This window comes from Hyla sarda, chromosome 7 (genome assembly GCF_029499605.1).
Source record: "Hyla sarda isolate aHylSar1 chromosome 7, aHylSar1.hap1, whole genome shotgun sequence".
Taxonomy (NCBI): Eukaryota; Metazoa; Chordata; class Amphibia; order Anura; family Hylidae; genus Hyla; species Hyla sarda.
Window position 1 is genome coordinate 110,323,260 of NC_079195.1, and position 72,089 is coordinate 110,395,348.

The 72,089-nt window shown below is 44.3% G+C and overlaps 1 protein-coding gene across 1 annotated transcript; it reads left to right on the forward strand.

Annotated features, from left to right (window-relative positions):
• Nucleotides 1-15,041: 15,041 nt before the first annotated feature.
• Nucleotides 15,042-40,298, forward strand: LOC130282314 (beta-microseminoprotein-like). Its single transcript, XM_056530418.1, has 5 exons — nt 15,042-15,090; nt 18,239-18,332; nt 22,760-22,862; nt 37,182-37,284; nt 39,890-40,298. Exons 2-5 carry the CDS (start codon nt 18,330-18,332, stop codon nt 40,218-40,220), a joined length of 540 nt encoding a protein of 179 aa, XP_056386393.1. The 5' UTR covers nt 15,042-15,090; nt 18,239-18,329; the 3' UTR covers nt 40,221-40,298.
• Nucleotides 40,299-72,089: the final 31,791 nt, after the last annotated feature.

A 72,089-nucleotide genomic window follows, 5' to 3' on the forward strand; every position in this document is an offset into this window, starting at 1 on the left:
ACAGCACGACACCACCTTGCCCTGCACACATGGTATGCTGAAGGGGCACTGAGAATTGTCTGGGCAGTGGAGGCTGAGTCACACACTGTCACAGGACCAACGGCCTGAGAACGTGGAGGAGGAAGCGGCGTGACCTTTCCAAGTTGGTGTTGTGGCTGTGCAGGAACCACATTCACCCAGTGAGCCTTAACCCCTTAAGGACGCAGGACGTAAATGTACGTCCTGGTGAGGTGGTACTTAACGCACCAGGACGTACATTTACGTCCTAAGCATAACCGCGGGCATCGGAGCGATGCCCGTGTCATGCGCGGCTGATCCCGGCTGCTGATCGCAGCCAGGGACCCGCCGGCAATGGCCGACGCCCGCGATCTCGCGGGCGTCCGCCATTAACCCCTCAGGTGCCGGGATCAATACAGATCCCGGCATCTGCGGCAGTTCGCGATTAAAATGAACGATCGGATCGCCCGCAGCGCTGCTGAGGGGATCCGATCATTCATAACGCCGCACGGAGGTCCCCTCACCTGCCTCCTTGCGGCTCCCGGCGTCTCCTGCTCTGGTCTGTGATCGAGCAGACCAGAGCAGGAGATGACCGATAATACTGATCTGTTCTATGTCCTATACATAGAACAGATCAGTATTAGCAATCATGGTATTGCTATGAATAGTCCCCTATGGGGACTATTCAAGTGTAAAAAAAAATGTAAAAAAATGTAAAAGTAAAAGTAAAAAAAAAGTGAAAAATCCCCTCCCCCAATAAAAAAGTAAAACGTCCGTTTTTTCCTATTTTACCCCCAAAAAGCGTAAAAAACATTTTTTATAGACATATTTGGTATCGCCGCGTGCGTAAATGTCCGAACTATTAAAATAAAATGTTAATGATCCCATACGGTGAACGGCGTGAACGAAAAAAAATTTAAAAAGTCCAAAATTCCAACTTTTTTAATACATTTTATTAAAAAAAAAATTATAAAAAATTTATTAAAAGTTTTTTATATGCAAATGTGGTATCAAAAAAAAGTACAGATCATGGCGCAAAAAATGAGCCCCCATACCGCCGCTTATACGGAAAAATAAAAAAGTTATAGGTCATCAAAATAAAGGGATTATAAACGTACTAATTTGGTTAAAAAGTTTGTGATTTTTTTTAAGCGCAACAATAATATGAAAGTATATAATAATGGGTATCATTTTAATCGTATTGACCCTCAGAATAAAGAACACACGTCATTTTTACCATAAATTGTAGGGCGTGAAAACGAAACCTTCCAAAATTAGCAAAATTGCGTTTTTCGTTTTAATTTCCCCACAAAAATAGTGTTTTTTGGTTGCGCCATACATTTTATGATATAATGAGTGATGTCATTACAAAGGACAACTGGTCGCGCAAAAAACAAGCCCTCATACTAGTCTGTGGATGAAAATATAAAAGAGTTATGATTTTTAGAAGGCGAGGAGGAAAAAATGAAAACGTAAAAATTAAATTGTCTGAGTCCTTAAGGCCAAAATGGGCTGAGTCCTTAAGGGGTTAAAGGACGTGTATTGTCCCTGACCATAGTTACTGCTCCAGACGTCGGCACTGTCATGCACACCGACAGGCTCAAGGACTAGCCCACCTTCTCTTTTGTGTATGGCTGGTACTGCCTTCTTCGCAAAGAAATGACGGCTTGGCCATCAGTTCTCTGAATGGTGCAGAGTCCATCACTTGAAAAGGGAGGGACTGCAGCACTAGCAACTTGGATAGGAGCACATTCAGCTTCTGCGCCATTGGATGAGTGGGCGCATACTGTTGTCTGCAGAATATCAAGATAGAACCGGCACTGCTAGCTCTGTGAGAAAAGAATGTCTTTTACCATGTAGGAGTACTGTCCACACAGTGAGATGTGGTGGTGCTCTAGTGTGGCAAGCAGATGCAAACAATTTTCCAAGGAAACAAGAAATGCTGGTGACTCACCAATTCTTCTCAAGTCTTCTTTATTGACGCATTATACTCACATACAGATAACTGCTTGGGGGAACACATACCAGGGGGTACAAAGGCGACAGCAGAAGCCGATGTTTCGCACGGGTTACTTGCTTCGTCTGGCCTTAACTTCATGGGGAGTACACAAGGAATAAAGACAAGTGTGCAATCACATTTACCTATCACCATGTTCCAACTAAAAACACCATGTGACTAAAATCGTAATCCTGAGGGCGGACCTGGAGACAGGTAAATTAACCCCTTACATAGCAAAAAGCATATATGAGGGTCCTTGTCATAAGTATCATTTAAAAGCATACAGACATATCCACCTTATTATTTAACCCCAACACTCCTGTAGCTTTAGTTCTCAAAATCCACTGCATTACTCTTCTAAGCAAGTGTCTGTCTGCACTAATCCCCGGGGCTGCTTTAACCTTTTCAAGTCCTGCAAAGCGCATTTCTTCATATCTGCCACTGTGGTTTTCCCTCTCATGATTAATGAGGCGAGGAGCCCCTTTACCAGTCTGGAAAGAGTCAAAATGTTCTCTTATTTGGATCTGTAATTGTCTAATGGTCTTTCTAATGTAAAAGAAACCACAGGGGCAGAATATGACATACACCACACCTTTAGTCCGACATGTGATCAAATCCTGGACAACATGTGTCACTGATCCTACTCGTAATACCTTGGTGGCTAAATTGTACTTACAAAAATTTCAATTTTTGCAGGGATAATTACCTTGAGGGACTCGTTTGAGAATGGAGGAGGGTAATGAAGGGACACAGATTAGTGATGGAGATGTAGGGCCTGGTCCAGTTGCACCCCCGGTTACAGCACCAGTACGCAGCTATGCTAATGTCACCGCTGGGGGGAGTGGGAACCTTCCTCGTACTCTGGGGATTGCAATTTTCAGCAGCATCTTCTGGAGGCCTTAAAGAGAGGGGAGAGATAAATAAATGTAGAGGGTAGGGAGGTTGATCTATCCTTCTGGATAGAGAGACATGGACTTTCAGCCTTCCGAGAGGAAAGAGGGGGGATACTGTGTGGTCTCTCCCAACAGCCGGGCCAGGTGGTCTCCGAAGGAATGTGGTCCGACTGAGGTGGAGAGGCAGTGATACATGTCCTCCAAGATCTAAAGTTGTTGAGCTTCTGCTGAAGTTGGGCTTTAAGGAACTTGACATCTATGCCTTGATACATCCTTTTGGTACCCCTGAGTTTGATATCAGCTTTGTTCGCCCGAAGGAGCTAGAGCTCTTCTGGTCCAATTATGAGCTGGTAAAGAACAAGCCTGGCTGGCGAGACCTTACCATTCAGGCAGTGTCTCACCAAAACAAGACACTGGTGACCGTTTTAACACGTAACGAATTACTCTCTTGTACTGACATCATGACATGGCTAGGTTGGTATGGAGAGGTGCTGGAGGTCCCAAAAAAGAACAGGGATGAATATAGCATCTGGTCAGGGACCTGGACATTTATGGTCAAGCTTAAGCATTCAGGAAACACCGATACCCATATACCATCTGTGACCTTCCTCGTAAGGGATCGTATTCAGATCTTCTACCAGCCGAAGCTCTGTCACAGATGTGGCGACCCCACAAATTTTAGTGCCAGTTGCACTGTGTGTGGGGAAATAGGCCATCTCGATGCATGGTGTGCGGATATTTGGTGTCACCTGTGTGGCCACTTAGGTCCCCCATTCAGACTCTGACCTTATTTGTTTGTCAACGCGGTTGTTGCCTGGTGGGAGTAAGACATGAGACGGATTCTGCTGGGGGAACGACTGGCGGGGATGAAGGAGTGCAGGGGCCAGGGAGAAAAATTAAGCAGAAGATGCCTGCAAAAGGGACAGGGATATTAGGGAGTCACAGGAGCATCAGCCAACAGGGGTGGCTTCTGATCCTATCCCTGCGGCCAGTCTTACTGCTGAAGCCCTGAGGGATAGGGTACTGGTTGAGGAGATTGGGAGGATCCACAAGGAAGAGGATGCCATCTCCTCGCTGTCCTCCCATGGTGAGAGTACGGATGAGGACAGTGGGAGATGGGCAGAAACAAAGCGGGGTACTAGGTGATATAAGAAAAGGGGAGAGTTAAGATCTTCTCCCATCTACCAGATGCCAAAGGAAGGTACAACTGCCCTCCTTTGATTAGTCTCTCAAATCGGATCCGAGCCCTCCACGACATTTCCTCAGAGGGTGAGGAGGCTGGGGGTGAGGTTCCGGATGTTGCAGTGGGGCTTACAGGAGATGCTGAATCCTCTCTCCCTGGGTAACCTATGTCTTCGGGGGGAACTGGCCCAGAGTCAGGGGACGAGGAAAATTTTAATATTAGTAAAATGGACACATCTACTTCACTAAAAAGGGGTAAACCCTCATCTGATGAGGAGGGTGGTGGGGTAGATGGAAAAGATAGTGAGAAAAAGAAAGCTGTCTAACTTAATCACCCTCGATGGCAGCACCCTCTCAGCTGACACTGGCATCCATTAATGTTGCCAGCATTAAGTCAGATACTGCCTTTGATTCTTTTGCTCATATTAATGCTGATATTTTATTTTTGCAGAATACTAGGCTAACAGACATGTCATCTATATATAAGGTTAAAAGGGAGTGGAGGAATGGGCCCTAGTACTGGTCTCCTGGGGCTGAGCCGTATAGCGGCATTCCTTTTTACCACAGCAGTAAAATGCTGAGGGGTTATTGAGTTAGAAATGGAGAGATGCCTGATTTTAGATGTCTTCATGAAGGGACAAGAACTTTGCCTTTTTTTAACATCTACAGCCCACAGTCTAAGTGGGACCGGAAGTTTCTCGTTATGAGGATCAAGCCCTATCTTTTTACAAGTTGACAGGTGGTCGGTATATCCCAGGTCACACAGGATTCACCTATCATAGGGGTAGTTGTAGGTCCAGAATAGACAGGTTTTATTTAAAGGAGGAAAACGTTTCTTCAGCAGTCTCCGTTGTTGAGGTGGAGTTCTCCATTTAATTTTGTTTTCTCTGAATGTTACAGAAACCCCACGGATGGCCAGAAGCTATTGGAAGCTCAATTTCTCTCTCTTGGAAGAAGTGGAGATAAGAAAGTGTGGTGTCCCGGTACCGCATCCTGTCCGGTACCTTTGTATATAAGTCCCCATAGCCAGAGTCCCTAGGACGTCGGGGTTCTTCTTAACTAGCCCGCCCCTAGTCACCTCTCATCTAGGTATTAGTTATCTAATAATTCTTAGGATTTGTATATATATAGGCTTGTACAAGTGTATATAAATGGTTAATTACCTGTGCATATCGTAACAGGACCTGCGGGTCACGTGACCAGGTGAACTCTATGGTTTTATGCTTAAGGACCTTTGGAGGCCCTTGTGACGTTTATCTCCCATCACTCCTTGTAACGGTGAGTGACAGTTGATTGGACCAGTAAAAGCGGCCCTGCCCCTGCCCATATAAGGGAGCGGTGGCCATTGCTCACTCTCTTTTCCTCGTGGGCCGTTGATGGAGAAGGATCTGCGCTGCTGTCATCAGTGAGTTTAGGCCTGAGCCTTGCGGCGACGGCTGATATCTGTTAAATTGTGAGTGTGTCAATCCCTAAACACTCTGCAAGATCACCGGACCTTATCTATCCCCTAAATCCGGACGGATCTTCGCAATATTCCCTAATTCAGATACTTTTATGAGAAGTCAAGGTCCGCAACAACTGTCAGTCATTGCACTAGATAGAGACTGTATTCCTGAGACTGTTACTGTTCATTGGATGTACCACAAGCATTTAAGTAAAGTTATCCAAGTTCAAGTTCAAGTACCTTGTGGACCTTCAGTCATTTTATGCATGCACCTATCGTTACTGGGAAGGGCGGCGATAAGCTGGAGAATTACCTCAGCATACTAGCCCTCAGCCTGGCGTCATGAACTATAGGGTTAACATTAACCCCTCATCTACCAAAACAATACCCCAACTACCATACACCCCCCAAGGGCTACCACAACAGTCCTTTGAGGACTTTCTTCAGAGCCAGGTACCATTGCTAGGCCTTTGCAGCAGTAAGTCAAAGTGGTGGGAGATCTTCAAAAAAAAAGGTTGCGAGATTCTTCCGCCAGATCTCAGGCCCCAAAAGCCTAAACAGGAACCGCTTGTACCAGGGCCTGAGGAAGAAACTTGAGCATCCTGTCTCGACTGGAGGTAGTGGTGATGATCTATCCAGAGTAAAGGCCTTGCTGATGAAGTGCCAGTATGACAGACACGCATCTTTGGTTTTTGAGAGGGATTTCGGGAAGTACCGCTCGCCCGACCCTGCAAGAAGTCAGTAAATAGTAAAGTTGTCTCAGGACTGATTGATAGTATGGGATCCTTGAAAAGGTCCAGATGAAAGATCCTGGAGTTCGCCAGATGCTTTTAACACCTCTTAGGAAGAAAGGATCTATATCAAGATAAGGTATTAGCTTGGCTGAACCAGTAGTCCCTCTCTTGACATTTTATTTATGCCTGATGAAGCGCACCTGCGCGAAACGCCTTGCATGTTGGTAATAAACTGATTGCTCTACCTATCGCCTGGTCCCTCAGCGCCTTACTGTCCACTGGTTTGGAGGTAGTTGGTTTTATTCCTCTTGACATTTTGACAGAGATGATCTGAGAAGAGGAAGTCAGGGTGACGATTGATGGGATTGCCTTCAAGTAGTCACCCAGGCCAGATGGCTTAACTTCTGAGTTCTAGAACACCTTTAAGGACACTTTGGTTTCCCTCTTGACCATGGTATTTAAGTGTCTTTCCTTGGGCATCCTGCCAAAGTCATTGAGGAGGTCAGTACTGATCATCCTGTCAAAGTGTAAAGACCCATCCTGTCAAAGTGTAAAGACCCATCCTACATTGAGAACTGACATCCCTTATCGCTTCTCAATGCAGACAGAAAGATTCTGTCAAACATGCTGTTTAACAGGCTGGTGGACTTTGAACCCTGTATCCTTTTGTGGTGTGTCAGTGTCCTAAAGGCTGTGGAGCAGGGTTGGGCGGTCCACTGGAAGGGGGTACTTGCTGTCCTTGGATCAGGCAAAAGCATTTGATTAGGTTAAACATGTGTATCTCTGATCTGTTCTTCTGAGATATGGCATGTTGGGGGAGTGGAGGGGGGGGTTGTTGATTGGCTTAAGACCTAGTATGTAAGGGCAGAGAGTTTCCCACATGTAAATGGTTGGATTGGATACTCTTTTGAGGTTAGATCTGGCATCCATCAGGGATGTCCTTTAAACCCGTTGCTGTATGTGTTTGCAATTGATCCTTTTCTTAGGAGGATTGATTGTGGACTTTTGGCGGGGGTTAGAATGGACCTGGTGGTGCCGTATTCTTCTCTGGTAGTGTACGCTGATGATGTCACCCTCCGGGAAAAGGGTTAACCTGATCAAAACATTCCCGCTCCCTTTGCTGATATATCTGGGGAGTGTATGCATGTTGTCGGTACCTCTCTGGACCCGGGTCTGCAGTGTGTTCTTCCAGATGTTATGGTGGAATAGGCTGAACCTAGTAAAGAGGGAGGTTACTTACCATACGAGGAGACAAGGGGGGTTGTGTATGGTCAATCCCGTGGTATTCTTAGTGAATACCTTTCTTAAGACCAATATTGCAAACCTCAGGAAAGAGAGGGCTCCTCCGTGGGTATTTTCATGTAGGTGATGTTTTCAGCCTTTCTTCCAGAAATGGGAGACAGGAGGACATGTGAAGGATCTTCGCACACCACAAGGACATCTTCCAGTTTATGTTACCCCAGTTCTGAAGGTTATGCTGGGGTCTGGGGATATGGGAGATTAGCCCCTTAACCCCTTAACCCCTTAAAGGGGTACTCCGCCCCTGGCATCTTATCCCCTATCCAAAGGATAGGGGATAAGATGTTAGATCACCGCGGTCCCGCTGCTGGGGACCCCGGGGATCGCCACTGCGGCACCCCGCTATCATTACTATCATCGAACTCGCTCTGTGCGTAATGACGGGTGATACAGGGGCCGGAGCAGCGTGACATCATGGCTCCGCCCCCCATGACATGACGGCCACCACGCCCCCTCCCATAGACTTGTATTGCTGGGGGCGGGGCGTGACGTCACGAGGTGCGGAGCCGTAACGTAACGATGCTCCGGCCCTTGTGTTGCCCGTCATTACTTGCAGAGCGATCTCGCTCTGCGCAGTAATGATAGCGGGGTGCTGCAGCAGTGATCCCCGGGGTCCCCAGCAGCGGGACCCCGGCGATCTGACATCTTATCCCCTAAAGACCAGGCCTGTTTTTTCAAATCGGGGATGTCTGTGTTTATTAAAGAATAACTCTGGTAACGTTTTGCCAATCACGATAATTCTGACACAGTTTTTTTGTCACAAGTTGTCCCTCATGAACATAATAAAAGTAAGCCGATATCATTTGTAGTTTTTTTTTACAATGCAAAAAATCATGAAATTTAAAAAAAATTTTTGCTATTTTAACACTAATAGGTTGCATATATTTATACTTACTGACCAAATAGTTTATGAAACTTATACTTTCAGATGTCTACTTTATTTTGACAGCATTTTTTTTGTTTTTCATTCACATTTTAAATTAATTAGAAGCCTAACAATTTAACTTGAAATTTTGAAAATTTTGAAAATTTGAAAAGTACAGCTTTTTTTATGTGCTATGCAAGGTTTGCAGAAATTTGATGGTGGTAGAACATAGGTACACCGCCCCAAATGACCCCATTTTAAAAACTAGACCCTTCAAGGTATTCGCTAGAAGGTACTGTGAGTATTTTAACACCATCGTTTTTTGGCAGGAATTATTACAAAGTCAATGTTAAAAATTCGAAATTAGCTTTTTTTCACAAATGCATCATATTTTTTGTGCATAACTTCTGATATTGCAAGAAAAGCACCTTATATTTTATTAAGCTGCTTGGCCCGTGTTTGGAAATACCCCCGCTTAGGCCATATTTGGTTCATTGGCGGCGTGGTAGGACCCAGAAGGAGAGGAGCACCATTTGGCTTTCAGGGCATCATTTTAGGCCGCACTTCATGCCTGCAAAGAGTTTTAGCTGCCAGAACCATACAGAACCCCCACAAGTGACCCCATTTTGGAAACTACACCCCCTAAAGTATTCATCTAGGAATGGATACAAAGTCAGTGGAAAAATTTTTAATTTCTTTTTTTTTTTCAAAAATGCATTATTTGTGGGACAAATTCTTTGTACATTTCATCTGAAAAGTAGAAAATGCGCCCCATATTTTATTACGCTGTTCATCTCATGTTCGGTAATACCCCCGCTTAGACCATATTTGGTTGCATGGCAACATATTTCAGGATATCATTATACAAATTATGGGCCGCACTTCAACTTGCAAAGCATTCTGCTGTCAGAACAAAACCGCACCCCCAGAAGTGACCCCATTTTCGAAACTACACCCCCAAAAGTATTCACCTAGGGCAAAAATGAGCACATTGAGCCCTTATTGTGTGGCTAGAATTATTTCAAAGCCAGTGGAAAAAATTGAAATTTGCTTTTTTTCACACAAATTCCTTATTTGTGGGACATCATTTTGGTACCTTGCTTTGAAATGGAGGAAATGTGCCCATATTTTATCCCGCTGTTCGTCCCGGGCAGTACCCCTACTTAGGCCATATCTGGTTGCCTGACCGCATCGCAGGACCAAGAAGGAGAGGAGCCCCCTTTGGCTTTCAGGGCATCATAATATGAATAGTCCCCATTCATACTGCATTTCTGCAGTATAGGTGTCCATTGTCATGTCAAAAAAGGGATGCCAATGTATACTGTAGCAGTCTAATTCAGAAATGAATGGAGCTGCTACAGTATACGTCAACATAACTCTTTTTGACATGATGCTGACAGATACCTCTAACACTGCAGAAACGCAGTATGAACGGGACGCAGTGTAGGGGCACAGAGCACATCCACGGCTTATTTCACACCGCGGATGCCTCGCCAGCAGTCACAAGGGCGAGATTACTGCTGTGGCTGGGTAGCTCAGTGTATCTGCTCATGACTGCCGCTATGAGTGGACACACAAAGCTACCAAGCCGCAGCAGGGATGTCATTATTGTGACTGTTGGCGGGCATCCGCAGCATGTAATATGCTGCGGATATGCGCTGTGTGATCCTACACATTCTGCATTTTTATTTTTGATTATATTTATGTAATAAATGTATTTTTATTTTTTTCAACTTTTTTACATTTTTTTATTTATTTTTTTACATTTATTGTCTTTACACTTTCCTTTTTACACTTTTATTTATTTAATATTTTTTTACACTTTTTTTTTAATGCTTTGGAATACTTAATATTCCAAAGCATTGCAGTTATATGCTGTCTGCCAGTTTTACACTAGCAGGCAGCATATCAGGACGTGCCTCAGACACGTCCTGTCAGGCAATAACCGGGGCAGACCTGGGGGTCCTAGTAAAGACCCCCCAGCTGCCCAGGTAAGCAGCAGCACCCCGCGATCGCAGACCAGAGCAGAAGACCCCGGGAGACAGCCAGAGCAAGGTGAGGGGACCTCCGGCCACCATGCTGGATGATCGGATCGCCGTGGCAGCGCTGCGGCCGACCCAATCATCCATTTAAAGTACCGTGATGCTGCAGATGCCGTGATCTGTATTGATCACGGCATCTGAGGGGTTAATGGTGGACATCCACGCGATTGCGGATGTCCGCCATTCTGAGCGGGTCCCTGGCTGCTATCAGCAGCCGGGACCTGCCGCGCATGAGGCGAGCATCGCTCCGAAGCTCGCGGTCATGCACAGGACGTAAATGTACGTTCTGGTGCTTAAGTACCAGCTCACCAGGACGTACATTTACGTCCTGCGTCATTAAGGGGTTAGGACTTGTCTTCCCATTTCCAGAGGCTATTGGCACTCAAGGATTGCCCAAGTAGGGATCTGGAGGTTGGTTTAGGGCTTCTGAATTCTATCAGGATCCCCTTGAAACTTTGGGACTTGACTTGGCGCTGCTTCAATTCCAGCATCCACAGAAAGAATAGTCCTGTTTATTATTTTTGTGGATTTTGCTCGGAAAAGCATTGCTGTCTTTGAGACGGCACATTTCCAAGCAGGCAAAGCGTCCACTGGACCTTTCAAATGTTTGGAATGTCCGCCCACACATTTTACTGCCGTTAGAACATAGCCTCTTTCAGCAAAGTATGGATTAGGGTTGTACAGAGGGGGTCTGGAGAAGGACAAAGTTCAGGGATGGAACAGGGGTGTCAGGAATGGACAGAGGGGTCTGGGTTGGAGAGAGGGGACTGGAATGGACAGAGGGGTCTGACAGAGGGGTCTGGAGGAAGACAAAGGGGTTAGGGATGGACAGAGAGGTCAGGAATGGACAGAGGGATTAGGGTTGGACAGAGGGATCTGGAGGAGGTTAGAAGGGTCAGGAATGGACAGAGGGGTCTGTAAGAGTACAGGGAGCAGGCAGGGGTGGACAGAGGGGTCTGGAGTAGGACAGGGGGGTCAGTAGGGTTGCCACCTGGATGGTATTTTTAGCACCGTGACAGGATCCTTTCTTGGTGAAAAATCCCCAAATTTCATGAAAATTTAGAAAATTTCGCATTTTTCTAACTTTGAAACTCTCTGCTTGTAAGGAAAATGGATATTGCAAATAAATTACATATTGATTCACATATACAATATGTCTACCTTATATTTGCATCATGAAGTTGGCATGTTTTTACTTTTGGAAGACATCAGAGGGCTTCAAAGTTCAGCAGCAATTTTCCAATTTTCCACAAAATTTTCAAAATCTGAATTTTTCAGGGACCAGTTCAGTTTTGAAGTGGATTTGAGGGGTCTTCTTATTAGATATACCCCATAAATGACCCATTATAAAAACTGCACCCCCAAAGTATTTAAAATGACATTCAGAAAGTGTGTTAACCCTTTAGGTGTTTCACAGGAATAGCAGCAAGGTAAAGGAGAAAATTCTAAATTTTCATTTTTTACACTCGCATGTTCTTGTAGACCCAGTTTTTGAACTTTTACAAGGGGTAAAAGTAGAAAAAGCCCCCCCCCCCCCAAATTTGTAAACCAATTTCTCTTGAGTAAGGAAATACTTCATATGTTGATGTCAAGTGCTCTGTGGGTTCACTACAAGGCTCAGAAGGGAAGGAGCGACAATGGGATTTTGGAGAGTGAGTTTTTCTGAAATGGTTTTTGGGGGGTATGTCACATTTAGGATGCCCCCATGGTGCCAGAACAGCAGTAAACTATTTTGGAAACTACACCCCCCAAGGAATGTAAAAAGTGGTCCGTTGAGCCTTAACACCCCACAGGTTTTTGACGACTTCGTTAAAGTCAGATGTGTAAATTAATTTATTTATTTTTTCACTAAAATGCTGGTTTTCCCCCAAATTTTACATTTTTACAAGGGGTTAGAGGAGAAAATGCTCCCAAAATTTGTAACCCCATCTCTTCTGAGTATGGAAATACCCCATGTGTGGACGTCAAGTGCTCTGCTGGCGCACTACAATGCTCAAAAGAGAAGAAGTCACATTTGGCTTTTGGAAAGCAAATTTTGCTGAAATTGTTTTTGGGGGGCATGTCGCATTTAGGAAGCCTTTATGGTGTCAGAACAGCAAAAAAAACACATGGCATACTATTTTGGAAACTAAACCCCTCAAGGAACGTAACAAGGCATACAGTGAGCCTTAACACCCCACAGGAGCTTGACAAATTTCTGCCAAAGTTTAATGTTAAAATTAAAAATTAGATTTTTTTTTTCACTAAAAGGCTGGTGTTACCCCAAATTTTTCATTTTCACAAGTGGTAATTGGAGAAAAAGCCTCCCAAAATTTGTAACCCTATTTCTTCTGAGTATGGAAATACCCCATATGTGGATGTAAAGTGCTCTGCTGGCGAACTACAATGCTCAGAAGAGAAGGAGCACCATTGAGCGTTTGGTGAGAGAATTTGGTTGGAATAGTGGGAAGTGGGAGGCCATGTGTGTTTACAAAGCCCCATGTGGTGCCAGAACAGTGGACCTTCCCCACATTTGACCCCATTTTGGAAATTACACCCCTCACAGAATTTAATAAGGGGTGCAGTGAACATTTACACCCCACTGGTGTTTGACAGATCTTTGGAACAAATTTTTCATTTTCACGGACCACAGTTCCAAAAATCTGTCAGACACCTGTGGGGTGTATATGCTCACTGTACCCCTTATTACATTACGTGAGGGGGGTAGTTTCCAAAATGGGGTCCCATGTGGGGGGGTCCACTGTTCTGGCACTTTGGGGGCTTTGTAAACACACATGGCCTTCAATTTCAGACACCTTCTCTTGCCAAAAGCCCAATGTCGCTCCTTCTCTTCTGAGCATTGTAGTGCGTCCAAAGAGCACTTTACATCCACATATTGGGTTACAAAGTTTGGGGGTCTTTTTTCCTATTCTCCCTTGTGAAAATGAAAAATGTAGGGTAAAACCAGAATTTTAGTGAAAAAAAAATTTGTTTTCATTTTCACATCCAACTTTAACGAAAATTTGTCAAACAACTGTGGGGTGTTAAGGCTCACTATAGTATAGAGGGGTGTAGTTTCCAAAATGGGGTCACATATGGGTATTTATTGTTTTGCGTTTATGTCAGAACCGCTGTAAAATCAGCCACCCCTGTGCAAATAACCAATATACGTCAAATGTACATAGTGCGCTCTCACTTCTGAGCCTTGTTGTGCGCCCACAGAGTACTTTACACCCACATAAGGAGAAATTGCGTTACAAATTTTGGGGGTCTTTTTTTCGTTTTACCGCTTGGGAAAATTAAAAGTATGGGGCAACACCAGCATGTTAGTGTAAAAAAAAAAGTTTTTTTCACTAGCAGGCTGGTGTAGCCCCCAACTTTACCTTTTCAAAAGGGGTAAAAGTAGAAAAAGTCCCCAAAATTTTTAACAAAATTTCTCTCGAGCACGGAGATACCCCATATGTGGCCCTAAACTGTTTCCTTGAAATACGACAGGGCTCCGAAGCGAGAGAGCGCCATGCACATTTGAGGCCTAAATTGGGGATTTGAATCCGCCACAAAAATACCCTACAGCAGTGTTTCCCAAACAGGGTGTCTCCAGCTGTTGCAAAACTCCCAGCATGCCTTGACAGTCAGTGGCTGTCCAGCAATACTGTGAGTTGTTGTTTTTCAACAACTGGAGGCTCCGTTTTGGAAACAGTGCCGTACAAGACTTTTTTTCTTCTTATTTTTTATTGGGGGGGGAGGGGACGGGACTGTGTAGGGGTATGTAGTGTTTTACTTTTTATTTTGTGTAGTGTAGTGTAGGGTTTTTAGGATACATTCACATGGGTGGAGGTTTACAGTGAGTTTGTCGCTGGGAGTTTGAGCTGCGGCGGAAAACTTGCAGCATCTCAAACTTGCAGCAGAACTAGCTGTAAACCTGCCCATGTGAATGTACCCTGTACATTCACGTAGGCAGGGGGCAAACCTCCAGCTGTTGCAAAACTACAACGCCAAGCATGCACTGGCAGACCATACATGCTGGGAGTTGTAGTTATAAAACAGCTGGAGGCACATTGGTTGCAAAACATTGAGAGTTTGTTACTTAACTCAGTGTTTTGCAACCAGTGTGCCTCCAGCTGTTGCAAAACTACAACTCCCAGCATGTACAGTCTCTCAGTGCATGCTGGCAGTTGTATTTTTGCAACAGCTGGAGGCACACTGGTTGCAAAACACTGAGTTAGGTAACAAACTCGGTTTCACAAACAAAGTGTCTCCAGTTGTTACAAAACTGCAACAATCAGCATGCATTGACAGTCGAAGGGCATGTTGAGAGTTGTAGTTTTGCAACAGCTGGAGGCACACTGCTACAACTCCCAGCATGCCCTTTGGAAGTCTGTGCATTCTGGGAGTTGTAGTTATGCAACAGCTGGATGCACACTTTTTCAAAGAAAAAATGGGCCTCCAGCTGTTGCATAACTACAACCCCCAGCATGCACAGACTACCAAAGGGCATGCTGGGAGTTGTAGTTGGAACTCCAGCTGTTGCAAAACTACAACTCCCAGCTTGCCCTTTGGCTTTGCATGCTGCGAGTTGTTGCTAAGCAACAGCAGGAGGTGAACAGGCCTCTGCTGCCACCGATCCTGCTGCTCCTGTCGCCGCCACCAGGCAAGGTAGGAGACCCCCGCCGGCCCCGATCGCCGCCATGATCGCCATCCCAATCACTGCCCAGTAGGGTCGTGATTGGTCGGTTGTTCCGACCGATCAATCATGTGATCGTGAGGCGGCATCCATGCCACCTCACTCCTGCTGGGTAAGGGTGAATGGGGCTGTCTCGGACAGCCCCAATCACCCTTTTTTTTCCAGGTCACCGGGTCACCAGAGACCCGACTGACCTGGAATCGCCGCAAATTGCCGGTCTGAATTGACGGGGTGGGGGTCTCAGGACCCCCCCAGGGGTTTGCACGGGGTGCCTGCTGATATATACCGGAATTCCCACGGGCGTACCCATATGCCCTCAGTCCTTAAGGACTTTAAAACAGGGGAGTATGGATCCGCACGGCGTCCTTAAGTCCTTTTTTGCAATTTTGACCACTGTCATTTTATGCATTAATAGATGCATGCTTTTACCTTTTATTCTGATTCTGAGAATGTTTTTTCGTGACATATTCTACTTTAACATAGTGGTACATTTTTGTCGTTACTTGCATTCTTTCTTGGTAAAAAATCTAAAAATGTCATAAAAATTTTGAACATTTAGCATTTTTCTAACTTTGAAAATTTCTGCTTGTAATGAAAATGGACATTCAAAATAAATTATATATTGATTCACAAATACAATATGTCTACTTTAAGTTGGCATCATAAAGTTGACATGTTTTTACTTTTTGGAGACATTAGAGGGCTTCAAAGTTTAGCAGCAATTTTCAACATTTTCACGAAAAGTTCAAAATCTTAATTTTTCAGGGACGTTAAGTTTGAAGTGTATTTGAGGGGCTTTTCAGTGAGAAATACCCCATAAATTACCCCATTATAGAAACTGCACCCCTCAAAGTATTCAAAATGACATTCAGAAAGTTTGCTAACCCTTCAGGTGTTTCATAAGAATAGCAGCAATGTGAAGGAGAAAATTAAAAATCTTCATACACCTGCATGTTCTTGTAGAGCCACTTTTGGAATTTTTACAAGAGGTAAAAGGAGAGAAATCTCCCCAAAATTTTTAACCCAATTTCTCTCGAGTAAGGAAGGAGTACCTAAAAGTGTTCTGAGGGCAAAGTAGAAGGCTCAAAAGGGTCAGAACCCCACGGGGTACAGTGAGACTTAACACCCCACATGTGTTTGACGACTTTTCGTTAAAGTCGGATGTGTAAATGAAAAAAAAAATTTTTCACAAAAATGCTGGTTTTTCCCCAAATTTTAAATTTTTTTCAAGGGGTAATGGGAGAAAATGCCCCCCAAATTTGGAACCCAGTTTCTTTTGAGTATGGAAATACCCCATATGTGGATGTATAGTGCTCTGCTGGTGCACTACAATGCTCAGAAGAGAAGGAGCGCCATTGAGCTTTTGGATAGAAAATTTGGTTGGAATGGAAGTCGGGGGCCATGTGCGTTTACAAAGCCCCCGTGGTGCCAGAACAGTGGCATCCCCCAGGCGTTGGCACGGGATGCCTGATGAATGATTTCAGCAAGCATCCCGGTCCGGTCCCAGCCCGGCGAGCGGCGGGGACCGAAATTCCCACGGGCTTACCTGTACGCCCTGGGTTCTTAAGGACTTGGGAAGCAGGGCATACCTGTACGCCCTGCGTCCCTAAGTGGTTGAATGGCAAGGTTAATGGCGTAAACCTAAAAAATACTAAAGTCCAGTAATGCTGATTTTTGGTCACCTCATATACCAGAAAGGGTTGGACAAAGGGGTCTGGAGGAGTACAGTCTAGAGGGGACAACAGGGACTTAAGGAGATGAACAAAAGGGTTTGGAAAGGAAATACCATTTGTCATATAGATGGCACTAAGTTTCCCCTCTCCCCCTACAGCTGCACCTGTCAAGCTGTGTAAGGGTTAAATTTGCTGGAATAACAAAACCTTCCTGATAAGGATACAGGAGCAGCCTGAGAAGGATTCACCATGGATTACCAAGAGAAAAAGATAAGATAAGGACTATAATAACTTACAGCCCTGCTCTGCTGCCTCCTCAGGGCAGGTTGTGTTTTTCCATCTCTGTCCACACTGTGCTCACTGAGGGAGGAGATATTTCAGCCTCTCTCCCTCACTCTGACCTGCAAAGCTCTTAAAGTGGCAGCCACAGCGGCTCCAGTGTATTCTGGAAAGGCAGGGGGACAGCAAATGCCAGGCCAGTCCAGTCCTGCCACCTACCTACCCATCCTTACTGTAAAGGGCAGAAAAGGGAGACACTATGCACTTTTACTGTGCAGGGGAAGATTATGGTAATTTGGGGCACTATGGATTGGATGTTTGTTTAGGTGAAGATGGTACAAGAAAAGTGAGGAAACATAGATTTTTGAGCAGCAGTTTTTGCAGTCGAGTTTTGGCTGAAGTCAGTCACCACACTGGTCTGAGCCAGATAGAAAAGACAGGAAAATTAAATAAGTCTGAAGATATCACCTGTAAGTCACTGGAAGTAACTATATTGTTTTCACTTAAAAGGTCTGCAGAATGCCTGCGTAGAGCTGGTGTTCAACATTATAGTTTTACTGTCTGGTGGTAATATTGGTCTGTGGATGCTGGATTTATTTAATAGCAGTATGACGGTATTATTATTCAGTCACTAAATAGTGGTAATGGGAGGGTTCCAGACGGGCACACCTGAGTCCCGTGATATTTATTTTTTCGCCTGTAGCACCTGTCTACCACTACTCTATTTGCCATAGTATATGATTGTGTTGTTGGTGTCTGTTGATATTACTATTATATTCCTATTATTTGCTTAAATATCAGAAATCATTTAATATGACAAACATGCAATTAAAGTTCATAGGTGATATATAGGGAGGGGTAAATAGTTTTTCATTACACATTACAGACGAGTGGATACAGCAAACATGGATAGGGCTATGATACCCTTATACTAAAGGTTATTTGCACTGACATGATATTTATACATGAGTGAAATGAGCTTAAGTAATCCATCTGCATGCCCTCTTGAGCCAAATCTGTTTTGTAGCCAGCTTAATCTTACAATATTCCATAACTGTATAACAAGAAATATAATCCCATGTTTGGGATGTACTTGTCAGCAAATCTTTAATGGGAAGAGATTACACGCTAGAATGTTCTAACATTAAATATTTGCATTTATTTACAGTTTTTTTCACTTCCTTTGGCAAAACTGCATACATATATATAAATTCTTCAAACATACCTCTTGTGCTTGGATAAAACAGAGACAATCAACAATGGTAAGTCTATATATTTCCTAGAATAGTGAAGGTTGATAGATACAATGCATGTAAAGAAGCAGCAGGTACACATAAAATGGCATCCATACTATCTGATTTTAAAGCTGTGGCCTGGGTTTGTTTTTTTCATACTATTCTATTAAAAACACTATGTTTTACTTACTATGTTTGGATTAGTCAAAAAAATGTTTCAGGCATCAGCAAAAATATATGGTTCAATGTCGTTTATATAACCACACTTATAAGTCATACGTTAGTCACACATAAATGTCGCTTTGGCTGGGATTTTAGGAAATCTGTTTCCATTTTAATGCAACAGTGTTATTTCTATGTGCAGTATAAGACTAATTTCTTATATTATTAAGTCTACCTGTTGATCTGGTGCAAAGTAATACAAAAGTTTCTTCTCAACACCAGTGACTTCCAACCTATCCATGAGTGAACCCCTAGAAAATGTTACCACTTCCAGGAGACCGCTAGTCCCATTCACAGATTAAAAAAAAGCTTATTGTAAAAAGAGTAAAGCATTATATAAAGTGAAATATTATATATTAAATATATTGTTCATTCTTACGGTTAATACCAGGGATTCAAAATTTAGCATTACAGTTTTAGACCACAGCAGTAGCAGCTTATGTACACATATTATTGCAACCAAAGAGAAAAAGCGGAGTCACTTATAAAACACATTGGCTCTGATTTACTAAGAGTGGAGTGTTTATTCTGGAGTGATTTCAATATCACTCGTCTTTTTTTTCAGGCTTATTTACTATTCTGTTGCACATGTCGGTTATTTTTGTGTCACACGTTTTTTTGTGTCGCACTAGTCAATTGTGTCGCACAATCTCCGAGCTAAAGAAATTAGTTGTGTGAGTCAAAATGGTTTACACTTGTTTGTTTAAAAATGTTTCCATGAATCAAAAGTATTCATGTGTTATAATTTTTCAATCATTACAATTATCCTTGTTTATCAGCTTGGGTGTTAAATTGATTTAAAGGAAAACTGTCATAAGTTTTGTCCCGCACTATCCACGGGTACCTGGGGATAGTGCGGGTGACGCTGAACATTTTGAGTCCTTCCTTGCCCGGATCCGCTGCACCGTTCGCCCGTTATAGCTGGTTTTCGGTATATTCAAATTAGCTGCTAACTGGCATGGGCGGGATTACTGCCTTCAACTGGCACTGTGATGTAACCGTCGCATGGCCCGCAGCACCGCTGGCTAATGAATATTCATACCTTGTCTTACACTCTCTGTCTCATCTCGGCCGAGTCCTGGACGATACTGCGCATGCGAGGGATTTCCTACTACACCAGGAAGCGGTCTTCAGCATTGCTTCATTTGTCCGGAGCTGCGCTGTAGTAAGGGTGCATGCGCAGTATCGTCCAGGACTCGTCCGAGATGAGACAGAGAGTGTAAGACAACGTATGAATATTCATTAGCCAGCAGTGCTGCGGGCCGGGCGGTGGTTACGTCAAAGTGCCAGTTGAAGGCAGTAATCCCGCCCGTGCCAGTTAGCAGCTAATTTGAATATACCGAAAACCAGCTATAACGGGCAAATGGTGAAGCGGATCCGGGCAAGGTAGGACTCAAAATGTTCAGCGTCAACCGCACTATCCACAGGTACCTGTGGATAGTGCGGGACAAAACATATGACAGTTTTCCTTTAAACCTAATAAAAAAAATATATAAACATTAACTATCACAAAAGCATTCAATATTTTATTCATAAAAATTTTGAACTGTACAAAATGTTTTCAGGTTATAAAAAAGTTACTTTCGCAAAAAACACAATGGTAAATAGTCCCTTATTAGAAATCACTCCATTTTTGGAATTTCACTCGGCCTCTTGGCTGTCGGTTATTGTGTGAGGCAAACTCACACTTTTTCTCGAGTGATTTTGGAAGTACTCTGAGTATTTTTGGATTTTTGTCGGTAAAACGCCCATTTTTGCATAAAACACGCCCATTTCAAAGTGAAAAAAAAACACTCTGCGCGTTTTCTAAAGTGTTGGTTGTGCGACAAAAATTTGGTCGCATAAATAGTCATACAGACATTGCGACAAAAATTTAGGCACAATAACAGAGAAAAAGAATCGGTTGGACTTTAGTAAATGAGGGTCATTAAGTGTTGAATTTTATTAATTCCATAAAATGTACAATATAAAAAATTGTTAAAATTGCGTAATATCAAAGAGGAATACAGCAAAAAAAGGTGGTATCACCAGCTCTGCACATGAGACTAAAGCTGTGGTATATAAAGTATATTGTTGTCTGCATCAGCTACAAAGCAATAAATAAAGTATATGTAAACCAGCACACTAATTGCACATATCCAGGACATACCGGTTTTATTGGGGTATACCACGCACCGGCCTATAACACGCACCCTCACTTTACCAAGGATATTTGGGTAAAAAAACTTTTTTACCCAAATATACTTGGTAAAATGAGGGTGCGTGTGTGTGCATGCGTATACCCCAATACACCCCCAGGAAAGGCAGGGGGAGAGAGGCCGTCGCTGCCCGCTTCTCTCCCCCTGCCTTTCCTGGGGTAGAGCCCTGCTGCCGTCTAGAGCCCTGCTGCCGCCGCTTCTCTCCCGCTGGCTATCTATGCCGCTGCCCATTGCCTGCACCGATAGCCAGGGGGAGAGAAGCGGCACCGGCAATGGGGCAGTGGCACCGATAGCCAGGGGGAGAGAAGAGGCCGCAGCACCCATTGCCGGCGCCGCTGCCCCGTTGCCTCCCCCATCCCCGGTTGTATAATTACCTGTTGCCGGGGTCGGATCCGCGCTGCTTCAGGCCTCCGGTGTGCGTCCCCTGCGTCGTTGCTATGCACTGCACGGTGCGGCGCAATGACGAGTGACGTGCCCCTTCTCTCCCCCTGTTTGTCGGCGCCGCTGCCACATTGCCGGCGCCGCTTCTCTCCCCCTGGCTATCGGCACCGATAGCCAGGGGGAGAGAACGGGCAGCGTCACCGATAGCCAGGGGGAGAGAAGGGCTGGCAGCAGGGCTCTAGACCCCAGGACAGGCAGGGGCAGAGAAGCCGGCAGCGGTAGCGGTCTCTGCACCTGCAAAGCCGCTGCAGTTCATTGATTTAAAGCTCCCGCTTTAAATCATTGAACTGCAGCGGCTTATCGGCGTATAACACGCAGGTAGACTTTAGACTAAAAATTTTAGCCTAAAAAGTGCGTGTTATACGCCGATAAATACGGTATGTCCTGGATATTTGCAATTAGTGTGCTGGTTTACATATACTTTATTTATTGCTTTGTAGCTGATGCAGACAACAATATACTTTATATTTGCATGTAAAAGTAACAGTTCGTCTGGCACTGCATATATTCAATACAAGCTGAATGCATGGAACAGCATATGCTGGATGCTGAACTTTAGAGAGATACGAGGTGCTCACGCCCGTAATGCACAAATCGCTTCCAACAAATGGCATATAAAAGAAATGCAAGGCAAGCACTCATCACTCTTCTTGTAATATTTTCTTGTTGCTCTTTATTCAAGTGAAGGTGCATGACAAGATGCATAATGTGCAGAGACAAGCAGCGGGTGGCATGTCTCTGCACATTATGCACCTTGTCATGCGAACCACTTGAATAAAGAGCAACAAGAAAATATTACCAGAAGAGTGGTGAGTGCTTGCCTTGCATTTTTTTTATATGCTAATATACTTTATATACCACAGCTTTAGTCTCATGTGCAGAGCCGGTAATACCACCTTTTTTTTTGCTGTATTCCTCTTTGATATTATGCAATTTTAACCATTTTTTGTATTGTACATTCTACGGAATTACTAAAATTCAACACTTAATGTGTTTTATAAGTGACTCCGCTTTTTCTATCTGTATTTTATTATAAATATATGTAGTTCACATTAATACGGCTTACACTTGTACCTGGGATATATGAGGGTTAATCTGCCATTATGTTGGCATAATCTTACACAATTCTCCTCTCCCCAGGTCACATTGTCCGTTTTTGCTATATTTCACATATTATGGCAAACTTACTTCTAGACCATGGTTCCTAAATAGTCTTTCCTGGACCCTTTGATATTGAAACCATGTTAAACTTACAATGCCACAGTAGTCAATAAAACTTTAAAGAAGTGCAGCATTTTTCATCTTAGTTCACACAATTTTTTGAGCCTTAAATTGAGCTGTAATTGGCTAATAAAGTCAGCCCTAAAGCCAAACATGTCAAAAAAATGGTGTGTGAACATAAAACATACAAATTAAAATAAGGACCATAATGTGAATTGTGAACGGGATTTTGTAAAAATACTATATTGTATATTTCCAATGTTGAAATCTACTACATAAATGGACTATATTTTCACTGGGATTATTAACATACACGTGATGAAAATCTAGATGAAGCCATCATGTAACTCACATATTTAACTTGTTTTCTAGAGTTGTTTTCCAAGCTTGGTGGTAGCACTTGGATTTTTTGTAACAGCAAGTTACAGCGATTGTAACTGGGAAAAGAATGCAATTGCTGCAAGACGAATAGCAGGTCAGCCAACTTCATCTTTTATTTTAACTTCCTAACCATCAGAAGAATTTGTTTTTAGTTGGAGTATAACAAAAGAGAGAGCATAACAATATACTTTTTTTTTTATTTAGTGTATACTTTTTATTTTACATATTCATCTAAGGCTGCTTTCACATTATGAAGTTCACCCGTTAATAAACGTAAGTTATTATGTATTATTAACAGACGTTTAATAACGGGTGAATTAACTGATGCTAACAAAACTTCCGTCATACCGACGTTTTTACACCTCTGCCTACAGACTCCCACAGCCAGGACTGCAGAGGCTGGCAGAGTCACAGTATGCGCTGGCGGGGGGGTATAGATATATACTTATAAATGCACTGGCGGGGTCACAGTATGCGCTGGCAGGGTTATAGATATGTGGTGTCCCGGTACCGCATCATATACGGTACCTATGTATGTTTGGGTCCCCATAGCCAGAGTCCCTGGGACGTAGGGATCCCTGTCATCCAGTCTACTCCTAGTCGCCTCTATTCTAGTGTATAAATCACTAAGTTATTCAAAGGTTAATGTAAATAGAATAACATATGTAAATAAATGGTTAATTACTTGTTTCCATAGCGTTTCAGGACCTGCGGGTCATGTGACTAGGTGAACTCTATGGTATTAAGCTTAAGGACCTTTGGAGGCCCTGTAACGTAAGCAATCCCATTACACCGTGTAATGGTGAATGGCAGATGTTCGTACCAATCAGATTCACCCCGCCCCCTGCCCATATAAGGGAGCGGCGGCCATGTTTCTTTCTCTTACCTCGTGGGCTGTCATGAGAGAAGGATCTGCGCAGCAGCTAACGCAGTGAGTTAGGCCTGAGCCTTGCGGCGACGGCTGAAAAATCTAATTATAGAGTGTATCAGTTCCCAGACACTCTGCAGCATCACCGGACCTAATAATTCCCCTAAATCCGGACGGATCTGCAAATCTCTCCCTAAATTCAGAGACTGTATATCTAGCTCAAGGTCCTCTACAACTGCCAGTCACTAAGCAACCTAAGGACTGTTTGTATGAGACTGTTACTGTGCCGTGGATATTGCAAGCACTTCAGTAAAAAGTTATTCAAGTTCAAGTTCAATCTCTTTGTGGACCTTCAGTTATTTTATGCACCTATAGTTACTGGGAAGGGCGGCGATAGGCCGGAACATTGATTCATCATACCAGCCCTCAGCCTGGCGTCACGAACTCTAGGGTTAACATTAACCCCTTCTATACCTATACCATACCACCACTACCATACACCCCCCCAAGGGCTACCACAGATATATACACTTTTACATATGTCCCCTCACATTGTCCATTTTAAAAACCCTGTGGGGACCCCTGAATGACTAATGCGATCAATCCCTCAGCCCCTGTACTACAACCCTCATCATGGAACAGAGTCTGTTCCATGATGGGGGTAGTAGTACAAACACTAATGTAACCTCCCCAGCCACCGACAGTCTCCCGCAGTGGGGAACTACTACTCCCAGCATGGAAACAAGTCTGTTCCATGAAGGGAGTAGTAGTAGTCCCTCAGCACTGCAGGAGTCTACTGATGTCACCTCTTCTGAGCATGCTCAGTAAAAATAATGTCCGTTATAATAACGGGCATTAATGGGTGTATTTACTAACGTATGTCGGCCATAGACTTCAATGTTAAAAATAACATACGTTAATTTACCAGTTTCTTGTGACGTGCAAAAAATTATTGCATGTCACTTTATTTCTCCCGTCACAACTAATGTACGTTAGTGAAAAATGTAGGGAGGTAGCTGCAACCGAAAATGTGATTGTATGGAATTCACTGCCAGATAAGTACTCACGCCAAGGTTGTGTAACCCATACAACCTTATTTACATATAAAAGAGGTATATATATGGATATATATACTGATTGCGTATTTTCTGAAATCTGGGCTTATATAGTTAGTTAAATACTAAATAGTTGTAAATAAATTGATTTATGTGTTGGTGGTATAAGGTGAAAGAAAGAAAAGGATGTGATATATATATATATATATATATATATATACACAGGTATATCACCTGAGTATATGTGTATGTAGAAAATGTGTATAAATATTAAGTAGAAATTACAATAAGTGATTGGGTGATGTGAGTGGATAGTGTATGGGTGGTAAATAAGTGATTTAGGAGAATTCAATATATTTCAATATTTATTTATAATATAGTGACTATCTACCCCTGCAGGGCCCTTGCATAGGGTAGAATAGTACGCTTGATAGTAAAATAGTTTAAAATGTATAACTTTTAATTAAAAATAATTAAAAAATAATAATAAATTTAGCAAATCGTAATGATAGCTATTGAAAAAGAGACCGAAGCGTGTCTCGAAACGCGTCTAGCCCACCCACCTTATACCAGCAGTCTGATACAGACACCTTGATCAAAAGCCAGGAACGCACTTTACGATTTGCAACCGCTGGAGACCCTAGGACTGGGGCCCACTGCAATACGTGCGCATCAGCACACGAGGACACTGCCAGTATCCATTGCCAGCATCCACTGCTGATCCTCTATTTTACCACCGCTTCCGTGGACACCCGCTCAGCCCGGACAGTTTCCATCGGCCGGACGCCAGCCGTGCCAGTCCGGCATCACGGGATCCCACGTAGCTGCTTTGCGGCTTATCCTCCAGACAGGCATCTACCAACCTAGAGCCGGATGCAAGCCGCGCCAGCCTGACTGTGTGCCTAGGATTACCGCTAGGAGGATCGGTAAGCGGTGCTGTGCACCATCCTATGGATACATAATTGCAATATACCACCTTCGTCCATAGGAATATATGCTATAAAAACAATTTTTTTAAGGATACCGGTATCCACGTTTTACCACAACCATTGTGATACTAACAATTGAACACTAAACTATCTTCACAAACCGGATACAAACTATAATACTGCAAGGTTATCCAATACTATTGCCTTTTATCCTGGAAAGCGAACAATAGCTGATTTCCATATATATACACACCTGTGTATATATATATATATATATATATATATATATATAAGTTTTATAAGCTTTATTATTATTTTTTAATTATTTTTAATTAAAAGTTATACATTTTAAACTATTTTACTATCAATTGTACTATTCTACCCTATGCAAGGGCCCTGCAGGGGTAGATAGTCACTATATTATAAATAAATATTGAAATATATTGAATTCTCCTAAATCACTTATTTACCACCCATACACTATCCACTCACATCACCCAATCACTTATTGTAATTTCTATTTAATATTTATGCACATTTTCTACATACACATATACTCAGGTGATAAACCTGGATATATATATATATATATATATATATATATCACATCCTTTTCTTTCTTTCACCTTATACCACCAACCCATAAATCAATTTATTTACAACTATTTAGTATTTAACTAACTATATAAGCCCAGATTTGAGAAAATACGCAATCAGTATATATATCCATATATACACCTCTTTTAATGTACGTTAGTCATGACGGGCTATAACGTGTGACAAAGGGTAAATGGAAAAACCCATTGATTTGAATGGGGTTGTTTAACGTGTGTTAATACCGTATATACTCGAGTATAAGCCGACCCGAGTATAAGCCGAGACCCCTAATTTCAACCCAAAATCCCAGGAAAAGTTATTGACTCGAGTATAAGCCTAGGGTGGGAAATACCTCATCCCCCCCTGTCATCATCCAGACCCGTCATTAACATCCTCATCATCATCCCCTTGTCATCATCCCACACATCCCCCCTTCATCATCCCCTTATCATTCCCCCTTCATCATCCCCTTATCATCCCGCACATCCCCCCTTCATCATCCCCTTATTATCCCACACATCCCCCCTTCATCATCCCCTTGTAATCATCCCACACCCCCCCCCCCTTCATCATCCTCTTCTCATCATTCGCCCTCAGTGGTCTTCAACCTGCGGACCTCCAGAGGTTTCAAAACTACAACTCCCAGCAAGCCCGGGCAGCCATCGGCTGTCCGGGCTTGCTGGGAGTTGTAGTTTTGAAACCTCCGGAGGTCCGCAGGTTGAAGACCACTGCGGCCTTCAACATCATCCAGCCCCCTCTCACCCCCTTTAGTTCTGAGTACTCACCTCCGCTCGGCGCTGGTCCGGTCCTGCAGGACTGTCCGGAGAGGAGGTGGTCCGGTGAGGAGGTGGTCCGGGCTGCTATCTTCACCGGGGGCGCCTCTTCTCCGCGCTTCCGGCCCGGAATAGAGGCGTTGCCTTGACAATGACGCAGAAGTACGTTGGCAATGAACTATTCTGAGGCCGGGCCCGAAGCGCTTAGAAGAGGCCTCCCCAGTGAAGATAGCAGCCCGGAACCAGTATCCCACCGGACCACCTCCTCTCCGGACAGTCCTGCAGGACCGGACCAGCGCCGAGCGGAGGTGAGTATTCAGAACTAAAGGGGGTGAGAGGGGGCTGGATGATGTTGAAGGCCGCAGTGGTCTTCAACCTGCGGACCTCCGGAGGTTTCAAAACTACAACTCCCAGCAAGCCCGGACAGCCGATGGCTGCCCGGGCTTGCTGGGAGATGTAGTTTTGAAACCTCTGGAAGTCCGCAGGTTGAAGACCACTGCGGGTGGGGGAGTTCACTCGAGTATAAGCCGAGGGGGGTGTTTTCAGCACGAAAAATCGTGCTGAAAAACTCCGCTTATACTCGAGTATATACGGTAACTATGTTTCAAACGTACGTGTATTAACGTGAGAACCTCATAGTGTGAAAGCAGCCTAACATCTGTCAAAATAATAGTTGCCATACAGTTGAATACAGCATCTGTTTGACAAAGCTGGGAAAGCAAATATGTCTTTATTTTCTTCTTCAGACTGATTCATAAGGATATTGTGCAAAGATATATATTTTCTGGGCTGCCCTGCTTGAAAAAAAGATTATATGCCTATTAATCTCCCTCCTTCTTTAATGTCTCAATTACGCTCTCACTACTCATTCCGCTGGTCTCCTTCTGCTATTAAATATTTGGGGGTCTCTATACTCGCTATTCCTAGCTATTCCTAGCTATTCCTCTCTATACTCTGTAAATTTCCCCTGTTTATTCCGAGAGCTCCGCGCACTGTTGGACAAATGGCAGTCTCAATGAATTTCCTGTTTTTGGGCAGATCAACTGCTCTATTTTTTCGAAACGCAGCCGGTGCGGGTTCCCTTGGCGACGTTGCGGTTGTTTCAGTCGGCTATTTTACGGTTTATATGGAATGCTAAACGACATTGACTCCCTATGTCGGTGATGATGGCGAGTTGCACCTCTGGGGGTCTGGGTGTGACCGACATTGTGAAGTACTACTGGGCGGCCCACTTACGTCACCTGGCAGCGTGATCTACTCATCGGGCCTATAGTAAATGGATGGAACTTGAAAAATTATGTCTGGCACCGGGGCATCCCAATACTTTTCTGTGGTCCTTCCCACTCCTATCCCCACCGTACCCTTTACTGGGCCCTATGTCCTTCACACGATATGTCTGGACTTACTGCGCTAGGCGGTTTCATCTCCTTTCCTCCTTCTCTCCGCTGCAGTCCTTCTCACCCTGCCTTTCCCCCGGGTGGCACTTCTCATATGGTGGGGGTCAAGGGGGTTATTCTGTTGGGCTGATGTAGTTAACCCGGTCACCCGAGCTCTATTACCCTTTGATGAGTTGCAATCCCGTTCAGACCTCCCTGCCTCTACTCTGGCCTAATATATGGAATTGAGACACTACCTGTCTTCGCAGCAAGGCTTGCTGAAGGTATCCCTCCCTACGAGCTTCGAGAGGTTGTGTAGGAATGGGCCTCAAACGAAGGGACTTCTTTCCAGCATTTATTCCCTTTTAATTTCCCCCCTGGATGGAGCCGCTCCCTCTCACCGCTACATGGAGTGCTGGGATGAGGCTCTCAACACTACTATTACGATTCCTCAGTGGCGGGTGATTTGTGACCGGGCTTCTCGGGCCTCAATCTGTACTTCCTATAAAGAAACACAGTATAAGATGCTTATTGGCTGGTATCACACCCCAGCTCTTCTAAACAAGTTAAACCCTGAAATACCTCCCCAATGTTGGAGATGTGGGATGGGGTTGGGTGATGTATACCACATATTTTGGACCTGCCCATTGCTAACTCCATTTTGGATGCACGTACAGGGTCTTGGGGTGCCCTTAGATCCCCTGGTCTATGTACTGCACTTGTCCACCAAAGCCTTGGCCAAGAGACCGTTCAGACTGTTCTTACATATTGTTCTGGCTGCCAAAACTCTTATTGCTAAGTATTGGAAACAGACTGCCCCCCCTCCTGAGATGGAACTTATGGCCAGGATTTGTGAAATTCGCTCCTTGGAATCTATCACCGCCTCCCTGAATAACACCATCCCACACTTTCTCTCCATATGGGACCCGTGGGACCATTACACCAACAGACAACCTCCCTGAACTGTTTACCTCTCATAGACCTTCTCCTTCTCTCTTGCTTTTTTTTCCTCTCCATCTTTGTGTGTTCCTTTGTCGTAGTCCCCCCCTCCATACCCGGATGTTCTTCGTTGTTGTCTCCCCCCCCCCCCCTCCCCCCCATACCTGTTGATCGGACATGGAGTTCATTCCACTGCTTTTTGGATATTTTTTATATTGCATTGCTGCTATGTTCGCTCAGGATGTCATATGTCATTAATTTGTGTGTTCCTTACCACTGGGGAATTTATCCCCAACTTTTATTGTATGTTTGTTTAACCTTGTGAAAACTTTAATACAAATTTACAGTGAAAAAAATTAAATAAATATATATATATATATATATATATATATATATAGTATCTCACATAAGTGAGTACACCCTTCATATTTTTGTAAATATTTTTTTGTATATTATCATGTGACAGCACTGAAGAATTGACACTCTGCTACAATGTAAAGTAGGGAGTGCACAGCCTGTATAACAGTGTTTAATGTTAGGTCCTTTCAAAATAACTCAACACACAAAACCTTGCAACAACAGTGAGTAAACTCCAAGTTGAAATGTCCAAATTTGGCTTAATTAGCCATTTTCCCTTCCCGATGTCATGTGACTTGTTAGTGTTGCAAGGTCTCAGGTGTGAAAGAGGAGCAGGTGTCTCAAGTTTGGTGTTATTGCTCTCACACCCTCTAATACTGGTCACTTGAAGTTTAACATGGCACCTCATGGCAAAGAACTATCAGGGGATTTGAAAAAAGAATTGCTGCTCTACATAAAGATGGCCCCGGCTATAAGAAGATTTCCAAGGCCCTGAAACTGAGCTGCAGCATGGTGGGCAAGATCATTCAGCAGCTTCACAGGACAGGTTTCACTCAGAACAGGCCTTGTCGTGGCCAACCATAGCAGTTGAGTGCACGTGATTAGTGTCATATCCAGAGGTTATCTTTGGGAAATAGACACATGAGTGCTGCCAGCACTGCTGCAGAGGTTGGGTGGGTTGAGCAAAGGGGTGGGGTCAGGCTGTCAGTACTTAGACAATTTGCAACTCTGCATCAAATTGGTCTGCATGGCTGTCATCCCAGGAGGAAGATGATGCATAAGATAGCCCACAAACAGTTTGCTGAAGATAAGCGGACTAAGGACATGGATTACTGGAACCATGTCCTGTGGTCCAATTAGACCAATATAAAATAATTTGTTTCAGATAGTGTCAAGTGTGTGTGTCTTGTCTACAGTCAAGCATGTTGGTGAGAGTACCATGAATGTCAACATGTACTGTGACATAGTGAGGCAGAGCATGATCTCCTCCCTTCGGAGACTGGGCCGCAGGGTAGTTTCCCAACATGATAACAACCACAAACACACCTGCAAGACAACTACTGCCTGGCTAAAGAAGGGGTAAAGGTGATGAACTGGCCAACATGTCTCCAGACCTAAACCCTTTTCAACATCTGTGTGGTATCCTCAAAAGGAAGGTTGGGCAGCGCAAGGTCTCTAACATCTACCAGCTCTGTGATGTCATCATGGAGGAGGGGAAGAAGACTCCTGTGATGCTCTGGTAAACTCCATGCACAAGAGGCAGTGCTGAAAAATAATGGTGGCCACACAAAATATTGACACTTTGGGCCCAATTTAGACATTTACTCTGATGGGTGTACTCACTTTTGTTGCCAAGATTTTGATATTAATGGCTGTGTTGAGTTATTTTGAGAGAACAGCATTAAAGGCCCGAGCATATTAGACTATGCAGACCATTTTTTTTGGGTGGGGGTGGCAGAAGTCAGACCCCCATTAAAATAAACTGGGCTGCATGGGCTAAAACAAACATAGTCAACCTTCGGCACTGCAGATGTTTTGGACTACATTTCCCATGCTCTTACAGCTAAAATGCTGCCAAAGCATCATGGGAGTTTTGGTCCAAAACATCTGCAGTGCCAAAAGTTGCCTAAGCCTGTTCTAAAATTATTTTGGTTTAAGTCTCTCTCCAGCTGTTGCAAAGCTACAACTCCCATCATGCCTCCAAAGCTCCAGGCATGATGGGATTGAAATTTTGTAACAGCTGGAGAGCCACAGATTGGGGTACATTTTCGCCTGTCAGGCAGAATACACAATGGTATAATGACTCACAGGAGACGTCTTCTTTGTTGTCTTCTCTTTTTCTTTTTTTTTTTCCTTTGTTCAAGATGCGGTGTCTTCTTCCAGCTACATCGTCCTCTGTAGAGTCTGAGGCCCAGACATCACTGGTTTCTCACTGCCAGCAGATCCTCATCCTCTGTATGACAACAATAATCATTATAATACTGCCAGACATTATGACCCCTAAAAATACTGATTGGCAGAATCCCACCCCTGTACTGTCCTCTACAGACTCCTTAAGTCCCCCCAGACTCATCCTTCCCCTCATCCTCAGGGCTCCTCTACACTGTGGACATTTAGCCAGCAGAATGTCTGCTTGCAGCAGATGCCGCCAAAGTATTTGCAGTGGGACCGCCTAGACGTGCGCCATCTCTATAGATGGCAATGCAGTCCAGCGGTATTCCGCCAGCAGAATGGACATCCACCCAAATAACAAAAATGTTCATTCTTTGGGTGAACGTCCATTTCAATGGCGAAATCCTGCTGTGGTCATTCTACAGTGTGCTCAGAGCAGCAGAATCCCATTGAAAACAATTGGACTCTGTTGCAAGGATTTCTGCCAGCGCAATGTTCTCTATGTGAATGACCTTAAGTCCCCCCAGACCCCTTAGTCATCTTCCAGACCCATTTTTCCCCTACTTTTTCAGATCCCTTAGCCCCCCCCCAGAACCCTTAGTCATCCCCCTTTACACTTTCGTTGCCCCCGACCCTCGGTTCCCTTCTCCCTTCCCCCAAGCCTCAGTCATCCTCCTTCATACTTTCTTACCCCCCAGACCCCTCCTCCCCTTCTTCTCCCCACACCACTCTGTCCCCTTTTTCCCCCAGACACTCAGTCATCCTTCTTTCAACTTTTGTACCCCCCCAGACCCCTCAGTCATCCGCCTTTACTCTTTCGTTCCCCACCCCAGACCCCTCTGTCTCCTTCTCCCCCAGACATCCTCCTTCACACTTTTGTCTCCCCCCCAAGACCCCTCAGTCATCCTTTTTCTGACTTTTGTGCCCCCTCAGACATCTATGTCCCCTTCTCCCCCAGACACTCAGTCATCCTCCTTCCAACTTTTGTACCCCCACAGACCCCTAGCTTCAGACCCCTCAGTGATCCTTCTTTACTGTTTGGTCCCCCCCCCCCCCAGACCCTTCTGTAACTTCCCCCCCCCCCAGATATTCTCCTTTACTCTTTCATAACCCCCTCCCACCCCTCTGTTTCCTAGTCCCTCCCCCCAAACCTCAGTCATCCTCCTTCATACTTTTTTCACCCCCCCAGACCCCTCTGACCCTTCCCCCTGACCCCTCTGCTCCTTCTCTTCCCCCCAGACCCCTCTGCCCCTTCTCCCCCCAGACATCCTACTTTACACTTTCATAACCCCCTCCCACCCCTCTGTTCCCTTCTCCCTCGTCCTAACCATAGTCATTCTCCTTCATACTTTTTTTTACCCCCCAGATCGCTCTGATCCTCCCCCCGGCCCCTCTGCCCCTTCTTCCCCCAGACATCCTCCTTCACACTTTCGTAACCCCTCCCACCCCTCTGTTCCCTTCTCCCTCCCCCCGGACCTCAGTCATCCTCTTTCATACACTTTTATCCCCCCCCCCAGACCGCTCTGAGCCTCCCCCCCCCCCCCCCTGACCCTTCTGCCCCCTTCCAACTTTTCTGGCCCCATCCCAGACTCCTCGGTCCACTTCTGCCCTAAACCCTCTGCCTTTCCTTTCACCATTTACCTTTTTCTGGATGCTCTGTCAGCAGGCTGCAGCGCCTGCAATTCTCCCTCCTACTTGGAGCGGAGCAGCCGGGCAGGGACACGTCCGTGACGTCAGGGGCGTGCTTGCGCACAGACTTCTGCTGCTTTTAAAGCAGCACTGTCCCTGTCCGGCTTATTAATTGCAGTTCTCTGGCCCGGGAGACCGTCCAGAAGCGAAGCCCTCTTCAGCGTGATCTTAGAAGGGGGCCTCGCACATGCCGGAGGGGCCGCCCTGGGGCGTGGATCGAGCGGCAAGGGCCGCATTTGCTTTATAAATAAAAATATATATAATTACTATTGTGGATCTTTCTGTTTACGTGAGCACTTCCTTGTACCTTGCTTTGGACTGTTCAGGTGCGCCCCAGCTGTAAGTCTGATTGCGGCTAGTAGTGCAGAGTATAGCGGTGTCGGTATAACTATCTTGTATAGTGATTAACAAAGTATTGAGATGAACTATTGTTATTCACCAAATACTTATTTTCCACCATAATTAGCAAATAAATTCTTTAAAAATCAGTGATTTTATGGATATTTTTTTTTCTCATTATGTCTCTCCCAGTTGAGCCATACAATGAATTACAGGCTTCTCTCATCTTTTTAAGAGGGAGAAGTTGCACAATTCGTGGCTGACTAAATATTTTTTGCCCCACTGTATATGTATGTGTATATATATATATATATATATATATATATAGTATGTACCAAAATGTCAGCCGCCAAAAATGGTGTTATCGGCATTGTGCCAAAAGGAAAAAATGTGCTGAATGTGGGGTGGGGGTGGGGCGGACAGACGGACGCACTTACCCTGGGCAGAGGAAGAATCAGAAGGTACCATAAGCATTTTATCCTACAGTGTGTGGGACTGAGCTGTGATGAGATTGAGGCTGAAGGACCTTTGATGATGACATAGCAGGTGGGGCTAAACTGTGATGAGATTGTGGTTGAAGGACCTGCCATGATGATAATGACATGGAGTAGGTGGAGCTGAGCTGGAGGGGAGTTTATAGGTTGCAGATCACTGCTCTATAGTTACTGGCAGTAATACATGAATAAACTTTATACATGTATTGCTATAGAGCAGTGATCTGCAACCTGTGGCTCTGAAGCTGATGCTGGACTATCAATCACTTCACTGTGTTACTGTCTCTTATGCATTGCTGGTAGTTGTCATTGCCTGCTGGGAGTTGTACTGTACCAGCTACAGAGCCACAGGTTGCAGACCTGTTCTATAGCACAACCTACTGCGAATTGTAGTTTTGGGTCAGTTTTGGTTTACGGTTTAAGAGCTTCCTAAATTTTTATAGATACTGTTGGCTATGTCTGCAAATCTTAAAGGGGTTGTATAGAATTAGGAAAACATGTCTGCTTAATGCCAAACACAGAACCATATCATTAGTTTTTGTCTATTACAATTCAATTGCACTGTAGAGAATAAGGCTGTGTTGCAGTATCTCACACAAACCATGGACAGGTGTGGCACTGTTTTTGGAAAAAGGAACTAGTGAATTTGATGACTTTTCATGATAAGATACCCTGGTGTGTGTACATGCGAAACAGCATTATTTCTGGCCATTATATAACTTCTATATGGTATTTTGTAGCAGATTTTTGCTCTGAAAGCTTCATCTCAGATTTGCAGTTTTCTTATAGCTGGTGGGCAGAGCTCACTCCTTCCCCCTCCTTAGACTTGTATTGCTTGTCTTGCAAACAGAGAACAAAGCTGAGCTACTTTTCAAAGAAGATGATTTGAGTAGCAGGAGGAGGGGGAATGTTTAACAACAGGGGAACAAAGCATTTTTGATTAATGAAATGTATTACAAAGTTTCTTATGTTTACTTGTACTATTGATATATGTAAAGCTTGTTCAAATGACAGAAGCACTCTTATGCAATTTTTTGCTCATATAAAACACACTCATCCTCACTATTCCTGCAGTGTCATCTGTTTCATGCCAGGTTTCTTTACTGTACCACAGGTCAGACCAATAGAGAATCACATGGGTTTATTGTTCTCAAGAAGGAGGTCTGTCCTGGGTCACTCAACTCGTGCGAACTACAAGATGACATCATCATCTATCAGATCCCTTCTAGCAGCTCTCAAGCTGTGCCTGAGATTTACCTTCCAACAAAACAATGACCCTAAGCCCAAAGCCAAGAGTGGCTTAGGGACAACTTTGTCAATGTCTTTAAGTGGCTCAACCAGAGCCCTGAATTGAACCCAATAGAAAATTTCTGGAAAGACCTAAAATGGCTTCCATTGACGGTCCCCATATAAGCTGACAGAACTTGAGAGGATGAGGAGCATGGCAGAACATCCCCAAATCTAGGTGTTCAAACCTTGTGGTATAATACTCAAGAAGACTGGAGCCTCTAATTGCTGCCAAAGGTGCTTCAACTAGGTACTGAGTAAAGGGTCTGAATACTTCCTTTTCAATAAATTTGTAGACATTTCTAACATTCTGTTTTCACCTTCATATTATGGTGTACTGAGTGCAGAATGATGCCCCCCAGCTTTATTTTTATTTTAGCATTAGGCTGCATCATTGTAAAACTGTGTAAGGATCTGAAAGCTTTTTGAATGCACTGCATGTTTCATGCTGATATCTCTATGGGACCAGGAGAGCATAATATTCAATGGGTCAGTCCATACACTGACTAGGATTCTGAGTTAGAACACTTCCCTGACTCACCTTCCTCTGCTATTTGCAGTGACCAGATTCTGTAGTATGTCCTGTGTGATGGAGCCTGACACTGCTTTCCTGTTTGTAAGAGTTTCAGTAGCAGGGAGAAAAGGACACAGGCTGAAGATGTATCATAACATATAATACTCTATAGTGTAGGTGAGGGGACAGAATCTATCTTGCTGCAGTCAGAGCAGGTCCAGTGATGAAACTCATCTCCCCCTCTCTGCAAAGCCACGGACATCAATGGAAATGTAGCCTGCATAACAAAACTCCATCAGTGGAGAAATTGGAGTCAAGATGGCAGACAATTCATACAAAAACATAACATAAGCAATTTCATATTTTACTGTGGTGCTGTATTTTACAAGGGCTGGTTCCATAAGTTTGTCTGTCCTGCTCAGCTGGAATGGAAGGGGAGAAACTATATTCCCTTGAACATGCTTGCAAAGAAAAAATTCAGTATCTTAGTAGTTCTGCCCACTTCCCCTGTTACTTTTGTTTCAGGGGGACTTGTTTACTGAAGATAAATTGTCACATGATTGGTGATGATTTGTTTAGGGGGCTTATCACCTAAAGTAATAGTCACATGATCTGTAACAAGTCATTTAATGAGTTCCTGTAATCAAGTAAAACTTTTGCTATGTTATTCATTATGTAATGTTATGCCTATTTGCAATATATCTTCATTAAAAAAAAAATTTCCATCAGTTTTTTACCTTTGAAAAAGTGGCCACTAGAGGTCTCTGTTCTGTAGCGTTCAGCAGGCCCTGCATAGCCCTCGGACTTGTGCCGGGCTGGCACAAGTCCGAACTCCTGAAGTGCTGTTTGGGCAGGATATGAGTGCGGCTCTGCATATCTCTCGCTCCCTGCCTGTCAATCATGCAGGTGGCAGGGAGAGATGTGCAGCAGAAAAAGCTCACAGGCAGTAAAGGTATAACTCAAGCAATAATGGGTGAAATTAAAAAAGAAAAAGTGCGGGGGACTCAGGATGAAGAGGGGAACAGGCAATGAAGAACAAAATTTTACTTGGTGGTACCTCTTTACCTCTTTACTTGGTGGCAGGTACTCTTTAAGGACATTGCTTGTCTAGAGGAATCAGCATATGAACTGTGAAGATTTGTTTAGGGGACATTGCTGAGTAGAGAGCCTACATCACATGACCTTTTGTTGATTTTGAGGGGAGAAAGACCATGTGATCAATATACAAACTGTTTATGTATGGATATTAGAAAGATACTAATATACTAAATGCAAACATGCTTACAATATTCTGTATCACTAGGTTGCTGGAAAGATGATGAGATGCATCCATATTTTTCCAAGTGGATAACAGATGATTGTAAAGAATGTACTTGCCACAAAAAAGGAATGGAATGCTGCTCCCAGTAAGTGTCCAGGTTTTAGGGTACATGTTAGATATGTCCTTTTTTATTTATATAAAAAAGCAGTGTTTTCAAAGTGCAACAAATGTAATACTACAGATTTCAGAATTTTTTTTTTTCACAAACACACACAATGGCAGAATAATTTTCTTTTCGCACACTTCAATTTTTCCATAAAACCATTATATAGAAGATTATAATGTATTTATGGTTAAAAAAAGAAAATTATTTTACGAACGTAAAAATCCTCAGCATTTCCGCACCAAAATACACAGCAGAATACCCACACCTAATCATGCAGATTTTGTGTGGATTTCTGTCTACAGATTTTTGGTTAATTTTTATTATGCAAATAATTTTTGTTTTCCTCCTTGCCTTTTTAACTCCATATAAGGGCGAGAAAATAAAAATATTTTGGGGGCAAAAAATTTAAATAAAACTGAAATTGAGCAAAATAGTTTTTTATTTTTACATAGTGCACTTTATGGTAAAATTAACATGTTATCTTTATTCTGTGGGTCAATACGATTTTTGCACTACCAATTTATTTTTATTTTTTTTGGGGGGGGGAACGGATGAAAAATGAAACTGTGCAAATCTGGGGGGTTCCATTTTTACACAGTGCACTATGGTAAAACTGTTATCTTTATTCTGTGGGTTAAAACTATTTAGGCTACATGCACATTGTTCTCTGATCCATTCAGGGTCCATTCGGCTCTTTCTTTTTGCACTGAACGGACCCTGAATGCATCAGAACACAACGGACACTGCCGGGTCCCAATGGGTCCCATTGACTGTGAATTGGGTCCGTGGGGGTGTGTTGTTTCACAGGTGTTAAGCAGAGAAAAAATTAAGACATTGCAGGATTTTTTTTCTACATTTAACTCTTGTAATTTAAACAGAGTTTGCTAGTGGAGCTCAACACTAAGGTGAACTCTGCCGTAAACTATAGCCATATTTATGCAACTTTTATTATTATTGTACTACAAAAAAAAAAAGTCAAACTTTCTTGAAATATACTTGAAAGGGCCCTTTTCTGAGCCCTATAACCTTTGTATTTTTCTGTATATTTTGTGCACCATGATCTGTAGTTTTTATTTGTACCATTTTTGTTTTGATTGGACTTTTTGATCACTTTTTATTCATTCCCACCCCCTTTTCCCGTAAGCTGCTCATTGACTGCTTTCTACTAGGGATCGACCGATATCGTTTTTTTAGGGCCGATACCGATAATCGGTGGAGGTTAGGGCCAATAGCCGATAACTTATACTGATATTCCGGTATAAGTTATCGGCTATTTATCCCCCCGTGACACCGCTGCAGATCATTGATTTAAAGCGGGCGCTTTAAATCAATGCACTGCAGTGGCTTTTGCAGTGCCATAGGCCGCCACCCGCTTCTCTCCCCCTGCCTGTCCGGGGGTCCTGAGTCCTATCACCGCTCCCCCCACCGCCGCACCGCAACCGCCCCCCCCCCGACCCGCTGCACCGCGACCGCCCCCCCAACCCGCCGCACCCCGACCGCCCCCCGACCCGCCGCACCCCGACCGCCCCCCCGCACCGCAACCAACCCGCCGACCCACCGCGTCGCACCCCCCACCGCACCGCCCTGGCCCATTGCCTCCCCCATCCCCGGTTTTATAATTACCTGTTCCCTGGGCCCGGGGTCCACTCTACATCTGGCTCCGGTGGCGTCCTCCTGAGCTGTCAGTGTGCGCACTGACGGTGACGTCATGTCACTCGTCATTGCGCACAGCATAACACAGGACGCAGCAGGAGCCAGAAGTAGCGTGGGCCCCGGGAACAGGTAATTATAAAACCGGGGATGGGGGAGGCAATGGGGCCGGGGCGGTGGGGGTGCGACGCGGTGCGGCGGGTCGGGGGGGCGTTCGCGGTGCGGCGGGTCGGGGGGCGGTCGCGGTGCAGTGGGGGCGGTGTGGGGGAGGGGCATTATCGGCATATCGGTAATTGCCGATACCGATAATGAACAAAATCGGGATTATCGGCCGATAATATTGGCCAAACCGATAATCGGTCGATCCCTACTTTCTACCCATACTGTAGGGTGGGTGGGGAGAGTGGCATGATGCTTCGCTTGGTCTTATCAATATCAAAAGAATGACTGAATTACACAAAGTGAGTAATACACTAAGATAAGTCAGCATTAACCTAGTTCCCCTTTAACAGGATGAAAATAACGATGATGATGTTAATAATATGTATAGAAAGTATTTATTTTAAAATAAGGTTGCTTACACATGTTACATAAAAACAAAAATCTATACATTGGTATCCACAAGAAGACCATAATAACATGAAGAATACATTTGAATGATATAGTGTAAATAGTAAAAAAGTTAAGAAAGAAATCACATATTATATACTTATGTATATTAAAAAAAAATTATCTATAATTCCTCCCAGATAAAACAAGTCCTCTCATCTGTCAATGAGAAAAAAAATTATTGCTTCCAAAATGAAAATGCAGCAAAAATAAAAAATAATATATGGCATTAATTAGCCAAAATTATCTGTGTCATCATATGGGTTAACTTAACCCACCATTGGATTGTCTGTGTTGACAGTTTTTTATGTTTTTGCTTCTGCAGTGATTCGATCGCAGTAGGATACAATCCAAAGATGTGCATTGCCAAAAAAGTAAATTGTACTTTCACTGTTGTAAGAAGAAAAGATCATTCCATTCCATGCCCTTTCAAACTATTGGAAATAGATAGTGACAGTAGCGACAGTAGTGATGACGACTCAAGTGACGATGATGGTGGAAAAATCGATATTGAAGAGTACGTAAAGTTACTTTCATATTTTGAGGATCAAGTAGACTGTGAAGAAAATATTGAAAAAAAAGAAGAAATAGAAGAAGAAGAAGAAGAAGAAAACCACTTCAAACCCGAAAAAATCTATCCCATTGCCAGTTATTAATTAATTATATTCCTGGTCTGACAAATAAAATGATTTTTTTTCTTTAAAGTTGGTCTGCCTGACAAGAATAAAAGTTGATTATTACACAATCTTCATCAAGTATTTCTCATCCATCAATCTAAGGCGGGGTCCACACATTGCAGTTGTGGGGTGGTAGTGTGCTATTGGACTGAAGGTACCCATACGCCTAAGGCTTCATTCACACTGCCGTTAGCACACAGCAGTGTGATGGCCATCCGGGGAGCCCGGGGAAATAGTGGGAGAAAAATTACTGCTTGTGCTATATTTTTCTCCTGCTATTCCCGTAAAAAAAAAACTGGCACCATGCGACCCCCATAATAGTAAATGGGAGCCGCCGGGACCAGATGTTGCCCCTTGCTCCGTCACGAGAAAGGCTGTTAAAGTCACAAAGAAAAAAAACAAAAAAGGAGACTTCAACAGCCATTCTCGATGGGGAGCATCGACAAAAGGGGCCTAAGACTAAAGTCAGAAAAACCGGCCCACTGTCTAGAGTGTATGGCAGCATGCCAACTCTCCACCCATAGGTGATGTCGGTGAAGAGAAGGGTTAGGTGGTGTGAAGGATTTTTACCACTTGATTCTATTATTCTGGGAAAGATAAGCTGTCACTAGAGCTTTCTTACTTTGGCTTAATTCTCCCCTCACTATAGAGGAAACATGAGTGTTTTTTCATGTCAAACGTTCATGTGTATGGCAAAGTAAGGAGAGAGAACTTTTGGCCGAACGAACATTGCCCAATAGTTATTGAAGGTCTGTGACCATCTTTAGTACATGTATCAGATTGACAGATTGAAGTTTTAAAACAAGCACAGGTAAATGAAATAGAAATTGAAGCAATTCATATGATATTCCGCCCCAAGACATCCAAAGGATTGGGGATATGATGACTGATCGAGGGGATCCCGCTGCTGGGGACCCCCGTGATCTCCCTGCATCTGTGTAGCGTGTCGGGGGTCGTCAGGCCCCCTCCCATAGTTTGCTCCATGCACCGAAAGTCTGGGGTGCATCAGCCAAGATCGCGGGGGTCCCCAGTGTCAGGACCCCTACGATCAGACATCTTATCCCCTATCCTTTGAATAGGGGATAAGATGTCTAGGGGTGGAGTACCCCTTTAACTGTACTAAGCTGAGTGTCACTATGCCAAGTGGTTCTTGACAGCACGTCACACTATGACTCCACAGCCAAAACTGAACCCAGCCTAAAACTTTTTATTATGCATAAAAAATAAACGTCCTATAGAAAAAAATTATAAACAAAAAGGAAAACAAGCATCTCATTTTACAGTAAAGTTGATCGCTGCATCTAAAATATAAAAAAAAAGCATTCCCAGCAGCTCAGTCGGGCTGATCGGGATTACCGCAGTGAAACCACGGAGTCCCGATCAGCTAGGACATAGCAGGACGGTCCCTTACCTGCCTCTGGCATGTCCGATCAGCAATTGATTGCTCCAAGCCTGAGATCCAGGCTTGAGCAATTGACTGCCGATAACACTGATCAATGCAATGCTATGGCAAAGCATTGAACAGTACTGGCAATCAATGTACTGCATGTTGTAGCCCCCTATGGGGGCTATAACATTCCAAAAAAAAAGTGTAAAAAAAAAGTTAATAAATGTGATTTAACCCCTTCCCAAATAAAAGTTCAAATCACCCCCATTTCCCATAAAAAAAAAACATGTAAATAAAAATAAATATAAACATAAGTGGTATCGCAAATGTCAATGGCGTACACGTACAGGTTAAATGAGTTATTCCTTGAAAAATATTAACCATTCATGCAGGATTTCACCAATAAGACTCCCATCAATCACTAAAAAGGGGATTCAAGCCTCCCGCTCTGGAGGGGTTTGAATAAAGCGGCGGTCATGCATGTACTCTGCCTTTCCATTTATAGTCTAAGAGAAGGAAAGAGAAGCCAAGCACTATATTCCTTGGAGGATTTAAATTAAATTTATATAATATGTAAATCCTCAGAGCAAAAGCTATGATCCATACATCAGATTTGTCATAGATATTACTCCACCTGAAAATCCGTTCTATTTATCTCAATTGGCTCGTTTGGGAAGCACATGGACTGCTGCGAACTTCAGAAGAATGCAACAATACTGCTATATGCAATTAAACTGCTGTATGAAATACTATGCAACTAGGGGGGAAACCAAAATATGCAAGCTTTCATGTCTACAGAGATTTAGGATGGGACTTACAAAAAGTATTTGTAGCGCTTAGGGAATCTAAGGGAATTTGACAGTAGGGTCACCAATATTAACCTGCTGATACTGGATAATAATGCGACTGATCACAACTCCCTCAGCAGTGACGTAGCTGATAGCTGTGAGATCTTACTGTACAAGCAAGGAAAAGTATGCATATTTATTGGGGGGGGGTTCTTACTGGAACTTTCAGGCGAGTGTAACAGCGCACTTGGGGGCTAGTTAAAGAAAACTTTTGTGATGAGCAAACCTTTCAAAAGTTCAATTTGCCAGGCTCAGTAAACTTTCAGGAAATGTTTAGTTCTGGTCTAACTAGTTCGTCGCGAACCGGCAATGAAATTTGCCCCTAAACATGTGTATAACACTATAACAAACTTGAAGAAAAGGAAATCGGAGCACGCACCTGAAAATCAGCGTTCATGAGTAGAACATAGACATAGCTGTACCCCGAGCAGAGCTGCGACGGTAGGAGTGTACACCCGAACGACAGCCGTTATTTCACACCGTAAGACGTTTCATCAAGTGACAACTTCCTGTTGCTCATTCTCATATTTAAATGGTAACTCTCATTAAAATAAGTTTTTGCTATTGCACTCCTTATGGTAAATAAAATATATTTCTAATTTACTTTGTTTAAAAAAAAAAAAAAATGAAGTTTTCTATGTTTTATTTGTGCTTAAAAAGAGCACATTTTCCCCCATCTCATACACAGACTTTGGACCAAAGTCCAAACACAGAAAGTGCAGCCTGGAGTGCTGAGGGGTGTGTGTCCAGCCTTATCCAATCATAGCTCCTCTCACACTTAACTGCCATATGCTGTCGGTTGGACACACACCCCTCAGCACTCCAGGCTGCAATTTCTGTGCTTGGGTTTCGGTCCAAAGTCTGTGTATAAGATGAGGGAAAATGTGCTCTTGAGCTTTTTTAAGCACAAACAAAACATTGAAAACATCATTTTTTTTTAAACAAAGTATATTAGAAATATTTTTTATTTACCATAAGGAGTGCAATAGCAAAACAATCTTTTTATGAGAGTTACCATTTAAGTAGTGTACACCCAGTCAATACAAAAAATATTAAACATGTGCAAAAACATAAGAAATACAATGCGACAGCACTTAAAGGGGTATTCCAGGAAAAAACTTTTTATATATATCAACTGGCTCCAGAAAGTTAAACAGATTTGTAAATTACCTTTCAGTACTTATGAGCTTCTGAAGTTAAGGTTGTTCTTTTCTGTCTAAGTGCTCTCTGATGACACCTGTCTCAGGAAACGCCCAGTTTAGAAGAGGTTTGCTATGGGGATTTGCTTTTAAACTGGGTGTTTCCAGAGACAGGTGTCATCAGAGAGGACTTAGACAGAAAAGAACAACCTTAACTTCAGAAGCTCATGAGTACTGAAAGGATAAAGATTTTTTAATAGAAGTAATTTACAAATCTGTTTAACTTTCTAGAGCCAGTTGATATATATAAAAAAAAAAGTTTTTTCCTGGAATACCCCTTTAACCTCTTCAGGACATAGGGCGTATGGATACGCCCTGCATCCCGAGTCCTTAAGGACCGAGGGCGTATCCATACGCCCGTGGGAATTCCGGCCCCCACCGCTAGCCGGTTGGGGACCGGAGCCGGATGCCTGCTGAAATCGTTCAGCAGGCATCCCGGCATATCGCCCAGGGGGATCATTATACCCCCCCATGTCGGCGATCGCCGCAGATCGCTGGACAATTCAGTCCAGCGATCTGCGGCGATTCCGGGTCAATCGGGTCTCCAGTGACCCGATGACCCGGAATTACTGGCTGTTCGGGGCCGTCTCTGACAGCCCCGAACAGCCAGAGCCTGCAGGGGTGAGGTGGCACTGGTGCCACCTCACGATCGTCCTGATTCGTCGGCCGGATTACCGGCCGACCAATCAGGGCGCCTGCTGCGGGTGTCACTCCCGCACCCGCTCCGCCCCTCTTCTGGAGGACGTGAGCGGGTGCGGGACGTGCACCCCGGGTGCTGGGGACCCCGATCCCCGGTGCCCCTGTTGGGATCGGGGCCCCAGGAGCAGCTGCGGTGGCGGGACTGACCTGCAGCGTCTGGATCGTTGGAGGTGAGTGACAGCCTCCTGCTGTTGCTTAGCAACAGCTCTCAGCATGCAAAAAGGGCATGCTGGGAGCTGTAGTTATGCAACAGCAGGAGGCAGACCACCACAACTCCCAGCATTCCCTTATGGGCATGCTGGGACTTATGGTTTTGCAACAGCTGGAGGCACATTCTTTCTATGGAAAAGTGTACCTTCAGCTGTTGTATAACTACAACTCCCAGCTTGCACAAACAGCTAAAGTGCATGCTGGGAGTTGTAGTGGTGCATCTGCTGGTTGCATAACTACAACTTCCAGCATGCCCGTTGGCTGTCGGTGACTGCTGAGAATTGTAGTTTTGCAACAGCTGAAGGCACACTGGTTGTGAAACTCAGAGTTTTATTTTACCTAACTCAGTGTTTCACGACCGGTGTGCCTCCAGCTGTTGCAAACTACAACTCTCAGCAGTCACCGTACACCATGCACCGTACATGCTGGGAGTTGTAGTTTTGCAACAGCTGGAGGCACACTGGTTGTGAAACACTGAGTTAGGTCACAAACTCAGTGATACATAACCAGTGTGCCTACAGTTGTTGCAAAACTGCAACTCTCAGCAATCACCGACAGCCAACGGGCATGCTGGGAGTTGTAGTTATGCAACAGCTGGATGTCCCCCCCAATGTGAACGTACAGGGTACACTCACATGGGCGGAGGATTACAGTAAGTATCTGGCTGCAAATTTGAGCTGCCGCAAACTTTCTGCTGCAGCTCAAATTGCCAGCGAGAAACTACTGTGAACCCCCCGCCCGTGCGACTGTACCCTAAAAACACTACATTACACTAACACAAAAAATAAAATAAAAAGTAAAAAACACTACGTATACACATACCCCTACACAGCCCCCCTCCCCTCCCCAATAAAAATGAAAAACGTCTGGTACGCCACTGTTTCCAGAACGGAGCCTCCAGCTGTTGCAAAACAACTCCCAGTATTGTCGGACAGCCGTTGACTGTCCAGGCATGCTGGGAGTTTTGCAACAGCTGGAGGCACCCTGTTTGGGAATCACTGGCGTAGAATACCCCTATGTCCACCCCTATGCAATCCCTAATTTAGGCCTTAAATGCGCATGGAGCTCTCACTTTGGAGCCCTGTCGTATTTCAAGGCAACAGTTTAGGGTCACATATGGGGTATCGCCGTACTCGGGAGAAATTGTGTTACAAATTTTGGGGGGTATTTTCTGCTTTTACCCTTTTTAAAAATGTAACATTTTTGGGAAAACAAGCATTTTAGGTAAAAAAAAATTTTTTTTTACATATGCAAAAGTCGTGAAACACCTGTGGGGTATAAAGGTTCACTTAACCCCTTGTTACGTTCCCCGAGGGGTCTAGTTTCCAAAATGGTATGCCATGTGGGGTTTTTTTTTTGCTGTCCTGGCACCATAGGGGCTTCCTAAATGCGGCATGCCCCCAGAGAAAAATTTGCGTTCAAAAAGCCAAATGTGACTCCTTCTCTTCCGAGACCTGTAGTGCGCCAGCAGAGCACTTTTCACCCCCATATGGGGTGTTTTCTGAATCGGGAGAAATTGGGCTTCAAATTTTTAGGGGTATTTTCTGCTATTACCCTTTTTAAAAATAAATTTTTTGGGGGAAAACAAGCATTTTAGGTAAAATTATTATTTTTTTTTTTACATTTGCAAAAGTCGTGAAACACCTGTGGGGTATTAAGGTTCACTTTATCCCATGTTACATTCCCCGAGGGGTCTAGTTTCCAAAATGGTATGCCATGTGTTTTTTTTTTGCTGTTCTGGCAACATAAGGGCTTCCTAAAGGTGACATGACCCCCAAAAACCATTTCAGAAAAACGTACTCTCCAAAATCCCCTTGTCGCTCCTTCCCTTCTGAGCCCTCTACTGCACCCGCCAAACACTTTACATAGACATATGAGGTATGTCCTTACTCGAGAGAAATTGGGCTACAAATAAAAGTAAAAATTTTGTCCTTTTACCCCTTGTAAAAATTCAAAAATTGGGTCTACAAGAACATGTGAGTGTAAAAAATGAAGATTGTGAATTTTCTCCTTCACTTTGCTGCTATTCGTGTGAAACACCTAAAGGGTTAAAACGCTGACTGAATGTCATTTTGAATACTTTGGGGGGTGTAGTTTTTATAATGGGGTCATTTATGGGGTATTTCTAATATGAAGACCCTTCAAATCCACTTCAAACCTGAACTGGTCCCTGAAAAATACTGAGTTTGAAAATTTTGTGAAAAATCGGAAAATTGCTGCTGACCGTTGAAGCCCTCTGGTGTCTTCCAGAAGTAAAAACACGTCAATTTTATGATGCAAACATAAAGAAGACATATTGTATATGTGAACCAAAAAAAAATGTATTCGTAATATCCATTTTCCTTACAAGCAGAGAGCTTCAAAGTTAGAAAAATGCAAAATTTTCAAATTTTTCATCAAATTTACGGATTTTTCACCAAGAAAGGATGCAAGTATCGACAAAAATTTACCACTATGTTAAAGTAGAATATGTCACGAAAAAACTATCTCGGAATCAGAATGATAACTAAAAGCATTCCAGAGTTATTAATGTTTAAAGTGACAGTGGTCAGATGTGCAAAAAACGCTCCGGTCCTTAAGGCCAAAATGGGCTCCGTCCTGAAGGGGTTAAATTATTCGAAAAACAACAACATACTATGCAAACTTCAGGAATGAACCTAACTCATTCCAATCATTAAAGGGGTATTCCAGGAAAAAACTTTTTTATATATATCAACTGGCTGCAGAAAGTTAAACAGATTTGTAAATTACTTCTATTAAAAAATCTTAATCCTTTCAGTACTTATGAGCTTCTGAAGTTAAGGTTGTTCTTTTCTGTCTAAGTCCTCTCTGATGACACCTGTCTTGGGAAACACCTAGTTTAGAAGCAAATCCCCATAGCAAACCTCTTCTAAACTGGGTGTTTCCCGAGGCAGGTGTCATCAGAGAGCACTTAGACAGAAAAGAACAACCTTAACTTCAGATAAAATCACGATGTCCCGACCAGCTAGCACGCGAGCGGAGGTCCCCTTACTTTGCTCCAATCTGCGTTTGATTGCTCCAAGCCTGAGATACAAGCTTGAGCAATTGACCGCCTATAACACTGATCCATGCAAAGCTATGGCTTTGCAGGGATCAGTATGTGCATTGTTATAGCCCCCTATGGGAGTTATAACACTGCAAAAAAAAAAAAGTGAAAAAAATAAGTTAATAAAGGTCATTTAACCCCTTCCGTAAGAAAAGTTTGAATCACCCCCCTTTTCCCATCAAAAAAAACTGTCAATCAAAATAAACATACGTGGTATTGCCGCGTGCGGAAATGTCCAATGTCCAAAATAGCATATTTTTGGTCCCTTTTTAAATCATGAAAAAATGAATAAAAAGCGATAAAAAGTCCAATCAATACAAAAATGGTACCAATAAACTTATTTAACCCCTTAAGGACATAGTGTTTTTCCGTTTTTGCACTTTCGTTTTTTCCTCCTTACCTTTTAAAAATCATAACCCTTTCACTTTTGCACCTAAAAATCCATATGATGGCCTATTTTACCCAAAAATCTACAGCGAAACGGAAATAAAATCATTGTGCGACAAAATGGAAGAAAAAACGCCACTTTGTAAATTTTGGGGGCTTCTGTTTCTACGCAGTACATTTTTCATTAAAAATGACACCTTATCTTCATTCTGTAAGTCCATACCATTAAAATGATACCCTACTTATATTGGTTTGACTTTTTATTACTTCGGAAAAAAATCATAACTACATGCAGGAAAATGTATACGATTAAAATGGTCATGTTCTGACCCCTATAACTTTTTTATTGTTCCACGTATGGGGCGGTATGTGGGCTAATTTTTTGCGCCGTAAGCTGAAGTTTTTAGCGGTACCATTTTTGTTTTGATCGGACTTTTTGATCGCTTTTTATTCATTTTTTTATGTTATAAACAGTGACCAAAAATAAAATTTTAGATTTTGGAATTTTTTTACGCATACGCCATTGACCGTGCAGTTTAATTAATTATATATTTTTATAGGTCGGACATTTATGCACGCGGTGAAACCACATATTTATTTTTATTTACACAGTTTTTTTTATGGGAAAAGGGGGGTGATGTCCCGATCAGCCCCGGTGCTATAGATGGTTTGTTGGCACTTCGTCGTAGAGGTGGTGCTCGTGGGTAGGATAGTCAATAGGAAAAGAAATGGATCCCGGCACTCACCAGATGATGCAATAAGTCCAGTTTTATTTGTAGAAATACATCTTTTAGTACAGGACGTGTTTCGGCAATGTATGCCTTCCTCTGCGGTCTAGGTTAGACAGCAGAGGAAGGCATACATTGCCGAAACGCGTCCTGTACTAAAAGATGTATTTCTACAAATAAAACTGGACTTGCATCATCTGGTGAGTGTCGGGATCCATTTCTTGTCCCAATCAGCCCGACTGAGCTGCAGGGATACTTTTACTTTCACTTTTAGATGCAGCGATCAACTTTGATCGCAGAGTCTAAAGAGTTAATGCCAGACAGCATTAGATGTCCAGCATTAGCCACGGGTCCTGGTTGTTGATAGCAGCCGGGACTGTGCGGGTATGATGCGAGCTCCGCTCCTGAGCTTGCTTCATAACCCCCCGTGCCGCAGCGCCGTATAAACCAAGCGTTTTGCGGCAAAGGGTTAAAAAATGTATTAATTAAATTCTCCCTTTAGGGCAGTTGCAATATGAAATTGAAGACCCTCTAGACAGTAAAGAAGTAACTTTTTTATATTTAGCACAAAATTGAACAGTGTATGCAGTCTAAAGATGTAATAGTCCCTAATAAGGAAGAAAAAAATGTTTAAAAAAAAGTTAATAAATGTCAATAAGCCCCTAATAAAAGTTTAAATCCCCCCTTTTCCCTTTTTTTAATGAAATTATGTAAACAAAAATTAAAAAAATAAACAAACATATGTGGTATTCCCGGGTCCGAACTATTAAAATATGTTCATTAAAACGCGCGGTCGATGATGTACACATAAGAAAATACCAAAGTCCACAATTGCATATTTTTATTCACTTCATATACCAGAAACATATTAATAAAAAGTGAATAAAAAGTGATCAGAGTTATAGGAGTAAGAAGAGGACAAATTTAAGCATACCTATTTTTGTACAAAAGTTCTCATATTTAAAAGTAGTAACATAAAACAAAACCTATACAAAGTGGGTATCATTTTAATGGAATGGACCTACAGAATAAAGTTAATGTCTCATTGAAACAGAAAAAAGGGCTGTGTAGAAACAGAAGCCAAAATTTACAAAACGGCAGGGTTTTCTTTCCCATTTTGCCCACAAATATTTTTTTTGTTTTACTGTAGATTTTGTGATTAAAAGGATTGCAAGAAAAATTAACAAGACTAGGCATATAAGCATACAGCTGAATGCAAGGGGATGAAGGGGATAGCAGAACTGAGAGGCAAAACACTAAACTGAACAAGTAAGTTACTAAGAACTATCACAAGCAGGTACAAGTACAAAGGACAAAGGACTTCCTGATGTCTAGCTGCTGACATGCTGGCCATGTGGCTAATGGAGGCTTTGAGTGCAATACTACTATGTCTGTTTGTGCAATACACTTCCAAGTCTGCTTGAGCATGCACCTTGTATTTATCCTATGATATTATCTGAGTTTTAGCCATCGTTAGCCACTATCCCCTTCATCTCATGGATTATGCTGTATACTCATATCATGCCTAGTTTTGTTCCTTTTTATCATGTCTGCCGTTTATCTTATATCCGGTTTTGTGAACTGTTTGTTAATTCACTATATTCTGTTCTGTTTGTGACTTATATTCTGCATTGTTAGTATTTGTATTCTGTCCGGTATATCTGGATGTCTAGTAATGTTCCTGTTAGTTTTCTGGTTGGTGACCAGTTGTCGATTCACCGTTTAGGGTGGATGGGCAAGTAGGCAGGAAGAGATGTTTAGGGTCAGTTTAGGGCTCCCTATCGCTTTCCCCCCAGTCGGTCCCTGACAGCCACATCCCAGTCTCCAAACACCCAACCCCAATAGCCACTCACCTCCCCCCCACGCACAATCACTATTTATGTGTATACTGTCACGATCACACCCTATCGGTCCAGCCAAGACGCTAGAGAGAGTGTGATGGTTCAAGGGTTAAAGCCGCCAGACCTCTGGGTATCCACTACTAGTCCCAGCAAGTCACCAAATTAACCCCCAGATAAACATGTTTTACCAGAGCTGCCTTCAGAAAGGTGAGCTCATATATTTAGAGATTAAAGACCAGAGCTGATTAGTTAAACATTTAATCTGATAAAAGGTATCACAGTGCTGACTATATAAAAATATAGAAACAAATGACATACAGTTACAAAAATATATAAAAGAGTTTAGCAAGGCAAGTTCAGAAAACAAAAGATGAAGTTCTTACAGCATGATGATATCAGTCCATGAGTGAGTTCCAGCTGTTCTTAGGATGGTCTTGTCAGCTTGTTGCCCAGCATTGAACACCCAACTTTGAGTCTAGCATTGTTTTAACCTCTTAACCCCTTAAGGACATAGGGCGTATCCATACGCCCCCGTTTCCGAGTCCTTAAGGACCGAGGGCGTATGGATACGCCCTGAGCATTTCCGGCCCCCACCGCTAGCCGGAGGGGAGCCGGAGCCGGATGCCTGCTGAAATCGTTCAGCAGGCATCCCGGCATATCGCCCAGGGGGGTCATTATGTCCCCCCATGTCGGCGATTGCCGCAGATCGCTGGACAATTCAGTCCAGCGATCTGCGGCAGATTCCGGGTCAATCGGGTCTCCAGTGACCCGATGACCCGGAATTACTGGCTGATCGGGGCCGTCAGAGACGGCCCCGAACAGCCAGAGGCAGCAGGGGTGAGGTGGCACTGGTGCCACCTCACGATCGCCCTGATTCGTCGGCCGGATTACCGGCCGACGAATCAGGGCGCCTGCTGCGGGTGTCACTCCCGCAACCCGCTCCGCCCCTCTTCCGGAGGACGTGAGCGGGTGCGGGAAGACGACCCCCGGTGCTGGGGACCCCGATCCCCGGCGCCCCTGTTGGGATCGGGGCCCCAGGAGCAGCGGCGGCGGCGGAGACGACGAGGGACTGACCTGTGCTGCTGGATCGTTGGAGGTGAGTGACAGCCTCCTGCTGTTGCTTAGCAACAGCTCCCAGCATGCAACAAGGGCATGCTGGGAGCTGTAGTTATGCATCAGCAGGAGGCAGACCACCACAACTCCCAGCATGCCCTTATGGGCATGCTGGGACTTGTAGTTTTGCAACAGCTGAAGGCACATTCTTTCTATGAAAAAGTGTACCTTCAGCTGTTGTGTAACTACAACTCCCAGCTTGCACAATCAGCTAAAGTGCATGCTGGGAGTTGTAGTGGTGCATCTGGTGGTTGCATAACTACAACTCCCAGCATGCCCGTTGGCTGTCGGTGACTGCTGAGAGTTGTAGTTTTGCAACTGCTGAAGGCACACTGAGTTAAGTAGTAAACCAGTGTGTCTCCAGCTGTTGCATAACTACAATCCCCAGCATCCCCAGCCAATGTAGTATGCCTCCGGCTGTTGCATAACTACAAGACCCAGCATGCCCTTCCGCTGTCCGTACATGCTGGGGGTTGTAGCTTTTGCAACAGCTGAAGGCACACTGGTTGCAAAACACTGAGTTTGTTACCAAACTCGGTGTTTCACAACCTGTGTGTCTCCAGCTGTTGCAAAACTACAACTCCCAGCATGCACTGATAGACCGTACATGCTGGGAGTTGTAGTTTTGCAACAGCTGAATGTTCCCCCCCCCCCCAATGTGAATGTACAGGGTACACTCACATGGGCGGAGGATTACAGTAAGTATCCGGCTGCAAGTTTGAGCTGCGGCAAATTTTCTGTCGCAGCTCAAACTGCCAGCGAGAAACTACTGTGAACCCCCCGCCCATGCGACTGTACCCTAAAAACACTACACTACACTAACACAAAATAAAGTAAAAAACACTACATATACACATACCCCTACACAGCCCCCCTCCCCTCCCCAATAAAAATGAAAAACGTCTGGTACGTCACTGTTTCCAAAACGGAGCCTCCAGCGGTTGCAAAACTACAACTCCCAGCATGCACTGATAGACCGTCCATGCTGGGAGTTGTAGTTTTGCAACAGCTGGATGTTTCTCCCCCCCCCCCCCCCAATGTGAACATACAGGGTACACTCACATGGGCGGAGGATTACAGTAAGTATCCGGCTGCAAGTTTGAGCTGCGTCAAATTTTCTGCCGCAGCTCAAACTGCCAGCGAGAAACTACTGTGAACCCCCGCCCGTGTGACTGTACCCTAAAAACACTACACTACACTACCACAAAATAAAATAAAAAGTAAAAAACACTACATATACACATACCCCTACACAGCCCCCCTCCCCTCCCCAATAAAAAGGAAAAACGTCTGGTACGCCACTGTTTCCAGAACGGAGCCTCCAGCTGTTGCAAAACAACTACTCCCAGTATTGCCAGATAGCCACTGACTGTCCAGGCATGCTGGGAGTTTTACAACAGCTGGAGGCCCCCTGTTTGGGAATCACTGGCGTAGAATACCCCTATGTCCACCCCTATGCAATCCCTAATTTAGGCCTCAAATGCGCATGGCACTCTCACTTTGGAGCCCTGTCGTATTTCAAGGCAACAGTTTAGGGCCACATATGGGGTATCGCCGTACTCGGGAGAAATTGGGCTTCAAATTTTGTGGGGTATTTTTTGCTATTACCCTTTTTAAAAATGTAAAATTTTTGGGAAAACAAGCATTTTAGGTAAAAAAAAAAAATTTTTTTTTTACATATACAAAAGTCATAAAACACCTGTGGGGTATAAAGGTTCACTTAACCCCTTGTTATGTTCCCCGAGGGGTCTAGTTTCCAAAATGGTATGCCATGTGTTTTTTTTTTGCTGTTCTGGCACCATTTGGGCTTCCTAAATGCGGCATGCCCCCAGAGCAAAATTTGCTTTCAAAAAGCCAAATGTGACTCCTTCTCTTCTGAGACCTGTAGTGCGCCAGCAGAGCACTTTTCACCCCCATATGGGGTGTTTTCTGAATCGGGAGAAATTGGGCTTCAAATTTTGGGGGGTATTTCCTGCTATTACCCTTTTTAAAAATGTTAACATTTTGGGAAACCAAGCATATTAGGTAAAAAATAAAAAAAAATTTTTACATATGCAAAAGTCGTGAAACACCTGTAGGGTATTAAGGTTCACATTACCCCTTGTTACGTTCCCCGAGGGGTCTAGTTTCCAAAATGGTATGCCATGTGTTTTTTTTTTGCTGTTCTGGTACCATAGGGGCTTCCTAAATGCGACATGCCCCCAGAGCAAAATTTGCTTTCAAAAAGCCAAATGTGACTCCTTCTCTTCTGAGACCTGTAGTGCGCCAGCAGAGCAATTTTCACCCCCATATGGGGTGTTTTCTGAATCGGGAGAAATTGGGTTTCAAATTTTGGGGGGTATTTTCTGCTATTACACTTTTTAAAAATGTAAAATTTTTGGGAAACCAAGCATTTTAGGTAAAAAAAATATATATTTTTTTTACATATGCTAAAGTCGTGAAACACCTGTGGGGTATTAAGGTTCACTTTACCCCTTGTTACGTTCCCTGAGGAGTCTAGTTTCCAAAATGGTATGCCATGTGTGTTTTTTTGCTGTTCTGGCACCATAGGGGCTTCCTAAATGTGACATGCCCCCCAAAAACCATTTGACGCTCCTTCCCTTCTGAGCCCTCTACTGCGCCCGCTGAACAATTAACATAGACATATGAGGTATGTGCTTACTCGAGAGAAATTGGGTTTCAAATACAAGTAAAAATTTTCTCCTTTTTACCCCTTTCAAAAATTCAAAAATTGGGTCTACAAGAAAATGCGAGTGTAAAAAATGAAGATATTGAATTTTCTCCTTCACTTTGCTGCTATTCCTGTGAAACACCTAAAGGGTTAATACACTTACTGAATGTCATTTTGAATACTTTGGGGGGTGTAGTTTTTATAATGGGGTCTTTTATGGGGCATTTCTAATATGAAGGCCCTTCAAATCCACTTCAAACGTGAACTGGTCCATGAAAAATAGCGAGTTTGAAAATTTTGTGAAAAATTGGAAAATTGCTGCTGAACTTTGAAGCCCTCTGGTGTCTTCCAAAAGTAAAAACTCATAAATTTTATGATGCAAACATAAAGTAGACATATTGTATATGTGAACCCAAAAAAAATATATTTTGAATATCCATTTTCCTTACAAGCAGAGAGCTTCAAAGTTAGAAAAATGCTAAATTTTCATTTTTTTCATCAAATTTGGTGATTTTTCACCAAGAAAGGATGCAAGTTACCATAAAATTTTACCACTAAGTTAAAGTAGAATATGTCACGAAAAAACAATCTCGGAATCAGAATGATAACTAAAAGCATTCCAGAGTTATTAATGTTTAAAGTGACAGTGGTCAGAATTGCAAAAAACGCTCCGGTCCTTAAGGTGAAAAAGGGCTCGGTCCTTAAGGGGTTAAGGACCAAGGACGTACGAGTACGTCCTGAGTCCCGCTCCCGTGATATAACGGGGGGTCCCACGGTGATCACTGATCGCAGTGCCGTGCGCTATTAACCCTTTAGCCGCGCGCTCAAAGCTGAGCCAAAGTAAAAAGTAAAAAGTGCCGGTTAGCTCAGTGGGCTGTTCGGGATAGCCGCGGCGAAATTGCGCATCCCGAACAGCTTACAGGACAGCCGGAGGGTCCCTACCTGCCTCCTCGCTGTCCGATCGCCGAATGACTGCTCAGTGCCTGAGATCCATGCATGTGCAGTCAAGCGGCAGAATCATCGATCACTGGTTTCCTATGAGAAACCAGTGATCAATGATAAAGATCAGTGTGTGCAGTGTTATAGGTCCCTATGGGAGCTAGAACACTTCAAAAAAAAGTGAAAAAAAGGTGAATAAAGATCATTTAACCCCTCCCCTATTAAAAGTTTGAATCACCCCCCTTTTCCCATAAAAAAAAAAAACACACAGTGTAAATAAAAATATAAATAAACATATATGGTATCACCGCGTGCGGAAATGTCCGAATTACAAAAATACATCGTTAATTAAACCGCACGGTCAATGGCGTACGCGCAAAAAAATTCCAAAGTCCAAAATAGTGCATTTTTGGTCACTTTTTATATCATGAAAAAATGAATAAAAAGATCAATAAGTCCTATCAATGCAAAAATGATACCGTTAAAAACTTCAAATCACGGCGCAAAAAATGAGCCCTCATACCGCCCCATACGCAGGAAAATAAAAAAGTTATAGGGGTCAGAAAATGACAATTTTAAACGTATTAATTTTCCTGCAAGTAGTTATGATTTTTTATAGAAGTACGGCAAAATCAAACCTATATAAGTAGGGTATCATTTTAATCGTATGAACCTACAGAATAAAGATAAGGTGTCATTTTTACCGAAATGTAGAAACGGAAGCCCCCAAAAGTTACAAAACTGTGTTTGTTTCTTTTCTATTTTGTCTCACAATGATTTTTTTTTCCGTTTCATCGTAGATTTTTGGGCAAAATGACTGACGTCATTACACAGTAGAATTGGTGGCGCAAAAAATAAGCAATCATATGGATTTTTAGGTGCAAAATTGAAAGAGTTATGATTTTTTAAAGGCAAGGAGCAAAAACGAAAGTGCAAAAACTGAAAGCCCCCAGTCCTTAAGGGGTTAAATATCATATCTGCTTTCTTGGGAGGGAGACTCCATTCCCCCCTCCCCTCTGGTCCCACCAGGTGGTGGCATCTCTCTTCCTGGCCCCTTATCTGTTTGATTATATGATGGGACCAGAGTGCATGACTTCAAAATAGCCTTTGACTTCAAAGGAGAAGTAAACAAGCAGCCAGACCCCCCAATAAAATGCAATACACAAAACACAGTCTGAATGACCTCTCAACCCTGGCTTGGATAATACATCACACAGTTATAATTATAATACACATATAGGATTTTAATAATCAGGCCTTGGGCCTGACATATACACTTAAAATATTGCATATAACTGTATTATTTTATAAATTTTGAACGGATTTATAAAATAGGACTGATCACAGCAAAAAAAAAAAAACAGACTTTTAGTTAAGGATAGTGATCGTATAAAGCCATTATTAATAACATTGCTTTTTTATTGCTTCTTTTTAAAGCATATTGACACCAGTACTCCCCAAATGGCAATGATTAAAAGTTTACATACCCTTGTATGTTTAGCCTTGTTACAGAAACACAGGGTAACACACACACAGGTTAAAATTAATTAAAGGTTAATTTCCCACACCTGTGGTTTTTTTAAATTGCATTTAGTTTGTGTTTAAATAGTTAATAAGTGTGTTAGCTCTAACATGTATGCACTGAGCAGGTCAGATACTGAGCTATAGGGAGAAGAAAAGAACTGTCAGGCTGTGCTTACATATTTAGATTTCCATTTGAAATTATTGAATACAAAGCCAGAAATGTATCTGAAAACAGGAGAATATGAGTCTTTCCATTATACGTGTCTTCCATGTATGATCTGTTTCTGGCTTTGTGTTCTATAATTGCAATAAAAAAAACTGAAGTTTATAAACATGAAAAAAGATACAAAAAGATATCCAAAGGCATGAATATGTCAGTCAGTACTGATCAATCACTTACAGTATTAAGATGTGGAAAATGTGGGGGTTCTCTTGATACTAAACCAAAGTCAGGCAGACAAGAAACATTTTAGCCACAACTGCCAGAAGAAATGTTTGGGATATGAAGAGAAACCCACAGGTAACCTCTTTAAGGAGCACAATACAACGATAATTGATCAAAAATGAGTTGTATGTTGCGTTGTCAGAAAGAATCCTTTACTGCACCGATACAACAGGAAAGCCATGTTACATAATGCCTGCCAACGCCTTGTAACATCAGAAACAGCTTTCCAGCATGACAATGACTCTAAGCACAAGCCCAATTTGACCATCCAGTGGTTGAAAAAATAAGCCATAATACAACTTTTCCAGTGGAAAAGGTTAAAAAATGTTATGGGTCTGGGAAGGTGAGGAAGAAGAAAATGTAAGCCAGGAATCAAAATATGAGGGTCAGGAAGGGGTTAAAAACTAAGCATATGCAGGCTTTTGAACAGGGGTCATTTATTTATGTTTTATTTGTTGCCATGTTACCTTTCATAATTCTGTCAAAACCTACAGTAGAATATAAATCCAATAAGAAATAAAACAAAAAGTGCACAAATATTTGTATATTTGACTGTGTTTTTTTACAGAAATACTGTTGAGTTGTGCAACTTGAATTCTATTTGGCATCTGTCGCGGTCAGAGATAAATATGTGGTCTGTGGAGTCTGAACAGAATGAATAGTGTGGAAATCTGACAAGCTTGTATATTCTTGGTCAAATTGCGCAAATATCAGGTTTGTGACGCCAGAAGCAGGGTTGTGTATGTAGACAAAAGTATTTGATGAGGGTTGTAGTATCACGTGATAGGAGTGGTGCAAGCCTTTATCACAATATACAACCACTACTTCAAATAAGCTGTCTTCTATACACAAGGCCCTGGGAAATAAAACCTCTAAATCCAGGGTTTATAGAAAATAACATACATTTTATTTCAGGTGCAAATTCAAGACAGAAAAATAACACTTTGGAATACTGCAGATATGAGATACAGTTCTTAGGATACACTTTGTAGTACAAGAGCAATTGTACTGGTCACAGAAGTAACTTGCAGATATGATACTTGGTTGTACTGAAACTTGTAGTTCTACTTAGATTTAAATTTGTTGCTCCCATGTTGTATGTTTTAGGTTCAGAGGCTAGGTCTACCCTGGGTGATATATGTTCCCTCTTTGATGTAGCCCAGCTTGTGCTTCACTACACTTGGGATGAGATGTAGTTGCAGGATTTAGATTTGACTTGTGACTGGAATACTGTGCTAGCATTTAAAGGGGTACTGCGCTGGAATATTTTTTTTTTTTATCAACTTGTGCCAGAAAGTCAGACAGATTTGTAAATTACTTCTATTTAAAAATCTTAATCCTTCCAGTACATATCAGTTGCTGTATGCTCCACAGGAAGTTCTTTGATTTTTTAATTTCCTTTCTATCTGACCACAGTGCTCTCGGCTGACACCTCTGTCCATTTTGGGAACTGTCCAGAGTAGGAGCGAATCCCCATAGCAAACCTCTCCTGGCCTGGACAGTTCCTGACGTGGACAGGTGTCAGCAGAGAGTACTGTGGTCACACAAAGAAGAAATTCAAAAAGAAAAGAACTTCCTCTGGAGCATACAGCAGCTAAGTACTGGAAGGGTTAAGATATAGTAATTTACAAATCTGTTTAGCTTTCTGGCATCAGTTGATGTAAAATAAAAATGTTGTCCATTAGAGTACCCCTTTAAGTCCAATGTAACTGAGAAAGCTTTCAGGGGTCTTCACAGGGGTGGTCAATGGTTAATGTTTCAAGGATCCCTTCCCTCACTTAAGTTTCCCTGGGTTATCTTTGACACATCTTTCTTATGCACATGCAAAGGCAGCCTGTTGCTGACTAGGCCAGGTCCATAGTAATATCCCACCTTAAGTAGTCTTCCTTTGTAATCAGGCTCTTACAAATATGTGTTTCTCCTGAATGCTACCTCTTGTAGTACCTCTGTAGCAGGACATGCTAGGTAGGATAAAGTGTCTAGAACAGTACTGGAATGTTAAAGCTGTATGCAGACTACCTCTAAAGGTGAGAGAGCTGCAGGATAGGTGTTTTCCGTTTTCTGGCTGGGCCAGAACTCAGACTGGATTTGTGCCTTCTGACCAAGGCATTTTAGAGACAAATGTGGTATCCCGGTACTGGACTCGGTCCTGTACTTTTGGTTGTAGGTCCCCATAGCCCGAGTTCCTCATGCTGATAGGGCTCTCCTAGTGGGATAACCCCTAGTCACCTCCTAGTGTTCTTAAAATTGTATTTAATATATTTAATATAATTTAATATATTATAATGTAATGTAAGTAATGTACAGGACCTTAGGTCACGTGATCAATGATATTTGTGTTGTATTGGAGGTTAAGGACCTTCAGGTCATGTGATTAGGTCACGTGTTATATCCACAATCCTTTGTACTAGGACGGACAGGTTTGGGGAACCAATAAAGCTTTGAGCCTGCCCCTTCAGATATAAAGGCACTGTACCCAATGATCGCTCTCTTTCCTCCGGGATATGACAGCGAGTGGAGCTCTGTGTAATTCTACAAGCATACTAGGCCTGAAGCCTACCAATTTCAGCTGTATACTGAACCGTGAGTTTATCCAACTCCATCCTATCCTACGTGACTACTGGACCTAAAACATACCCCTAAATTCAGTGGAACAGTGTAAAGCAAGGATTCAAAGCTTATTCCCTACAAGGTCCTAGCCAACCTGTGAGGAGCCTAAATTCCGGTTCTCTTGTAAAGACATTTGTTAATTGCATCCTGCATAAAATCTGCAATAAAGTTATTTCCAGTTCAAAACAATTCCGGCTGTGTACAATCCTTTATTCCTCTCTATCATTCCTGGGACGGGTGGCGGAAGGATATATATATATATATATATATATATATACTGTTACGCCGAGCGCTCCGGGTCCCTGCTCCTCCCCGGAGCGCTCACGGCGTCTCTCTCCCTGCAGTGCCCCGTTCAGACCCGCTGACAGGGAGCGCTGCACTGACATTGCCGGCGGGGATGCGATTCGCATAGCGGGACGCGCCCGCTCGCGAATCGCATCCCAAGTCACTTACCCGTCCCGGTCCCCGGCTGTCATGTGCTGGCGCGCGCAGCTCCGCTCTCTAGACGCGCGCGCGCCAGCTCTCTGAGACTTAAAGGGCCAGTGCACCAATGATTGGTGCCTGGCCCAATTAGCCTAATTAGCTTCCACCTGCTCCCTGGCTATATCACCTCACTTCCCCTGCACTCCCTTGCCGGATCTTGTTGCCTTGTGCCAGTGAAAGCGTTTAGTGTTGTCCAAGCCTGTGTTACCTGATCTCCTGCTATCCATATTGACTGCGAACCTTGCCGTCTGCCCCGACCTTCTGCTACGTCTGACCTTGCCTCTGCCTAGTCCTTCTGTCCCACGCCTTCTCAGCAGTCAGCGAGGTTGAGCCGTTGCTAGTGGATACGACCTGGTTGCTACCGCCGCAGCAAGACCATCCCGCTTTGCGGCGGGCTCTGGTGAACCAGTAGCCTCTTAGAACAGGTCCACCGGCACGGTCCACGCCAATCCCTCGCTGACACAGTGGATCCACAACCTGTAAGCCGAACCGTGACAGTAGATCTGGCCTTGGATCCCGCTGAGGTGCCGCTGCCAAGTCTCGCTGACCTTACCACGGTGGTCGCTCAGCAATCGCAGCAAATTGCCCAACAAGGACAGCAGCTGTCGCAGTTGACCGCCACGTTACAGCAACTTCTGCCTCTGCTACAGCAGCAACCATCTCCTCCGCCAGCTCCTGCACCTCCTCCGCAGCGAGTGGCCGCTCCTAGCCTCCGCTTGTCCCTGCCGGACAAATTTGATGGGGACTCTAGACTCTGGCGTGGATTTTTGTCTCAATGTTCCCTGCATATGGAGATGTTGTCGGACCTATTTCCTACAGAACGGTCTAAGGTGGCGTTCGTAGTGAGCCTTCTTTCTGGAAAGGCCTTGTCTTGGGCCACACCGCTCTGGGACCGCAATGATCCTGCCACAGCCACAGTCCAGTCCTTCTTTGCTGAAGTCCGTAGTGTCTTCGAGGAACCAGCCCGAACTTCTTCTGCCGAGACTGCCCTGCTGAACCTGGTCCAGGGTAATTCTTCAGTAGGCGAGTACGCCATCCAATTTCGTACTCTCGCTTCCGAATTATCTTGGAATAACGAGGCTCTCTGCGCGACCTTTAAAAAAGGCCTATCCAGTAACATCAAGGATGTGCTGGCCGCACGAGAGATTCCTGCCAACCTTCAAGAACTTATCCATCTGGCCACCCGCATTGACATGCGTTTTTCTGAGAGACACCAGGAGCTCCGCCAGGAAAAAGACCTAGATCTCTGGGCACCTCTCCCACAGTATCCTTTGCAATCTACGCCTGTGCCTCCCGCCGAGGAGGCCATGCAAGTGGATCGGTCTCGCCTGACCCAGGAAGAGAGGAATCGCCGTAGGGAAGAAAATCTTTGTCTGTACTGTGCCAGTACCGAACATTTCTTGGTGGATTGCCCTATTCGTCCTCCACGTCTAGGAAACGCACGCACGCACCCAGCTCACGTGGGTGTGGAGTCTCTTAGTTCAAAGTCTGCTTCTCCGCGTCTCACGGTGCCCATGCGGATTTCTCCTTCTGCCAACTCCTCCCTCTCTGCCGTGGCCTGCTTGGACTCTGGTGCCTCTGGGAATTTTATTCTGGATTCTTTGGTGAATAAGTTCTGCATCCCGGTGACCCGTCTCGTCAAGCCGCTCTACATTTCCGCGGTCAACGGAGTTAGATTGGATTGCACCGTGCGTTACCGCACAAAACCCCTCTTAATGTGCATTGGACCCCATCACGAAAAAATTTAATTTTTCGTCCTTCCCAACTGCACCTCCGAAGTCCTCCTCGGTCTGCCATGGCTCCAGCTTCATTCTCCCACCCTTGAGTGGACCACCGGGGAGATCAAGAATTGGGGCTCTGCTTGCCACAAATGCCTCTCCTCTCCTCCCAGTCCCGTCAGGCAAGCCTCAGTGCCTCCTCCTACACCTGGTCTCCCCAAGGCTTATCAGGACTGTGCCTTGCCTCCTCTTGGTCCCCGTCCTGATGACACCCTGCCCCGTGCCAAGCTTCACCCTCTGCCCTCCCTCCCCATTCCCACTCCTGCTGTACTGCCTGCCTTTGAGGAAACCCTACTATCACTCCCGGTGTCCTCGTCCCATGTGAAGCAGTTGCCGGACAAAAAAAAGGGGGAGACCTAAGGGGGGGGTACTGTTACGCCGAGCGCTCCGGGTCCCTGCTCCTCCCCGGAGCGCTCATGGCGTCTCTCTCCCTGCAGCGCCCCGGTCAGACCCGCTGACCGGGAACGCTGCACTGACATTGCCGGCGGGGATGCGATTCGCATAGCGGGACGCGCCCGCTCGCGAATCGCATCCCAAGTCACTTACCCGTCCCGGTCCCCGGCTGTCATGTGCTGGCGCGCGCGGCTCCGCTCTCTAGGGCGCGCGCGTGCCAGCTCTCTGAGACTTAAAGGGCCAGTGCACCAATGATTGGTGCCTGGCCCAATTAGCCTAATTAGCTTCCACCTGCTCCCTGGCTATATCACCTCACTTCCCCTGCACTTCCTGGACGGATCTTGTTGCCTTGTGCCAGTGAAAGCGTTTAGTGTTGTCCAAGCCTGTGTTACCTGATCTCCTGCTATCCATATTGACTACGAATCTTGCCGCCTGCCCCGACCTTCTGCTACGTCTGACCTTGCCTCTGCCTAGTCCTTCTGTCCCACGCCTTCTCAGCAGTCAGCGAGGTTGAGCCGTTGCTAGTGGATACGACCTGGTTGCTAACACCGCAGCAAGACCATCCCGCTTTGCGGCGGGCTCTGGTGAACACCAGTAGCCTCTTAGAACCGGTTCACCGGCATGGTCCACGCCAATCCCTCGCTGACACAGTGGATCCACAACCTGTAAGCCGAACCGTGACATATTGTTACGCCTAGCGCTCCGGGTCCCCGCTCCTCCCCGGAGCGCTTACGGCGTCTCTCTCTCCGCAGCGCCCCGGTCGGTCCCGCTGACCGGGAGCGCTGCACTGTCATGGCCGTCGGGGATGCGATTCGCACAGCGGGACACGCCCGCTCGCGAATCGCATCCCAGGTCACTTACCCGTCCCGGTCCCCTGCTGTCATGTGCTGGCGCGCGCGGCTCCGCTCTCTAGGGCGCGCGCGCGCGCCAGCTCCCTGAGACTTAAAGGGCCAGTGCACCAATGATTGGTGCCTGGCCCAATTAGCTTAATTGGCTTCCACCTGCTCCCAGACTATATCTGATCACTGCCCCTGCACTCCCCTGCCGGATCTTGTTGCCTTAGAGCCTAGTGAAAGCGTTACTGTGTTTGTCCATACTGTGTACTTGACCTCCTGCTATTGCCTTATTGACTACGATTCTTGCTGCCTGCCCCGACCTTCTGCTACGTCCGACCTTGCTTCTGTCTACTCCCTTGTACCGCGCCTATCTTCAGCAGTCAGAGAGGTTGAGCCGTTGCTAGTGGATACGACCTGGTCACTACCGCCGCAGCAAGACCATCCCGCTTTGCGGCGGGCTCTGGTGAACACCAATAGTGACTTAGAACCGGTCCACTAGCACGGTCCACGCCAATCCCTCTCTGGCACAGAGGATCCACCTCCTGCCAGCCGGCATCGTGACAGTAGATCCGGCCATGGATCCCGCTGAAGTTCCTCTGCCAGTTGTCGCCGACCTCACTACACTGGTCGCCCAGCAAGCCCGACAGATCGCCCAACAAGATCACCAGCTGTCGTACTTGACCACCATGACACAGCAACTCCAGTCGCAGCTACAGCAGCTTCAGTCACAGCTACAGCAATTTCAGTCTCAGCTACAGCAGCAACAACCATCTCCTCCGCCAGCTCCTGCACCTCTTCCGCAGCGAGTGGCCACTCCTAGCCTCCGCTTGTCCCTGCCGGACAAATTTGATGGGGACTCTAAGTTTTGCCGTGGCTTTCTTTCACAATGTTCCCTGCACTTGGAGATGATGTCGGACCAGTTTCCTACTGAAAGGTCTAAGGTGGCTTTCGTAGTCAGCCTTCTGTCTGGGAAAGCTCTGTCTTGGGCCACACCGCTCTGGGACCGCAATGACCCCGTCACTGCCTCTGTACACTCCTTCTTCTCGGAAATTCGAAGTGTCTTTGAGGAACCTACCCGAGCCTCTTCTGCTGAGACTGCCTTGCTGAACCTGGTCCAGGGTAATTCTTCCGTTGGCGAGTACGCCATACAATTCCGTACTCTTGCTTCTGAACTATCCTGGAATAATGAGGCCCTCTGCGCGACCTTTAAAAAAGGCCTATCCAGCAACATTAAAGATGTTCTGGCCGCACGAGAAATTCCTGCTAACCTGCATGAACTTATTCATCTAGCCACTCGCATTGACATGCGTTTTTCTGAAAGACATCAAGAGCTCCGCCAGGAAAAAGACTTAGATCTCTGGGCACCTCTCCCACAGTCTCCGTTGCAATCTACGCCTAGGCCTCCCGCCGAGGAGGCCATGCAAGTGGATCGGTCTCGCCTGACCCAGGAAGAGAGGAATCGCCGTAGGGAAGAAAATCTTTGTCTGTACTGTGCCAGTACCGAACATTTCTTGGTGGATTGCCCTATCCGTCCTCCACGTCTGGGAAACGCACGCTCGCACCCAGCTCTCGTGGGTGTGGCGTCTCTTGATGCTAAGTCGGCTTCTCCACGTCTCACGGTGCCCGTACGGATTTCTCCTTCAGCCAACTCCTCCCTCTCAGCCGTGGCCTGCTTGGACTCCGGTGCCTCTGGGAATTTTATTCTGGATTCCTTGGTGAATAAATTCTGCATCCCGGTGACCCGTCTCGTCAAGCCACTCTACATTTCCGCGGTCAACGGAGTCAGGTTGGATTGCACCGTGCGTTACCGCACGGAGCCCCTCCTAATGTGCATCGGACCTCATCACGAAAAAATTGAGTTTTTGGTCCTCTCCAATTGCACTTCCGAAATTCTCCTTGGACTACCCTGGCTTCAACACCATTCCCCAACCCTGGATTGGTCCACAGGGGAGATCAAGAGCTGGGGTACCTCTTGTTTCAAGGACTGCCTTAAACCGGTTCCCAGTACTCCCTGCCGTGACCCTGTGGTTCCTCCTGTAACCGGTCTCCCTAAGGTCTTTATGGACTCTGCCTGCCATAAGAAGTGCCTCTCCCCCCCTCCCAGTCCAGTCAGGCAAGCCTCGGTGCCTCCTCATGGCCCCCGTCCTGGTGTCACACTGCCCCGTGCCAGGCCTCGCCCTCTGCCCTCCCTCCCCATTCCCACTCCTGCTGTACTGCCTGCCGTTGAGGAAACCCTCCATTCTTTCCCGGTGTCCTCATCCCAGGGGAGGCAGTTACCGGACAAAGAGAAGGGGAGACCTAAGGGGGGGGTACTGTTACGCCTAGCGCTCCAGGTCCCCGCTCCTCCCCGGAGCGTTTACGGCGTCTCTCTCTCCGCAGCGCCCCGGTCGGTCCCGCTGACCGGGAGCGCTGCACTGTCATGGCCGTCGGGGATGCGATTCGCACAGCGGGACGCGCCCGCTCGCGAATCGCATCCCAGGTCACTTACCCGTCCCGGTCCCCTGCTGTCATGTGCTGGCGCGCGCGGCTCCGCTCTCTAGGGCGCGCGCGCGCCAGCTCCCTGAGACTTAAAGGGCCAGTGCACCAATGATTGGTGCCTGGCCCAATTAGCTTAATTGGCTTCCACCTGCTCCCAGACTATATCTGATCACTGCCCCTGCACTCCCCTGCCGTATCTTGTTGCCTTAGAGCCTAGTGAAAGCGTTACTGTGTTTGTCCATACTGTGTACTTGACCTCCTGCTATTGCCTTATTGACTACGATTCTTGCTGCCTGCCCCGACCTTCTGCTACGTCCGACCTTGCTTCTGTCTACTCCCTTGTACCGCGCCTATCTTCAGCAGTCAGAGAGGTTGAGCCGTTGCTAGTGGATATGACCTGGTCACTACCGCCGCAGCAAGACCATCCCGCTTTGCGGCGGGCTCTGGTGAACACCAGTAGTGACTTAGAACCGGTCCACTAGCACGGTCCACGCCAATCCCTCTCTGGCACAGAGGATCCACCTCCTGCCAGCCGGCATCGTGACACATATATATAAATATACATACATTTTCTTTTTTTTTAGGAAACCCGCACCCTGGCGTCATGACAATTAAGGGTTAAATCTATACCCAGCAACACTACCCTGCAACAACCCAGTTCACCCCTCATCCCAAGTCACCACACAAACTTTAGACAGAGAAGTAACCTTTGTGACTACAGTCACCCAAACAATGTTCAGAGTAGCAAGCGGTGACCTGCTCTGGGATACCACAAATGTTCCCAGAGCATCTATAATTATCCCATTGTCTATTGTTATCCCAGTGTTTGCATGATCCTTCTTTTAAGTGTTTTAATGATTTTGTATCAATAAAAAATAGTTTTTAATAAATGTACAAGTGACTCCTTTTGGTTTGCTTATACTTTACATATATGTATATGACACACATCTGTTTTTATTTTGCTTTATGGGAAAACCCCTTAGTAACATCCTCTGTAAATTTACAGCACTGGTACTACTTAGTACCATAAAGGTACTGCCATTAACAACCAATACTATAAAACAAATGCATTGTTCAACAGGTACAGTACCAACAAAAGCTAAAGAGCTGTCCCTGGTAAAAAGTGAAGTTGACATGGCACATGCTGCAGCTCCTTCAGTCAGCTGACTAATGGGAGGTGTGGAGGTTGGACCACCACCAACCTTATGATAATGGAAAATCTGCAAAGTAGGTCATCAGTATTATAGTTCTCAAAAAAACCTTTAATATGTTTATATAAAAACAAAAGTGGTTTTCAAAATCTATGAGTCACAATGGAAACACTCTGTATCCTAAAATTGTTCCATGTTTAGACTTCAATAAAGGCTTTTAGAGAACACACATGAAAGGAACCTGTTTGTGGAGTGGGACAAGTTGAGAAACTCTTAGAATAAAGATTTATTTTTGTACATTGCTGAGGCATCTGTCTTAGGACTTTTTGAAAAGAACTGTTGTTTACTTCTCTGTAACCTCATTGCTGTGGCCTCAACCTCAAGGACATGCAAGATAAATGAGATCCAAGGCAACAAGCATTTATTTTATGTATTTATATCTCAATAAAAATTATAGGAGCCATTGTTTCGGCCTTTTCTTAAGCCAAAAGACTAACAGATAAGCACACACCCAGTCTTTAAAGCTTTTTGGGTACAAGCTCTGCCTAAAGCATGTACTAGCAACTGTCACCATGTCAATTGTAAACAATAGAGAGGAAGTGGCTAACTAAAGTGCAATTAAAATTATAAAAACATTAAGGGTTTGGGTAATCCTTGTTCCTAGGCATGTCCTGGGAGCGATTCCCAGGGTTCGACTATGTGAAAGTAATCTTTCCCAGGTATTGCAGGAATTTTTTCCTCTATTTTCATTTTACACTGCAGATCCCCCTGGTGACCCGACTCTTAGTGTGCCTCCAGCTGTTGCCAACCATCCTCCCTCCCCTCCCCGCCCCCTGGCCATCTCGCAGTGGCAGTCTGCTGCTCCAAGCAGCCACACAGAGGTCTGCAAATCGCTGAGTGCACTCGCAGTGCACTCAGACATTGCGGAGCAGCAGTGATGTCTGAGTACACTGCACATGCGCGCGGTGACTAACAGGCCCCTGTGTGGCCGCTTGGAGCAGCGGATTGCCACTGAGAGCAGGTCAGGGGGCAGGATGAGGTGGGGCAACAGCTGGAGGATCGGGTCACCAGCGGATCCGCAGCGTAAAATACGCTGCAGATCCGTTACGTGTGATCCTACTCTTTGTCTGATATGTAAATATCTCTTTTGTTTCTCGTTCAGTCTCCATTTTGTTTTGACCAGTAAAAAACAGTAAAAACCAGTGCTGTCGCATCTTGTTAATTATCAACAATAAATAGGAACAAGACTTAACAAGTACATTCACAAAAGATCTGTTCTCAGTTCTCCAAGATGTTTGGAACAACCTCCCTGACAAGTTCCTTCGAAAACTGTGTCCACGTGTACCTACAAGAACGGATCCTATTTTTAAAGTCAAAGGGGGGGATTTATCAAAGTTGTCTATGTCCCGCATCAATATAGACCAACCTACAGAGTGTAAGGCCGGTCTATAGTGCGCTTAATTTATCAAAAGTCACACGGCTCTTGATAAATCCTGTGCACAGACTTCGGGATCTACGGTTTAGACTGTATTTAAACCTGCTCCAGCATGGTCTGACATTTCAGCCATGAAATGGCCAATGGGACTTTTCGCAGAAATAAACTAGAAAGCATCATGTTCTAAAAATCCTCTAAAGCAAAAGTCGCAAAAAAGTCGCACATATTTAGACCTCGACTTTCTGTGCGAAAAATTTAGATGGGAAAAAACAGTCTAAATCCTTTGCTAAATCTCCCCAAAAGGGTGGTCACAGCAAATACTGATCTGATTTAGATTTCCCATCTAAACATTTACTGTTATTTTTTTTTAATGCCCAAAATTAACTATTAATACTTTTTGAAAGCATTCTTACTGTGCAGCATTTTTTCTACACCTGCCTAAAACTTTTGCACAGTACTACGTATGGCAGATGAGAGAGAGGTTAAGGTGTGTCAACACTGGAGACTACGTTTAGTAATAGAAAATAGTTTTTTAAAAGGTCAGTGTAGCGCTTAAACATAATCTATATAGAAACACATGGATGACGACATATCCTCAATCCTGATTAAATAAGGGTTTATTATGACATATGTAACAAAGCCTATGCTAGCAGAACAGATTTAGTGTTTATTTTTTATCTTTTTTAGTGTACTTTTATGCTCAACGTACAACAGGGGTTTTCACCAATAGGATTTTCAAGGATTTTGCTAAAGATCAAGGCTGCTGAAGCATTAAAGTAAACAAGAGATCTGTACCTTTGGTGAACCTACAATAATATATTAGAAAACTGCATAATAATTGGATTCTGTCAATTTCCAAAAACAAAAACATTTTATATAAGGTAGATAATAACATTATATGCATATTTGAATTATACATTGGTTACAAAATGTGTATATTTTTGGATGAAAAAAAATGCTGTCTTGTCCCTGCAGCTTTTGTCTGTGTATCTTGGCTGGAACAAAACACAGGAAGTGTGGGCAGACAAGCAGACCTCCTGGCTTTCCAATCAGCCTGCTGTGTGAGCCTGGAGCATTGCGCACACTCTCATTACACAGAGCCCTGCTTGTTCGGCATCACTTCCTGTATTTGTCTCTGCACACAGGCAATCACTGCAGGGACAATACATTGGGGAGATTTATTAAAACATGTCCAGAGGAAGAGTGGTGCAGTTGTCAATAGTAACCAATCAGATTGCTTCTTTCATTTTTCCCAGATATTTTTAAAAAGGAAAGAAGCAATCTAATTGGTTGCTATGGGCAACTGCACCACTCTTCCTCTGCACAGGTTTTGATAAATCTCCCCCATTATGTTTTCACCTAAAAATATACACATTTTTTTATCAGTGTATATTACAACTGTACATATAACAATTGTGGTGAGGGTGCGATGGAAGGGCAGATGTTATTACCCTAGGGGCAGATGGCATTAACCCCATGTGTTCATGACGCCAGGGCTTTGTTATCCTCTACACCACCTGAGGTACAGTGGGGATCAAAAGTTTGGGCACCCCAAGTAAAAATTTGTATTAATGTGCATAAAGAAGCCAAGGAAAGATGGAAAAATCTCCAAACAGAATCAAATTACAGATTAGACATTTTTATATGTCAACAAAAGTTAGATTTTATTTCCATCATTTACACTTTCCAAATAACAGAAAACAAAAAAATGGCATCTGCAAAAGTTTGGGCACCCTGCAGAGTTAATATCTTGTACTGCCCCCTTTGGCAAGTATCACAGCTTGTAAAACTTTTTGTAGCCAGCCAAGAGTCTTTCAATTCTTGTTTAAGGTATCTTTGCCCATTCTTCCTTACAAAAGTCCTCCAGTTCTTTGAGATTTCTGGGCTGTCTGTCACGCACTGTTCTTTTAAAGGGGTACTCCGGCGCTAAGACATCTTATCCCCTATCCAAAGGATGGGGATAAGATGCCTGATCTCGGGGGTCCTGCCGCTGGGGACCCCTGTGATCTTGCACGCAACACCCTGTTATAATCAGTCCCCGTAGCATGTTCGCTCCAGGTCTGATTACTGGCGATCACGGGGGCCGGAGCATTGTGATGTCATGATCCCACCCCCGTGTGATGTCACGCTCCGCCCCCTCAATGCAAGCCTATGGGAGGGGGCGTGGCAGCTGTTTTTATTTATTTATTTTTTTGTTCCAATCAATTGGTTCCAGAAATGCTAACAGATTTGTAAATTTATTCTATTACAAAATCACAATCCTTCTAGTACTTATCAGCTGCTTTATGTTTCAAAGGAAGTTCTTTTCTTTTTGAATTTCTTTTCTGTCTGACCACAGTGCTCTCTTCTGACACCTCTGTCTGTGTCAGGGACTGCACAGAATACAAGCAAATCCCCATAGTAAATCGATCTTGCTCTAGACAGTTCCTGACATGGACAGAGGTGTCAGCAGAGGGAACCGTGGTCAGAAAGAAAAGAACAACTCAACTTCCTCTGGAAGTCTTTGGGTGCCCTGGATGCCAATAAGGCTTTCAACAGGGTGGAATGGGGCTTCCTGTTTAAGGAATTAGAGTTTGGTTTAGGAGAAAATTTTATAGTGAACCCACAGCTAGGATTCAAATTAATGGGGAATTATCGTCAAGTTGTAATCTTAACTTCGAGGTAATAGGCAGGGGTGCATTTTGTCACCCCTGCTTTTTGCATTGTTCGTGGAGCTGTTGGCCTTAAAGATATGTAGCACCGATAGCTTTGAAGGATTTGGAGTGAAGGGGAGGGAGGAAAATATCCTCATATGTGGATGATGTGGTTTTGTTTGTTCACAACCCAGAAAGAAGTAATGGGGGAAGTAGAAGAATTTTGAAAAAAAATCAGGTTTTAGAATAAAATGGAAGAAATCTGTGCTTCTCCCATTGGATAAAGCCATAGATAGACCAATAGGTGATATTAAGCTCTTCAGGACGCCGGGCGTATGCATACGCCCTGCATCCCGAGTCCTTAAGGATGTGGGGCGTATACATGAGCCCGTGGGAATTCCGGTCCCCGCCGCTAGCCGGTTGGGGACCGGACCGGGATGCCTGCTGAAATCATTCAGCAGACCATCCCGGCACATCGATTTTCTGCTATTCCGGGCTGATCGGGTCTCTGGTGAACCGATCACCCATAAAATAGGGATGATCAGAGCTGTCAGTGACAGCCCCAATCATCCTGAGGGATAGGAGCGAGGTCGCAGTGCTGCGATCTCCTCTTATCCCCTGCCATTAAGAGTTCTGACCAATGGCAGCGCAGGATAGTGGGTTGCCATGGCAACCCACCGTTCTGCACACCGCTGAATGTCGGGCAAAACTGGGGGAGAAGATGGAGGCCTTTACCTGAGGACCAGATGCGATTGGGCCCGGCGATCATCGGAGACATCAGCAGAGATGACGGCGCTGGTAGGGAAACGATGGTGGGGGGGGGGGGGGTAGGAAAGGAAGGGAGCAGTAAGCGATATTTACTGCTGCCCTTCCTAGTGGGTGCCAAACTGCAACTCCCAGCATGCCCAGACAGCCAAAGGCTGTTACACTGTTAGAGTGGTGCCCAAACGGTAGCCCTCCAGATGTTGCCAAACTACAACTCTCAGCATGCTT

Bases quoted from the DNA above. Each gene is read 5' to 3' on its own strand.
- LOC130282314 (XM_056530418.1), top strand. The intron at 22,863-37,181 runs GTCAGCCAACTT...CTGTATCACTAG, and splicing joins TGCTGCAAGACGAATAGCAG to GTTGCTGGAAAGATGATGAG. The intron at 37,285-39,889 runs GTAAGTGTCCAG...TTGCTTCTGCAG, and splicing joins GGAATGGAATGCTGCTCCCA to TGATTCGATCGCAGTAGGAT.